The sequence below is a fragment of the Poecile atricapillus genome, chromosome Z (genome assembly GCF_030490865.1).
Source record: "Poecile atricapillus isolate bPoeAtr1 chromosome Z, bPoeAtr1.hap1, whole genome shotgun sequence".
In the NCBI taxonomy this organism is placed as follows: domain Eukaryota; kingdom Metazoa; phylum Chordata; class Aves; order Passeriformes; family Paridae; genus Poecile; species Poecile atricapillus.
The window spans coordinates 13,490,180-13,562,268 of NC_081289.1; the positions used below are offsets into that span (position 1 = coordinate 13,490,180).

The window sequence follows — 72,089 nt, forward strand, 5'->3', positions numbered from 1 at the left end:
TTGTTGAGCCACCATGGGTTGTCAGGTCCTGGCTGGAGCAGCTCAGTGTCCAGGGATGGATGACCAGACAGGTCTGGGCTGTCCCCAGGGTGATGGTCCCTGCTTCTCCTGTGACTTTACCTAGCTAACACACAGACACCACTTCTCCTCTGGGGCTGTGTTTTCCCCAGCCAAATATTCACAACACATTCTTTACCTAAAGATGCTATTTTTCATCCTTAGGTATTGCAGTAGAAACCAGGATTTGGCCAGCAGCAGGTCCTGATCAAAGCTAAAAGGAGAAAGAGAACCCAAGTGGAGAAAGAAGACTGTCCTTCACATTTCAATTCAGAGCATTGCTAACTGGTAGTAAAAAGGGAATGAAATTGGGCTGGTGTTTTTTCTTTTGTTATTTTATTTTTCCAGGTCTGTTGAATAAAGAAAACCATCATAATGCAATGTTAATTCCTTCAAGGCATTAGTACAACACTGCATTTGGTTTCAAAGTCTCAAATAATATATAACTGCCAGGTAATTAACTATGTGGATTAAAAACTGGTTCTTCCATTGACCTCAAAATACTGATCATTGCAGGTCACCAATGAGCAAGACCACATTTAGCAGTGATGCCACAGGACTGGGATCTTTTTGCCACAATTTGTTTGCTCATTGGTGACCTAGACTATGACATAAACCTGTCATTGATAAAGTCTGTGGGAGACATGTAAGTTGAGGGGTAGTAAAGAGGGACCAAGGGTATTGTTATGCAAACCTGACTTGCCTGATCACAGTCTGTGACATCCCCTGGCAGGCAGCCAAATACCAACTTACACAATGCCAGAGACAGACATGCAGTGTCTTGGCAAGAAGCAATTCAGAGACAGATTTAGGAGTAACCATAGATGATCATTTCTGCATAAGCTGCCAGTCAGGTGGTGGCTGAAAAGGCTGCTTACACAACCCTTTCATGCATAAAATGAAGTTATCATAGATAAACAGGGCAAGCATAATCCAGGTAACACAGGGTTTATAAAAGATCATAGCCCATAAACAATCACTAAAAGAATGTCCTTAGTATTTATGGATATTTCCTTCAATAGTTAGAATATAAATACATCTATATACATCTGTCTATTCATATATAGACAGATTTACATCTTTGTGTGTAGAAACTGTATGTACGTACATATATGTATGCGATTCCTATACAATCAGTATAAGATAAATAAGATATCAACTGCTAGTGCTCACTTGATGCTCAACAAATATGACAGAGACACCCACACTGGAACTACTGGTTCCAATACATACTTGTTTCAAGTATAGAGATGACCAGGTTTGTACATCTTTTTGGGACATGAGACATGTCTACAGATCTGTGCCTGTGGTTTTAAAACAAATGGCTCTTCACTCAAAAGTATTCTGGAATCTGGTTTAATCCTGAGTCCCTTGTCGAACAGAATTATTTTGGAGTCCAACGATGAGCACTGTGCAAAATAGGTTATCTTTACCTCTAGTCCACAATGCTTGGTGGGCCTGTGTCTGATATTATGCCCAGCTTTCCTGTTCATGCAAGTGCCTGAGAGGCGAAGCCTCCTGTAAGTTGGTCTACTCTTTGGTAATTGTCCCTCTTTAATTCAAACCTGAAGAACAGATTTGTCCCAATGGCTCACTGCCTTTTTTATCCCAAGGTACTGCAGTGCAGAATCTTGTACCATTCACCATCAAGCACTGCAGCGCAAAAGGACAAAGACAGCATGAGAACAGGAATCCATTTCACAAATTCCCTGAGTTGTGTGGAGCTGGATTTTCTAATTTTTCAAAGGAGTTTTGATCTTGTGGACAAGCGCACAGTAAGACCAAGGGAGAAATTATAGCAGAAAAAATGAATTTAAGCTCCTGAGGGAGATTCTGATTGATAAAAGCAAGAGAATGTTACCTTCTTTGAAGTCCTTTGAAGGAGTCAACAGGTGTGTGGATATAACCTACTTTCAGAAAGACATTCAACAAGACTTATAATAAAGTTCTTAAGGAAGCAAAGAAGTTTTGAGACACAAGGAGAGGCCCTTACATATACACAACATTGATCAAAGAAAATAATAGCAAATTACTCAGCTTTCTCAGAGAGTGAAACTCCACTTGGTGATCTGTGCTGGAGCTCCCGCTGCTCAACATGTCAAACAATGTAGAGAAGGATGGGTAAGGAGGTGACAGCTTGCTGGAAGTGCTGAGCTGTGCATGGCAATAAAGGTGGGAGCTGATTGTGAAGAATTGCAAAAGGACTTTATGAAACACTGTGAATGCAAATTATAATAGGAGATGTAGTTTGGCACAAACCAAACGTGCACAGGAGAAAATAATCCTAACCTCGCATAAAGTGACATGTTATGATTCATCTACTACCCCCTAAATAGAAAATCCTGGTGTTATAAAAAATTGCTTAATAAAAGAATGTTAGTACAAAGTGCAGAAGCACTAAAACCAAACAAAAACAAACCCTGGCAATTCAAATGTCAGGCAAGAACAGAGAGTGTGGCACAGAGATTTACACTGTTGTAGGAAAATTACACATGGGAGATTGATGGTAGTGGTACTTCCCAAACTCCACGTGTTCTAAGAGAGTAGACAGAGAAAGTGAAAAGAACCAGAGGCCTTAGCTGACCTGCAGCTCGACTGCCTTGTCTTTGCTGTGATGTTATAACAACCATCCCAGTGGCAGCACTTGTGTCTCATCAATTGACTTGGGAAGGAATCATTATTTACAATCATACCACAGCCCCCAAAGTCACTCCCTCCTCTCATGCTGGTTTACAGGACACCACATATCCAATAACCACACGGGTTCTTGTCTCAAAATGCCTTTGGGCAGGACTCTGTTGTAACAAAGAAACTACTGAAATTCTTCCCAGGCCTTGCCTAATCCACTGTGGGCTGTGAAAGACAGACCAAGGATTAATTATGTGTGCTCTTACAACAAAACAGCCATGGGAACAGTCTGCACAGCTATAACCAGAGCTGGAGCTGAATTAGGCTCAGCAAACCCACTTTTGGTGCTCGGGATGGCAGTGGGACAGGTTATTTCACGTAGTGTTGGACTTTCTCAGCAGACACAAGACCCAGGACTGTGGTCTCCATGAACTCAAGAACTCAATCTTGCTACTCCAGGTGCCAGTGCAGCCCCTCTCTGATGGGATTACCTGTGGGTAGCTCACGTGGAACATGGGTCAGACTGGACTGTCAAGAAACACCTGCAGAAACCAAGCTAAGTGCTTGAGTATGCAGCAGTGCTTCACTAATGACTATTAAGGTTCTAAATGTATGTTTCAGTATGGGACTTTTACATGGAAACAAGCTTTCAGGAGAACATATCCTTAATTTTGCCAGATTCATGTCTATTAACATTTTCATGGTCACAACTTGGACACAAAAGCTAACAAGGGGTCACCTTTCTCTGTTCTTAATGCATGAATCTTTGCTTTTATCTGAAGGTGTAATGATTGCAAAACCTTGTACAGAGGTGAAAACATTCTTTTTATCTTCTGGAGATTTACAGCAGCAATAAAAACAAGTAATGGTCTTCAAGCAGCAGTGCTGGAGGTGAGTCTGCAAAACCCACAGTGTGAGGGAAGAACAGGAGCTTTATGAAGTTTGTCACCGGTATTTGGTTTAACAAGTAGCTACAAGATACAAGGCTTGAAAAATGGATTAAGGTTAAATTGGGGCACATTAACAGACCACTGCTTTGTAATCACAGGGGCCTGGCAACACTTTGTTTTGGTTGAACAGACTCAATGTTTTCACTGCAGATTACGGGATAGACTTGAACCTGCTCAGCTGAGACAGAAATGGCAGGGAGGCAGCCCCACCAGAGGGAGATTAGTTGTCATACTCTGACCTTTCTGTGACTTACAGACATATCTACCCAAAGCCTTTTCACCTAGAGATTATCCTCTTAAATTGCTGGGTATGTCATCCTTCTGACACATCCAACAACGAGCTGCAACTCCTTATGCTTAAAATAGGGTGGCATCTTTTGGAATAGGGAAAACTTCCTTGAAAGGGAAGAGCACACCAGCCTTGTCCTTCACCAGGAAGCTGAGGAAAGCACATCCCAAAGGCTGAGGAAAACAGCTTAATTCTTCTCCTGTTTGCAGGAAAGGGAATTAAGCTTGAGGCTGAAGTTCTTCCCTTTACCTTACAAGAGATAAGGTTCAGAGCCCATGCACTTTGTTTGATACATGTATTACTTTCATTAGTATTTTAGTGACATGAGTACTCAGACATTATAAAACAAGTTTCCTCATCTCCTTTTGCGTAGAAGAGCTCATGTGGAAGCTTTAAATGGCTACATTAATAACCAAAATTAATGACAAAGAAGTAAAAATGTCCAGCCCTCAGAACCTTCCATGTATCCTTTACCCAATTGAATTTCTTAAGTAGTTTCTGAATCCATTTTCAGCAATTACCTGGCTATATGCAGAATGTTTAATTGACATGAGCATTAGATAAACTACCAAGAATCAGATCTGCAGATCTAACAAGTAACCAATGAAGCATAAATACATATATTAAAAAGTGGAGTATGCTTGTGTAAATACATCTAGTGAGTGATTCCGTGAAATATCTTGGATTTCTATATCAATCTATAATTGCTGGGGGAAAAAGGAGTTATATAACCCAAATTTACTGATTTTTTTTTTTCTCAATGGTAAATAGTAAACGTGCCCTTGAACTGAGAAGAGCTGTATAAGAGGGAAATAAGAACCTTGCTAGTGGCATGATGGCTCCTTATCTGTTCTTAAAAGATCTCTGCTCCAGCCAGAAGCAGGAGAGGAGACTGCCATTCTGATGCCAGGAAATCTCACCATAACTTGATAATTCTAGAAATTCTGTTCAAAAAGCAGTCAGGAGTACTCATGCAAAGATTAGTAAGGAAATTATGTGGAACAAAATATATTACTTAAGAACCCTGCTGACTTTACTCATGGATCTTCTGAATTGCTCTGGATTCTATTACACCAGACATGAAGGTACCTTTCAACAAAATATGGTGCCACAGTAAAACAGTTTTTGGAAATACTCTTGCTAAATGCTTTTCATCCCTTTTGATTAATTAAAACCAAATGTCTTTCTGTGAAGGGTGTTTTAAACTCATTCCTAAGATCAGCTGTGCTGCTAGTAAGGCAGGAAAGCCCCCCCAAGGACATAATATCCATGGTTAGCAACTGTGATTTTAGAAAGCATGACTTTGCCAACCATCTTTCATCTCATTATTTCCTTATTTCTCATCACCTGGTTACTTAGAAGGCATGCAGTTCTCCACATAAGGCCCCTATCCAGCAGGTTTAAGAAGATGATCTCTCAGATGTTTACAAACTTGATGGAGATGTGCACCTACAGGACCCTGATGGGGCTCTCAGATAAACCCGAATTTCCAGGCAGAGATGCAATTACCACTGTACAAATGCACCCTCACAGTCCCTGCCTCAAGCAGCTCAGCACAGTTATGATTTCAATTGTTACAGTAGGATTGGAGGACAAGGCTCCTCCTGCGAGTCCCTTGCCTTCTGCACGGGCCAAGGCCTGGAATTTCCCTGCTGATTTCTTGCAGATGACCTGGGAACCACCATCACCACTCACAGCTGGTGAGTGACTGAACTTGCACAAGGGCTTATCAGAGTGAGAACATCTGGAGTGCTGTAGCTGCTGGGTTTTAACCATTCAATCAAGCATGGGAAGGAAGTGGAGGAGCCTGGCACTTGGGCTGTGCTTGCCCTCTGTAAATCATGTAACAGAACCTTTAAATTACAGCATTATTGTGGGCTACAAGAGCCCCTTTCTACAGGACAGCAAGAGCTGAAGGGACCAGCAACAAATGATGATACCTTTACAGGCGTGCCTTATCCACCCTTAGCTGCAACCATTCCTGCTGCAACCTAAAGTCCAGCAGGAGTTAAAGTGTAACTTCTTCTAGTTACAAAATCCTGTCCAAAGGACTCTCTGCTAAAGAGGTGACATTATTTTTCACAGTACTGCAGTGAACTGAAGGATGCAACACTGATGGTTAATTTGCCTTTAAACAAGCATGCTAGTGACTTTAAAATTTAAATAATGGAACTTTATTTGAGAAAGGATTATGTCAAATATAGAGGATAATTTCTTATATCAAATTCAAAACCAAGTGCTTTACTTTTAAGCACAAACAGACAAAATGCTAAAGCACAGATGTACTCACACACACACACACACACACACACACACACACACACACACACAAATATATATAAAAAAAGGCAGGAAACCCCTCCCTAAAACCAAACCAAACCAAATTCCCAAAACCATGCACTCACATCCCCAAAAAAAGAAAAAAGAGCCCAGTTTGCTTTCTCTTCTCTAGAACTGATCTGGTAAATTTATTTAACCCCAAACTGTCTGCAAGGCAGCTGAGCAGCCCTCCTTAAAGGAATGCACTGCCCTGCTCTGGCATGTGTTTGGCAGCAAAGAGCACAGGTTGACATCTGATGCCCAGCGTCAGAACTTTAAGACACAATCAGATGGCTATGATTTTCACTGCCAGAACTAAACTTTATTTCCATGTGTATTACATACTGGTATTTGATGCCAAGTACATTAAAATTACTTTAACAGAGGATTTAAGTGAGGAATACTTATTCTTCACTAAACAAGAAGGAATGTAAAAACCTATAAGAAAAGAACTGTTTAAGCTTTGTTTTGATTTTGACAAACCAAACAGTTAAGTACTCTTCTGTTCTCTCCTCAGATCTTTCAAAGTACCAAAAAGTATATTTTTTTATAATCATGCAGCTGAAGAAAAAAAATAGTCTTACAAAATCCATTTCTTATGCTAAATATGGTTACAAATCAGAGTATTAAACACAAAATTCCCAATTCCTATTTTTAAATACAAATACTGTATTATATTATGAAATGGGGATAATTAAAATATATCAATGACTACAAATCTAGTAATTTAAAGCAAACAAACGTGCTGTTTGCTTTCATGTGGAAGAATTAGGATATTGTATGGTTCAAGCACTGCAGTAATTTCTGTCAACTCCTTGATGCCCAAAATGTCAAACTGCCAAACACAAAGAGACAAGTGTTCAGGTCTGAATAGCACCAGGTGTTTTTCTTTTTTTTTTTCCCCTTTTAAAGTTATTAACATTTAATAAAATGAGTGACATTACAACTTTCTGAAAGTGACATGCACAAATAGAGAATTTGCTCTGAGTTTCCAACTAATAAGCTGAAAAGTTTTAGACAGTACTGAACAATTATAATGTATTTCATGGTACACATGAAAACAGTGCTTCCACAGTATATCCTCAGTTCTCAAGTACAAAAATATCAGTTATGGGTAGTCAATAGTTATCAAAATTTTTATTGGTACAGAATGAAAGCAGCATTTACTTTATTGTTTTTTAAACCATACATAATAAAATTCCCTAGTACACATGTGGAGGAGTGAAATAGGCTCTGTACTATTTACCTGCTACTGATCCTAAGTTCAGATTCAAAACCTTTTCCTGGCCAAAACCAAACAATATAATTAATAGCTAAGTAAAGGCAGTTCCTCAGTGTGAAAGGTCAGCATTTAGAGTTTTACTAAAACACTATTCTTGAAACAATACGTCACTTAAATGTATAATTACATACACTACAAGTGAAAAACAGGTTTGTATTAACAAGAACTATTGAGACTGGGCATAAACATCTTAACCACAAACCCTGGAAATATTATGAATGCTTTGATGTGGCCCTTTTTGGTGAGAGAGTAAGAATGAAGTATGGCTTTTCAATCTTCCTTTAAAAGCACATTTTATAAAATTTTGTAGGTGTAAATTATTTTAGGCTTTAACACTTTCCAGTAACATCATCTACTAATTAGAAGCATTAATTATGTCAGTATATTAAGCAATTGGCTGATAGCTGATCGCCAGCAGAACAGGAACTGTTTGCTTTTGCTGTTGTTTTTTGTTTTTAAGTAAGGGAGGTACTTTTTCTAGTGAGAGCCATCCTACAGTACTATCAAATATTTCAAAGGTTACTACATAGCTTCTCAAATAAAATCCTCAACAGTTTCCAGCAGAAAATGCTCATATCAAGCATATGCAGAGAGCAAATACAATCAAGTGCAGACAGTTCAAAAGTATCTCTCCAACACATTGTTTTACAGTTACCCTTTGCAAAATGAAAGCCCCTCCTCACCTCAAACGGATGGGGCGAGAAGGGGAAACAGGTCTGCCATTCATGTAGGAGTTTGGCTAGCATAGTTTTATTAAAGTTGTTAACAAAAATAGTTAAACATTTTTACAATTTAACATCCAGTCTGACAAAAGGCAAATCAATGAAAAAAATACAAAAAAGTAAAAAAGTGCACTACCCAGTCCAGTATTTTGCTTTAAATTCATGTCACTTACAGTATATGAAAAATAAACCCAGAAGTGTAATTACTTTAAAATACACCGCTTCCATATTTCAGTATTTTACACATATATTCTATAGTGGAAGAGGAGATCTCTTAAAAACCTTACTCTTAAAATATTGAGGTGCATATACCAAGTGGGATAGACTTGGCAAGTTAAGTTGCAGTAGAGAATCCTTTCAAATTTGGCATTTCACTTACATACCTTACTGTGCCAGCAAGGTCTGTAATACCTAAACCTTCTAGTAAGAACAGTAATTTTATTTAATGCAGATTTACTAATACAGACAACTACAAGAAATGGTGAGGTCAGCAACTCTATGGGATCTTAAGGAGATACGAGTCCTGATTTAGTTGTCAAATGGAACAATGTCACAACAAACTTTTAAGGCCATGTTTTATTTGCTGATTAATGGACAAAAGGCAATGGATTCCCCCCCACTAAATATTTTCTTGAAAGTCTGTGCTCATAAAAATCATGAAAAGTTGGAAAGACTTAATTATTGAAACTTTAAATATATTTTACACAATCTTGTTTGTACAAAAATACAAGTTAAATATAAACATAAAGCAATCATGATAATTTTATGTAAATCCATTTTGTGATATTCTGTTATATATAAAAAAGTTTCTTAGCTCTGTCTCATTTGTGAAAAGATCAATACCAGATTGAATCACTACTGGCAAAGGGCCCTAAAAAGCACACTTTAGCATTAAATATGTTTTACAATGTAAGTACCATTTCCTGATTTCATCTTCTAAAGACTGGCAAAAGATAGGGCAGTATGTCCATAAACCAACAAATAATTTGGCTACAATGTCATAAAACACAAACACACAAATCTGTACAATAAACCAGTAGCTATGCAGAACGAACTAGTTACACACACATACACAGACATGGAATGGAACTTAGTGAGACACCGTTTGTAATTCACTGTTCTTCAGCCTGGCATTTTGTCTTACTTCATCAAATGAATATGACTTCGTTACCTTTCCATTCTTAAATACAGTGTGAAGCAGGTCCTGCAAGAAACATCACTGTTTTAGCAAGAGTGATTTGGCAAACATGGGTCACACAAACTCGAAATTGTGGATACACAAATCCAGCCAGGTAAGGCTGGAACTTCAGACTGTCAAGATGCTAAATCTTTACAGCTTCTTCTGATACCTTTCTCTAAAGGGCTTGGGTCATCCTGTGCGCAGACAGCACCATTGTGCTGACTAGTCCCTTGAGTACGGTACCTACACCTGGCCAAGGTCAAATACATGCTAAATAAACATTGCTAGAGCAGTTTGTAAGAAAGGTGATGTGCAACCAGTCAAATACAATTCAATTATACAGGTTTAAATTAGGTATTTTTTTCTCTAGGGGGAAAAAAAAAAATCCCAAACCAAAAAAACAACTTTCTTCACTGTGCCCTTTACTCATATATTTTGTAGAACAGTTATCAGGAAGGGCTTGCACACAGCACACTGGAAAGGCAATAAGCAGAGCTGGCAACAAAAGTCAGCACAGCAGTAACACTGAGCAGTCCCTGCATTTGGTGACCTACTGCAAGGACCTGTGGCTTTAGAGAAATGGGCCACAGAAAGGTACATTTCCCTGTCGTTTCCAGGAAGCCCCAGAACTGGTACTACACCAGTGACCCTCTCTAATTTCCTGGGACCAAAAAAAATTTAATGAATAATTTCACCTGACAAAAATGAAGGGACAATATATTGCCAAATTTCAGAGCCAAAGTCTTGTAGTTTGTGTTGAAGAGATTTCTCACCATTAGGTCCTTCCCTCTTTAGATGGATATGAATTTTCATTGTTAACATGAATAGGTGCATAGAAAAAAGTTTCATATTTATATATGATCTTTGTGTCCAGAGCAGAATATCTTCAGTGTGTGTAACAGAGGCTTTTCCATCTTGAAATTTCTCAGAGATTTAAGTTTTATGCTTACTGTTACATAAAATAGTGTGCCCAGTAGTATCCTCTGCCTAGCAGTGCAAAAACAGCTTCTGTATACCAGGAAACTTTCAACCTCTAAAAGCAGAAGTGGAATTTGACAACTTATTTTCAGTCCTCTTAACTTGGGAAGAGACTCAACATGCAGTTTAATGATTCATTGTTGGATGCTGAAACACATGACATATCAAATTGAAAGCCTGAGACTGGCATAAAACTTGTGCTTATTTCACAGAAATAGCATTCCATTTTGCAATTGTAAAGAATTCACAGGGAAATTGAATTCCTGGTATTAATTTACATCTTTAAAAATTGTGGAACTGCTCTATGTACAGAGCATTAACTCCTGAAGGAACTATTTAAAAAAATATCTCCGTGGGGAAGTGGAAACACATTTTAATTACAGCTGTCCCTGTTCCACCTCCAGCTAGGGTCACTACTCAAATTGTGCAATACAGGCCAAACAAAACTACCTGGCCAGCATATATTCTGCAACACTGAGACTTTAGCTTTGGGGAAAAACAGTAATGTTCTTGTGTTTCTGAAGACAAACAAAAAAGATCTGTAATTGTAAAGTCTGAACATTCTGTCATTCTAACATTCTGCTGTTACTGAATTTAGTACTGAGGTAATTTTTGAGTTAGTAAGATGGGAGTCGAACAAAATGACAGATCAGAAATAAATTCTGAAATTAATTTATAGCCTTACTCTTCTCAGTCTATTTTTCCAAGTAGAATGATGGAACAGATTTTGAAAATTCATACCTGTCCATACTCTTCAAGATCTCCTTTGCCTTCTTCAAGTGTCACATACTCTCCAGCAGGTGTCCTGTGCAATGACAGCCGTCCTTTCTTTGACCTTTTGTTGGGATCAGCTACAGGGTCTTTGAAGACATTTACCTAAAATGAAGAAGATTTTTTTTTAGGAGAAAAGGGCTTTGTGGGACCTATTGCAGATGGTGGTAATGTAACAGGACACGTCAAACAGGTTTTAAAGTGGGGAGACCTCTACATAAAGCAGAGCAGTACAATTGTACAGACACATACCCCAAGGCCGTTGGTCACCACGTAACTACATTTGAAGGAACAGTTTAAGAGGTCTCTGGTTAGTTTCTGCAACAAAGCACCACCAGATCCAAAGGCAATATTCTCAATACTCCATTTATTCTTCTTCATTCCCTCCACAATCTAATAAGAAAAAGAAAATTATGATGGAGCATACTTTTAGGCCATGCCATTTTCCCATAAAAATATTACACTACTTAAACAAGATGCTTTTACAGACAATTAAGCCAACTAACATTCAGTTTCCAGGAGATGTTAGTAATAATTTGGTCAATACTTGGCACACTGTTTGCATTTTTATTTACAGTTCCAGCATGGAACTGGAAAGCCTTTGCTGTAACACAACTATCGTGCCAGCACATATACTTCCCAAACTAGGGTGGCACAGTAATGCAATGCCCAGAGAAACAGAGCTCTAAAGAAAATAAAAGACTTCATGGGAGTATTTCAGAGCCTTCCAAATTCTCAGAATTATGGAAAGACCTGGAAGCAGAGCCTGTATCCTGAAACAATGCAGTCATCCTGCTCAACTCCAGAAAGTTATTACCCTCTCTGACCAATGACTTAAACAGAGCAATTCTCTTGACATTGTCTAGAGTAAGATCAGCAAGTTAAAAGGTGGGAAATGAAAATACATAAAATTGCTCAGATAAAATTCTCCAGCAGGTACAGATCAATGTGAACTGTGCTGCTAGCAACAGTCAAGGTAAAATTTACTCTATCATTTCCCTCCACCCTCATTCTACCCAGACAAATGTGACATCCTCTAGCCTGGAGTACTGGCTGCTCATTTAGTCATGCTCATAAAGGGCCAAGATTTGTTTCCCTGACCTGTTACTCTTATGACAGCCTGAAATGACAGCTATAGTCTCAGAACAGGAGTTCAAACTGTCTCCTCCCTAATATTTTATTATGAAAAGCAGGTGAGAAAACCAGAGTGTATGAGACAGCAAAATACCATTCATCAAGAAAAACAGGATGGCAAGAAGCAGAATAGAAGAACATAATCTATGGGGAACAGTGCAGAGTTTCAAAAGTCAGACTGACTATTGCAAAATAGTCAGGAATCTGGTAATATTTTGGGCTATCTTAGCATCCTGCATCAAGAAGAAGTGCCAGAGTAACACTGAACAGGACTGTTTCAGGAGTTACTGATGTCAAGCTGCTTTTGTAAGGGACAGCTAAGGCTCATAAGAGGGGAGAAAAAATGAAAAACACAATTCCAATTTCAGACCGTGACAAACTGGAAGTGTAAACAAAAGAGCATACTAGGTTTTGTTTATCCACTTAGTGACATGCAAGCTGTCTTCACAGACACTCTCAGTCTGAATGCCTGACAGAGGCCAGTCAACAGGACACATGGACAGCAGAGTCATAACCTTCTGAGGACATGCTTGGAATGCCTTCCCACTACATTTCTGTCAGAGATTTCCCCAGGAAATTTTATCAGCGATTTTCCATCATTCCAATGGTACCAACTTGCTCTGCCTCACTCAGCAAGTCAAGCAAAATGAATGAAGTAACTAAAGCTGACAAAGGAAGGGTAAGAAATTTTATTTTGTATACCTTCTACTTGAGAACAATGCCCAGTGGTGCCATAAGAAATGAGATTTAACTGGGCTTGGATATGGACTCTACTTCTCTGTGCTGTCTTTTAAAGAGGTAAATACAGGTAAACTCCACCTGGCCTCTGGTTCAGACCCTGAGCAAGCCTGAAGCTATGTGAACTGCTGGGCAAGCCTGAGCCAGTGTGCTCTGCTCACCTCACTGTGCAGTTGCAAAGGCCAGGTCTGACACTGAACTCACTTGAGATACAACTACCCAGTACAAACATCCTACACCAAGGCACGTGATGCTGAGGCTTCATGTTCATTGATACCTTGGTTAACAGGTTAACAGATGTTAGTGCAAGTACAGCATAGCTGGGCCATGGCTGCTTAACCCTCTTGCCTGGGTGAGAAGAAACATGAATCCCCTTTGAGCTCAGCTCATTTACAGATGGTTTGTTCATCTCCTGCTACAGGCACAACTCCTCACTTACTGTGGATGAAGAACTGGCTTCTAGCTTTCCACTCTCCCATGGGATCTCCTTACTTAGACTGATCTTTGTCTGGTGAGGAGGGGAAGGGAAATCCAGACTAAGCTGAAAGACAGCTCTGACCCACTGTACCAGTGACCCACTGCAAAGGCCCAGATACAATTACTTCCTTAGGTATGGAGGAGAGATGGTAAACAGCAGTAGTAATAGGGAAGAAAAGGAGGAGATCTGAAAGAACTGAAGCCTCCCCCAAAAAGAAAACAATACAGAAGAAATTTTTGTTTCACACTTTCAAACCTATACAGGGAGAACAATTCAGGTATCAAGGTTTTGACCAGCTTCCTCTGACCATTATGAGCATGATTAACACATGAACTGTGACTCCAGATTAGAGGATTTATTTTGTATAAAAATTTAAAGACATCTGGAAATTGAATGTTCAAAGAAAATCCTTTGAAAGTGTAGTATATTGTGGAGTTAGCAGATTGGAATGATTTTTAAAAGTGAAAATGCAAAGAAAGTCAAAAAAGTTTCCTTACCTGTTCTACCAGCATCCCCTATTAAAACAAAGAATTTTAAAATCCAGTTTATACTCTGAGTTGTTTTCTACATTGTTGTTTCAGCTACTTTGGGCAGCTAAATGAGACTATTGGCCATTACCAATTCTAGATTTTCCTACTGTACCCATTACCTTTCATCTGACCTGTAACAATAAATCATGCCTAGAATTGAAAGCTGATATGGAATACTTGGAACAAAAATCTTGCACGGGGCTACAAGAGGGGGAAGAAAGACGTCCACAGTGATACATTCGTATTTGTTCATGTAAACTCCTTTTGGAAAAGAATGAATTATACTTAGGTGTTGGTTTGGTTTTGGTGGGTTGTTTTATTTTGGGTTTTGGTTGTTGTTTCAGGGGTTTTTAATGTTATGCTACTATCCAATCTTCTAACAGTCAGCATGGTAAAACCTGTGGTTTGCTGACATAAAATAATGAAGGGATTCATAATATTTAAATAAAACTAAAGTAAGGCTACAAAATCATGGTCATTTTGCTCCAAAATAATTTGCTACTGTCAAATGAGAAATGTCACCTTCCTTCCTGCCCATTTTTCCCAGCTCAAAACAACATTTTCTTCTGTCTAGTGCTGGCAAGTATTAGCCCCTTTTTAGGGTACAACTTAATTCACTAAAGTACAAAACTGACCCCTTTTGGCTGAGTTAGTTTGCTGCTACATGTGTGATCTAAACTATTTTAACTACTAGTGGCTCAATGACCAAAGCTGACATGAGGCACAGCAAGGTTAGAGTCAGGAAGAAATGAGAAGGTGCCACTGGGCAGCAGTGATCTGTCTCCTCTGTATTTCTTGGGGAACTTCCGATCTCTACTATTATACATTACAGAAGACATCTCATAATCAATTACAGCTTCATAAGGAAAATACTAAACAGGCAGATCACCTGAACAAAGAATTGCTCATTCTGCCTCTCATCCTCTCCCATTAGCTGCTGCAATTGTTTTACTGCTGGTTAGAATTTTTCACTCTAGTGCAAATATTTTTAAATATTTGCTTTAATATTTTAATTAGAATTGATGCTATAAGACATCCTTGCATTTTGTCTAGTGTAACTTAAAAGAAGCAACCAGAGTTCCTTACAAGGAAGAATGGTCCAGTTTCTGTCCTCTCACAACTCATGAAAATCTCATACATAACACACTTGCCTAACACAGGCATCAATGCTGTTAGACCATTGTTCAGAACAAGCAGAAATGTTTTTCTTCTGCGTGAGTTTTGTTTTCTTTAACAGTGTCTTCCCCTGCTATCTAATCATAAAACTTTCTTTCCAGCTATTAACCTCTCATGCTTGTGTTCTGTTAAGCATTTTAGCATAGTTGTATATTCTCAAAAAGCCACATGGAATAAAAAAGTAAAATAGAATTTACTTTAAAAGCTATTGGAGGTGGAGGGGGGAAACTGCAGAGCATGACTGCACTAGAGTTAGTCTATCAGGTTACAGGTTCAGTTTTAACTGCTCTCTGGTGATCTGAGTGACAAATCTGAGTTCTGTCATTGAGGTTCACATTATGTGCCCATGTTAGACATGCAGATAGCTTCAGACCAGCTAAAACCCAAAACGGATACCTCCCTTGCTCATAATTTTGAGAAGCAGCAGAAGTCAGCTTTGTTGAGAAGAACCTAACGATGTGTCACTCTAGAAAGCTAAGGCAAGTGGCATCAAATTCAAGTAAAATCAATCTCTATTAAACTTATTTCTGGTTTTGAACTCTAATACAGCTGAAGATGAAAGACTCAGGACAAACCAAAGTCGAGTCCTGCTCCTCTTACATGCCCTTCATCATCTGTAGTTACTGCAGTCTATGCCTTTATAACCATATTGCATTACCTAGTATCTACCTCTAGTCAATAGTGGTGAATTTATGACTTATTTCAAGCATGCAGAATCTACTAAATAATCTATTTATCTACTAAATAATCAATTTATGTCTTTGTAAAATTGCAATTTTGACTCAGACTATAGCCTAATCTTTTACACATATTTTCTGGCTTTCCAACTAATCCTTATTCCACTAGTTGCTCAGTCAAGGAACTTGCTTTCCTTACCTTTTAAGGTTTTAAAAAGTCTCCCTTCAAAACTACACCTTCAATATGTGAGGACAAGCAGTCTTCAGATGGTACATAACTAATGAGCCAAACCAGTTAATTACTACTATTGCTGCAGCACAGTGATCATGCAGCGTGCCTTAGACATCAATGAAAGGACCAAATACGGCCAGACTTTGATCTCAATTAGACTTGACAAGCATGATGAAAGCAAACAAAAGGAGAGACAGCGGAAAGAGAAGGGTTACAACAGGGGGATTAGAAAATGCTTTTTAGGATTTTTTATGCATCTTAATAATTTCCTGTGGAGTTTTAATGAATTTGTTTTATGCATTATGATATCACTGCCAGTGTCTGGAATGAAGGGCAGAGGTGGGGTCAGCAGTCTCTGCTGCAACATCTGACTAGTTGTAACAGAGTCCAGATTAAATATCAACCTTGCCAGTGTCACCCTGACACATGAACAGGATCTCCTACCTCTTGCAATGTGTTGATATCCACACCATCCCCTTGAATAACTCTGAGATACGGTGGCAACAACTTATAGCCTTTTGAATTCTCTGTAATGGGAAACTTCTTCCCCAAGATCTCCAAGACCTATTAAAAAGGGAGAGAAGACAGTTCAAAATGAAAATAAAAATCTGCCAATTCAATAAAGAAACAAATTTCCACATGCTTTTTCTAAAAGTCATGCTTTTTCTAAAAATTGAAATAAATCCATAAATATACCCACATAATCATGCTCTAAATCTATCCACACCAAAAAAACCCCATGCCAGCCATTGTGGTGGAAGCCCTTAAAGCAGTCAGAGACAATATGGTCTTTAAGAACTTGCACCAGAGAGCTAATCAGAACCATGCTTCCATCCTTTCTCCCTTTGCTTGTGGTGACTTTTTGTTACTAAACGTGTCAACTGAAGATCCTGCTCTTCTTTTGATCTCCTTTAAGATGGTGGATGAGGCTTTCAGTTTTTTATGATTTTGTAAGCCACAAATATTCAAAATTAAACACTTCAGCTAGAAGTTTCTCTTATCAGATCTGATAAAGGTCATTCAGAGTTCCTATTTGTGATATGCCACTTATCCCAAAGGGGGAAAAAATGCTGTTAAAGCTGTATAGATCTAATTTGATAGAGTACCAATGTAACTAACGTTGCCCCACCTTCTTACTTTGACAGTGCTGATTGTTACTCAAATTCAAAGGGATCAACAGCTTTTATTATGAAACTGTAACAATCACTGAGCTTTCTAAAGAGCAATGAGACAAGAAGCATTTTTCAAAGTGGAGTCAGTGCCACTGACTTAAATGCACATCTTATAAAAGAGAGTAGAGGGCTATGCATGTATTTGTAGCACAAAATAGTGAATTACATCAATATGGGATGCCAAGATACCTAAACTTAGTAGTAAGAATTGTTATTGGCCTGACATTTACTAGCACTCAAGCTGTTTCCCACTGCATTTGCTAAGTGACAAAAGTTTCTTTATGAAAGCATTCCAACGTCATTACATCAGCAAAACTGGTAACTTGTAAAAGCTTCAAGAACCGTATGCAAGAATGGGACTGATGAAAAATATGAAATTATTTGGACTGCAAAAGGGTTTCCGTATCTATACTGAGGTGAAGTAAACATTTACATTTTTCACAGGTCCAAGTTAGCCAGTATCAAATATATAAATGTGTACCAAGTTAGAGCATTATATTTTTGCTAGCCAGTCATTACAAAACCAACAATTGCCCTCCCAATCTTGTATACAAATGGCTTCAAGAAAGGATTACCTTTAGAACAGTGTCAAGAGGATTCCCAGAATCTGGTCTAATTATAAGTGGTGCCTCTGGACTTCGGGCTTCAATTATATGCCTTAGGTCATCACCCCATATTTTTTCACAAGCATTGTAAATGTCATAGCTGTCACTAACCACAGATACAGGCACTGAAGAAAACTGTGTTACTATGTGTTCAAAAGCATCTTTTTCATGATCTTTCCCCCAAGCGGTTATGGTACTGCAAAGGCAATTGAAAAATTCATATTAGAATTGCATTTACATCTCATTCTGTATTTCCTACCAGCAACAGTTCAAGACAACAAAAAGCAGTATGATTACACAACAGCAAAAACTATGTGCTTATCAGCTCTGTGTTGCATGGATTATAAATACACTATATACTAAATAGACTTAATTCATACAGTTAGGGAACTACAGATGCAAGAACAGAACATCTGCTCTGACAATTTCATGCTACAAAATGGAAAGCTGAGAACGAAGCACCTCACCATGTTAGAAAAAATCTAAAGAAGAAAACAGAATTTATTTTCTTTTTTAATAGTGATATAAAACAAATATATACTCATACAAACATTCTTCCAGAGGAATCTCAGAACATTACCCTTGGTGCAAGGCCACAGGCGAGCACATAAACCAGAGTTGCTGGGAGCAGTAATAAGTTACTGAATGCAGTTGATCTGCAGTGGCTGCTCAGACCAGCTGACATAAGTGACTTTAGTAACTTGTGTCAAAGACCTAAAAATACTCTCATGCAAAGCATAAGAGTCAGTGGACATGGAATTTTTACCTTTAAAATTCCAGCATTATCTGCTGTGTAGACAAGTCCCAGATCGTGGTAGCAGGGAGACAGACTTTATTTCAAAGAGGTTGGTACAATCTCAGAAGAGCCCTGCTGACACACCAGGGGCAAGAACCATGCTCACAACACCACCTTGTATTGGAGGTTGTGGAACAGTACAACAATTCTGTAAAAATTTGGTCTCTGGTATGAGACCCTTTTTGTGCATTAACTTGGAAAGGGTGACTGCAGTCTGTATTTGGTGGTGCAGACTTTAGTCAGAGCAGTTTAAGCTCCCTGCTCTAATGCCACCACTTTAATGTGCTGTGCAAAAGACACCTGATCTTGACTCTACGTGTTTTCTTTTGCTTTCATTTAAAAAAAAATATAGTAGTTTTGGTCATCAGAAGTTTCAGACAAAAACTGTCACAGCTATTGGTCAAGCAGGAGTTCTAGGACAGCACTACAGCAATGGTACAGAAAGTTCTATGAAGCAGTGCTCCTTTAAAGATGACCCCTACTCTACAAGGGCTACTCATGTAAGCCTTTCCATTGCCAAGTCTTGCAATCCTAAGTGAATACTAACTAACTATTTAGAATCTAAATATTTAAAATCTAACTATATAAATACTAAATATTTAACTGGGTTTTGTGCTCAATATGAAACAACCAACCTTTTATATTCTCATTTCATTGTGTAGACATGCAACTGAGATTCAAGGATTTGCATTCACTCCCAACCTTGTACAGAACAAGGATTTGAAAAACAGTAAGAGCTCTCTCTCTCAAATGTCTGAGACCAGTTTCCTGACTCTTAAAAACTCATTCACCTTTCTTAGTGATATAGCAAGAATTTACAATTATTAGTTATACTGATGGGAAGCTTGAGAGTAACTGCCTCTTCTGGAGGGACAACATGAACTGTGAGAGTCCAGAACTGCAACTTACAGAGTTTGTCAATTTATGATTTTATATTAAAAAAAAAAAAAAAAAATTGAAGTTCATAATGTGAATCCTCACTATCTATAGACTATAAGCCTTCAAGCTTATCCTAAAAAGACACTGATAAGGTTATAGTTAAAAACATTTAAAACACATTTATAGTTAAGAACAACCATGCTACTTATGTGCCCCTAGAACATATAGAGGCATCAGTACAGAATTGCAGCTTCAACAGCTGGATCAGTCATGGCCAATACTGTAGGGTAGATTTTTGGATACAAATATGGGTAAGAAAAGAATTACATTTTGCTAAGCTGCTTTTAGAAAGGCTTAGACTAGTATCTTACCTGTGTTCAGCAGCTGGAACAGAATATCCTGGAACTGGATCTTTTGTACCATAGTACTTTTTAATTAATGCAATTCCTGCTACAGTGTCTGTTCCTTTGAAGTTCACCAAATGAGCTGAAGCTCCTATTCCTGCAGTCTGAAGAAGATGCAACTTTCAGTTTCCATATACAAACACAGAAACCTATGTCCAGTTACCACCTAGCAATAGTTTGTAACAGCAAGACTGACTCAATTCCCACTTTACCAATATTCTCTTTATTCACTTACACTGGGAAGACAGAGAAAACTTCTCCCAGTCTAGTGCTCACAGTTCAGACATTGTACCCACCTCCATCCCGGACCTCCCCCTCCACAATTAGTCCAAACACAGCACTCTGTGCATTCACAATTTCAGAGCAGAACAGGCTCACAGAAGGCAACACAGCCCTGCTACAACTCCTCATAGTTAGGAGCAATCAGACTTGTTAGACATGCAGTTTTACCTCTTGTGAAGAAACTCCTCTGTAGCCAAAATCGTGTAGTTTATATTCCAGTCCTTCCAAGCTGCCAGAAGTCTCCAGCAAATATTTGGCCAAAATCTTTTTCTGCTCTCTAGAGTTTGTAGCCACTGTGATTGGGTACCATGACTGCACAAGAATAGTCTGCAAGAAAATCCATCACAATATTAGGTGCGTATTTGTTTAGAGCTTGACAATGCCCACTTGGCATTTAATCAGGCACAAAAAGGTCTATTTATTTTCATTCCCTGTTCAGAAAGTACTGATGCCTCCAACAGTTTGCTTTAGGGCTTAACTAATTAGCTTTTATAAGGTAGGCAAGGTATTGACCTTCTCAGGAGGTATCACCAGCAAACTAGTGATACACACAGTTCTCCCCATCCTTCTTTTTAATGGATAAAAGTACTGCTGTGAATTTCCTGTGCAATTATTATGATCTCTTGCCAGGTAGAGGAAAAAGGTTTGTGTAAGACAATTCCAGAAAAGAATTAAAGCAGAAAATGAAAGTTGCCAGAGATTTCCCTTAAAACTATAAAGGATTCAACCTTTAATTTAAGTGCATTAATACTTACTTTAAAAAAACATGTTAAATTTCCAAAACTTACCTCAATCCAATTTGTGAGCCAGTAGCATTCTGGATCTGTGTTTTCTACTGTGAAAAGAACATTTCCTCTGGGAATCACAGAGCCCTCAGGAACAGCCTTTATTTCTATGGGAAGATGGCCATCGTATTTCTGTGTAAGAAACACTAATATTGTTAGACAACAGGAAAGATTAGGACCTACAGCCCTTTTATTTAACTGCAATGGATAAAAGACTATGAGTAAATAAAAGCTTTTCTCTTCTTAATTTCTTTCAACTCTAAAAATAAACTCACCAGTCCAAATAAATGAAAAAATCCGTATTTATCAAAATAGGACAAAAATCCCATAACTTAAAAACCAGTCTCTTTATCAAAACAAATGATGGTTATTAGTTACATTCACTGGGCAAATTGAGCCAGGAAAGCTTAAGCGTTCTATAAAAATACATAAGTTCTACCCATAGAAGAAGAAATATTTACTACTCATTTTCTTCAATGCTTTCACATGCAGTAAGCTAAAAAAAGTTTAGCTACTATCCAGATCTTTAAAAAATCCACTAATTTTGCTTAGTAAAGATGTGTACTTTGTTCAGTTATTACAGCAGGATTCATTTAATAACTATTTTAGAGAATATTTTCATCTCAATTACTCTCTAAACATGAAGTCTCATATTGGAATGTCACTCTCTTGTCAGTCCTTTATCCCCAAAGGACTAAAGATTGTGTGAAATATGCCTTTTGAAAAAGAGTAACCTGCAAAAAGCAACTCTACAAGAGTAATTATAACTGTCTGAAGGAGCTCTGCAAGCTGTACTGGCAATACTGAAAATGTTTTGGATGGTAATATATTTTGACAGAAAGTTTCCTATGAGATATCCTGTTAAAGGCAACAAAAATAACATCAATTCAGAAAAATTACAGATTCATAAGTAGCATCAAAACATATTCTCCAGTGCACAACAGACATCAGAAATATCATCTACCTTACAGTTTAAAAGTTTATTCAATAATGTAATGACCTGAAGCAAATCGTGTTTATACAGCACACAGGGTCTCCAGATTTGGAGATATATGGATTAACTAAAAACAACAAAGCCCTCAAAAAAGCTCAAAATAATTTATTAATGATTCAATAAAGGCAAAAGTATAGTTAAGTGAAAACACACAAACAGATTTCAAAATTGCTGTAGGTGTTGATTTTGTCCATGGAAAAAAGTAGTAAGATCATGCCATGGCTCTGTATTATATCCCTTCACAAAAACTTTGTTTAAACTTGACTTCTACAGTTCAGGGCCTACATCTCTATCATTCATCATCTATTCCTGCCAGCTTCCAGCCTTTACACTAGCCCATTGCTCTCCAGGAAATCCATTCCTTTCTTTCAACCCTTCACCCTATCAGTATTTATCCATTCATTTACTCTCAGTACAAACTGATACATTACATTTCAAATTCATCCTGGCACTTCACTCACACAGCCACTGCACCCTCCACTTCACCTACCACACCTGAGACATGTGAACATACACTGGAATTCAGTGAGCAGAAGCAGGGACTCTGTGCACAAAGGGCACACAAAGACTCAAAGACGACATACAATTCCAGTTTGAGAGCCACCAGCATATGAGATCAAAATGATGAGTATATCAGATGAAAATCATGTTTGGGTTTTGTGTATTTATATATGTGTGTGTGTATGTATGTATGTATATATATATATATATACACACATACACACACACAATTAGGATAAGAAAACCTGACAAAGGAATGAATGTACCCAGAGGGTATGCAGGAATGCTTATCTTGACTAGACCAAAAGTTGAATGTACTTAATCAAACCACATTACAACTCAGTGAGGACAGACATACAACATCAAAAATTTATTAATTCTGTTTATCCAAAGAGGGATCAAGCTTACTTCAACACAGATGAAAGCAGCTCACAATGTATAATGTAGTTTAAACACAAATATGGATTGAATTCACATTTGCAGTTACTTGAACTGGATGCAAGTCCTCCGCAAACCTCTCCATAACTCTCTCTTAGAAAACTGTGGGCTTGTTTACCTTGATGCCATTTGCAACATTTAGCTGAAATTCACTCTTCTCTTGCACACCTATGGTCCACCCCAGTGGCAGGATGGCATCCAGATATACTAATAAACAGATGCCACCATAAAAGTACATACAATTAGGGTATCCAGGGAAATATAAATGTAAAGGACTAAAAAAAGGGCTTTCAAACGCCAAAAATACTCACTCACCAGAACCCACAACGAAACTTAGCATTTAATTAATATGCAGAGATTAGTACAGCTCTGATGAATGTCATTAGTCTGAATCTGCTGCTTTTACAGAGAAGAGATGTTTGCAATTACTTGAAGTCTAATACTTCTTTAAACAAAAGGGGGAAAAGGATAATTGTGAAAAGATTTAACTTGAAAGGTTTTGTATGTCAGAAGTGCTCAAGCCTTGTATTTTATAATAAAGCTCAACATTCGTATCTCTGAAAAATTTACAAAAAAACTGAACAAAATGTGTATTTTCTGGAACTATTTATACACCCAAGAAGTTATAATGCTTTCTGCATTAGAGTAAAAATTTTAATGATTAAAGAAATATAAATGATGCAGGCAACCAACCACTGAGTGCTGTATCACACATGGAGACCTGCCAACAAGCCTCCACTCACAGGAGCTGGCTGAAGGCAGCCATAAATCCTTATTACCTGCAAAGCCGCATTTTGCATCTGAAAGGATGAAAATTACTTTTCTAAGGAATTACAATTATATGATTATTCTTTGACAGCTGCTACTCCCTGTACACTAAACATGAAAAGCTAAATTTATCCAGTCTTTACTATCAAGATTAAAAGGAGAAGATGTCATATTTTTTCTACAGTTGATTCAGAAATCCTTCACAATGATCTCCCAACTATTTTCACTTTTTTTTTTACCTCTAGAATATAGTTCCATCCTTTTTCATTGAAGACATCATCTTGAAAATGCTCCCTATATACTTCTTTGGCTTCCTTGATTTTCTCTTTGGTCACCACTTTACCTGGAGTTTCAGAAAGAGATTAAAGCTTAGAAACTTGCAATATTCATCAACTGATAAAATAAGTAACAAAAAGGTTCAGGCACAACAAAGTTAACTTTGCCTTCAACAAAGATATGAAGAAAATGTCAAATGCAGAATGTTTAAACCAAACTTTACTTTCATTTATTATATAGATTAGAACGCTCAAGAACCCATGAGGGTAAAATACACTTGTGGTTTGCAGGTGACTCAGGAAAAATTTGAGATCATTACTTTTATGATGGTCAAAAACCAGTCAAGAGGTTTAACAGCAGTGTTTTTCCTAAAGGAATGTGCTGATTGTGCAAGTTGGCACATGCAGCAAGGATATATCTAGCACAAGGGTTAAGCTATGCCATTCTAGGGAGAATCCCCTGGAGAGACTTTGCAACTAGCCTCTGACTGACCACTTTGTGATAGGAACCAGCAGACAAACCATGTTATTTGAATAAGCACAGTAACTGCTGTTGGGCCAGTCATCTCCCTTAGAGAACAACCCTCAGCTTGCTAAAGACAAAAGAACCAAAATTATAAAGTGTTTTGATTATAATGGAATTTAAGTCTGCGGTGGAATTGGCAGAGATGTTTATTAGATCAAGACAAAGACATGTAAGACGTATGACTAAAGTTTTCCTCTAAAGCCTGACAGAAGACAACATGCACTCAGGTCAGAACAGGTGATATCTGTACACAAGGCAAAAAAGATCTTGAACAGCACCAAGGAATTGTCAGATATTCTCTTAAAATTATTAGTATAAAAGCCACTTTCACATGTAGATACTCAATAATCTAAGCCGAGAGCCGTCCAAAATTTAAGAAAAATTAACATTTAATTTAAGGAAATTTAAAACTATTATTGGTTTACACAGAAAACAAACCAGCAAATACAGAACTGAAGTTAATGTTCAAAATGCATAATGTGTTTTCCATCAAATCTTCTGCTTGTGACTCTTTATGCACAGTTTTGGTCTCTTTCCATTTGTTTCAATCCTGCCACTGAAGCTGGGACATGAACACATTTTCATTTTTAACACACCATTGGCATAAATAAATATAGTAGAGAGGTGTCTGGATTAAGAAGCCAATACCAATTCATAAGGGTGGACAACTTTCTTCACAATCACATAAATAAGATATTATGCATGTCACTACTTGTGGTATATCAGAATAACCTGGAATTTTTTCAACTATAAGACTACAAGCTTGAGAAATAGGTATTTAATTAGAGAAAAGGTCTGGAATTTGAGACAGTTACCTTTTAAATATTTATTCAGAATGTACTGCAAGCCATAAAAAACTGTTTCTTCGTATTTCACTTTCTTTAATTTGGAATTTTCAGTCTTCTTTTCACGACATTCAAAGTAGGAATATACTTTGCTTGTGTTAGGTGGATATTGCTTGTAGTGTGTAACCTACATCAAGAAAAATTTCAGTAAGAACTCAAAACATCACTACAAAGCACAAGAGGAATCATATTTGTACATTAAAGCTTAAAAGTAACTCCCAGCTCTTCTGAACTGTGATTATTTATCCATTCACATTCTACACAAGTATTTAGGGAATTTCCAAGTTTTTAACATCCCTCAATTTTAAGTTCAAAAGACTGTCTTCCCTCTGTTATTCTTTGTTTATTTTTCAAGTCTTCTTCCCCAAGATTAATCTCCCCCTTCCCTGATGATTTCGCTTTGATTAACTGGGAAAGGCACTGGTGAGGATTTCAAGAGCAGCACTGAACACCAATGTGCCAGGACAATTTTTGTTCTACCACACTTTGGCCAAGCCTAATAGCTACAGGAAGCACAAGATTCCATGTCACAACCAAATGCCTACTTGTATTTGATTGAAGTTTTGAAGGCCACCATCCCACAGCTCAGATAAAAGCCACCCAGACTGAAGAAGGCATTGGCAATGGCCTTTACTCAAGTGTCCCATTCCCCGTGAGCAGAATGGGTCTCTCAAGCCCCGGTTACAGCAAAACCAGCTCACAAACCTCTTACTGCCAGTAATGCTGCTAAAATCTACCTGAGATTTGTACCTCCCTACAAAGTTTGCTAGACAGACTTTTTTTCCAAATTTGAAGAAGTTCACATTCAACGCAAAGGAAGCATGAGAAGTTGCTGCCTGTATTACATGAAAACTGGTCACAAAACACAAAATGTTATACTGATTTCAACTATTACAGCTTTTCAGAGCTCCTGATAGTAAAACCTACCCAGAAATTTACTTTGAGCAGTAACAGCATTTGAAACAAGTACACTCTAAACACTTAAAACCTTAAACCTACAAAATTTCATCGCCTAATGTGTAAAAAGCAAACTCCATGCAAAATCCTTAATTCCATATTAAACAAAAAGAATACACAATGACAGAAACTCCGTACTATCAATGTTTAAATTACAGAATATACAAATCAAGATAAGGCATCTTCAAAGTTGCAGGTATCAAGAGTTTTCTTAAATTATGATGAGAAGTCTCTGAACAAGTCTATACATTCCATATGGAAAAACTGTTCCTACAGCTGAGAAAGCAACATCATACATCAGAAAAAAACTCAAATGGTGTGAAACTCATGTCTGAATTTTTTTCAAACTCCCATACAGGTTAGAGCATGAATTCATTATACATTTCCTGCCATTACTTACTCCAAATAACCCTTAACATTTCTGTTTCTAATACCACAAAGAATTGGAAAAGGGATAGTTTTGCCACTTCTCCATTCTTGTCCTGATTTTTTAAATATATTCCTGAGATTCTCAAAGAAAAATATTTGAAGGTTGCCCTCCCTGTATTCCTAAAACTCTACATTAAAGGATTTTAAAATGACAGTTTTCCTTCTCCTCTCAAATGTCACTTAAATTTAGTATTTCACTCTGTTTGGACAATGAACTACTCAATTGAATTTTTTGGTTCTCCTGTACCAGAACAAGGCTGTAATGGTTGTGTTTCCAATGCTGCAAGGAAACATTCAAGAAAGGTCAATTTAAAGATCATCCTATTGTCTTTGCTTGTATGATGTTTACAAGGCCCATCAAATCAAACCCAAGCTTGTCATTGCACATTTTCAGCCCTGACTTCAAACAAAGCATGGCATCACAGGCATTTAATGGAGCACAAACCCATTCTGTTACAATTCCACAGCCACTCAAAAGCAGGATGTTTAAGAGTAGCAATGTTAGACCCAAAGACAAAAGCTGGCTTTTAGATTTACTTCTAGCTATTAATAAATGTCTTGCTTCACAAATTATAACATGTCCTTTCCTAGCTCTATGCAGAATTCCAAGTACATCCCACTGCCAGCTCACAGAAAACTCTCTGCATATCATCACATTTAAATGAAAAAAAAACCCTGTAAAAAAGAAAACACACACACCATCCTCTCTTTTTTACTATGGAGCAGACAAAAATAGGCCCCATTTGACATGTCTTTTTAACTAGTGGTATATGAACACACACATATACAAACCCTTTACAAGAAATTGTAATAAATACACTCAAAGAAAAAGATCCTGTAACAAATCCTTAGAATGCTCATACACTATAAAGACACAGAGAGTGGGAACTCCTTCCTTCCCACTGGTGCCACCAAGGTAAATTCCAGCAACTTCATGAAAAATTTTGCTTCGTTTTACAACTGGGACGGAACTTTTCAGTTTGTGATTTCAGAGTAAAGGCTCAACACAGAGCCCAGCAGCTGCAAGTGTACACAGATGTCCCAGGACCAATTCTCCAAATGAGTATCTCAATTCCTTGTGGCGAGCTCGAGAGCAAACCAAAGCAATGCTGCTGTTCCCATCACAACAGTTCAAACCAAACAATGAAAACTGTATCTGCACAAAATAGGATACTCCGGTTTCTTTTTAAAAGTTCAATTATACAACTTACCAACTATGGGTAAGTTACTATATTATAATGAAAATTTATGAAAATGTCTTCAGCTCACATCTTGAAAATATACTCGACTTTGGCAGTTCAAAGGCATCTCCTCCCGCTATATGTTTCTCTCCGTCAAAATGGCTACAGGCCCAAATTCGCTCAGGGTGCACAGTGCACCCACTGAGTTGGTGTCACCATTTCTTACTGCATTTAAGTACATTTCTTTAGGAATTTCCTATTCTAGCTCTGCTTTGAAGCATGATCACAAAGCACAGTGCTCTGGCTACAAACCAAAACTTAAGAGCTGAAATCAGGCTGAAATGCTAACAGATTTATCATTTATACAGCATACCTGGGGACACAGCTCCTCCTGACTTACCTTGCTGACAGTTTCAACCTAAAACAACCTCACTCAAGTTTCTCAAACATTGCATCACAGGTTTAGTTATCTTTTCTGACATAAGATTAGATCTTAACCTGAAAATACATACTAACTAGTGTCCAGAAAATAGCTACTTCTAGGATTTCAAACCTACATGAAAATTTTGTGTTTGACAGAAATTTCATTTTATTGATTTAATTGCTTTAAGTACTTGAAGGAGATAAGGAACTAACTTTGCAAGTCACATGCATAGTATTCAATTATATTCTTCACACATTAAAATCTATTTAAACAGTGAAAATACACATCCCTGGCAATTAAAATATTTACATCTGTGCAAACCTTACATCTGTAATTTTAAAGATACTTCTTTTGACATTCCACAAAGCTGTTAGTTTTATCTACAAAGCTGAGACATCCTTCTAAATATTACTCAATATTTAAAAGCACAATCACAATCTTAAAAGTACCACACTTACAAACCACTGGCTATTTGAAAGGGCTTATAAAAAAGATGTGGACACACTTTTTAGCAGGGCCTGTAGCTAAACAGTTGTAACAAGACAAGCAGTGATGGTTTTAAACAAAAGGAGAGTAGATTCAGACTAGATATATTAATTTTCTTTTATGATGAAGGTAGTGAAACACTGGAGCAGGTTGCCCAGAGAGGTGATAAATGACCCATCCCTGGAAACACCCAAGATCAATGGTGCTCTGACCAAACTGATCTAGTTGAAGATGCCCTTGCTCACTGCAGAGGGGCTGGACTAGATGGCCTTTGAAGGTCCCTTTCAACCCAAACTACTCTTTTGATTCTGTGTTGTACAGGTGTGTGAGAAGTTAAACACAAGACCCACAGCCCCTGCTGAGTTATCTGGCCATCCGTTTTGCTCCCAAGCCCTCAGACAGGGCACCATACTTATCAGGAACATCTGCCCACAAAATGTCACAGCAGCTGATTGTATTAGCTGTCATTTCTGGGCTCCTACGACATGGGGAAATAATACCCATCTGCCATACTGGTGGTCAGGAGGTTTGGCATGTAGTGAAATGCTTGGTGGTAGAAAACAGTGTGAAAAAAGATCAAGGTCTAGGAGTGGGAACAGGTCACAGACGACACAAAGAATGCCATTGAAAACAAAACAAAGCAACAAGAAAAAAACCGACACAATGCTATAAGGCACTTGGATGATGAAAACTATGCTTCAAATAATGCCTCTTGTTGATCTTTCCTTCTTGCCAGTTGAAGACTTGCATCCTTCTGTATCCCGAAGGAGAGTAGAAAGAACAACCAGAGGAAATGTACAATATTTGAAATTAAATTTTATGTGACCTAGACATTGACACATTATTGATAACTCTGTGCTTTCAGTTAGGGGATGACAGAAGCAGGACTTGTACAGACGAACTCTTGATGAGTAGGAGTGACTATAAAGTCAATCGGAAACTCCTTCTCTTCAGGAAGAAAAAAACCCCTAACCAACACACAGAAATGGAAACAAAAGCCTCTCCTGGGATTAAGAGACCCTTACAAGAAAGCAACTCTCCCAAGTATCTTCAAAGGCCTTTTGATGTTTAGTTCAAAGGCTCAGGTTTAGGTTTAGTCTATAACACATATGACAAACAGCCTTGGAACTACTACCTACAAGATTATGTACTATGACTGAAATAGAGCACTTTTATTACAGTTGTGATAGCTCCTTATTAAATTGAATGTAAATAAAGGCATATTCTGAACTAAGACTATTTCCACAAGGACTACATCCATTTAAGTAAATCAAGTATTTTGAGGAAAAAAGAATGAAGCACAAATTGCATTAAGATCATCTATCAAAAAAACCACCCCAAACATTAAGAGTTAAATTTTAAGAAAAAGGAATTAACAGGTATTCATCATAAAATAGGGATGACTGAGGTAAAAACTGCATTTTTCTAAGCTAGATGAGATTTTTGACATAAAAATATAAATATTCTTATCATCTACAAGCTTTGTTGTACAAGATATTGCAATGTATTTACTTTAAAGTTATTTAAGCCTATATAATTCAACCATTTGAAAACATGGGAAAAACAGATGGGACATGAGAAATCAGGTGTGGCCAAAATCTTCATTGGTGGTAATTCCTGATACTCACTTAGGTCAGATGCCAACATGAACCATCAGAACTTCCACTGTCTACTGTGAAGAAAGCAAACCCCCAAACATTTACCCAGCAGGATCTTGCTTGTACTGTAACTCTCATGTGATCAAGAGGATGCCAGTTCAAGTAAGACAGTATTTGAAATTTCTGGAGCTATTTTGAAAAATCCCTAGTACAAAATGGGTACAGAACAACCTGGTCACCGATCCCATGGTGCCACACAGCCACAACCACGAAGAGTCAGAGGGACAGGTGGCAGGGAAGCCAGAAGTAGCATGGCCTGGGCCCCTGTAGGTCTGCACCATGAGTGCCTGAAGCACAGGCTTGGTCACTCTACTCCAAGCCTTGATCTGCAAGATATATTCGGGGGATCCTCACCCCCCAGTACACCTTACTGAGTTAGACAATTTTAGTGAAGTGGTACTGCTGGTATTTACGCTGGGGAGACTTCTGCAAAGCACCCCAAGACCGCCATGAATTGTAGTATTACATATTATTTGCGAACATTGTGGAAAGAGGTCATGGTATGAAATACTGCTTTACCTAAACCTTTAGGAGATTTAGCCAAGGGAATAGCTAAAAGCAAAGTTTGCCAACAACCTACATGGAAAGCAACGTTATTAGCAACACTAAGGAGATGAACCAGGACTTAGGAGCAAAGGGACTGCTCTATCAGATACACCTCACTGAGATAACTGACAGCAGTTAAAAGGCATTGTGACCCTCTTCAGGAAAAAACCCAACACAACTGTGACTAACAGTTATATTAAACAGGGATGCTTTGGTAGCATTAAAAGCAATCATGGAAGGAATGCACACCATAACAGTGGAAATGAAAACCAAACCAAAGGCCAGTATGGTTAAATGATAAGTTTATTTAAACAAGAGAGGAAATGTCAGAAGAATCTATGTTTAATAACTCAAGAGAAAGGGCATCCAACAACAGCAGGTAAAGAGCAAGACATTTTTAAGTGAGTTTAAAAAAAAAAAAAATCTATCACTATTAAATATATATTATATATATAATCACTATATATATTATATATAATCACTATTTTGATTATACGAGCTTCAGATTAACATAGGAAAAAAAAGCCTTAGGGAGACTCTAGACCCCTTATTAAAATGCATAAGATTGAGACAATGTTTAAGAATCAAAGTGAGAATATTGGAAGATATCTGCTTTTATGAGATGAGAGAGATAAGCTAATGAAGGTTATGACTGAATGATGACCTTGTACCACTTATAATGTCTCTGTATTTGAGTTTTATTCTCATATTCTTTCTATATGCATTGAAAAATAAGAGGATCAGAGGCAAGAGAAAAAAAGAAGTTAAGAGATCAGTCAGTACTATGAAAAATAAGAAAATCATATGCAAGCAACTGAATTCCTATGGAAGCTGCACATTATCAGTTGAGATGCTATATATTACCGGGTTCACATTCATTTAAAACACAAGATCAAGTGTAAGCACTAGAACTGAATGTAGTCTAAATCTCTCAGAGAAAATACAATGCTTAAAAACAGCTACATTTTGCAATAGATTACTTTACCACTAAAGATTTTCATGGGTTTTGTTGTGGTTTAACCCCAAGTGGCAAGCAAGCCCTGGCTGCCACTCACTCACTCCTCCCAGTGGGATATGGGAGAGAATCCGAAAGGTAAAAGTGGAAAACCAATGTGCTGGGATAAAGACATTTAAGAGGGAAAGCAAAACTTCTCTGCACATAAGCAAAGCATAACAGGGAATTCATTCATCACTTCCCATGGGCAGGCAGGTGTTCAGGCATTCCCAGAAAAGCAGGGCTCCAGCCCATAGAGCAGTTACTGGGGAAGACAAATGCCACTATTCCAAATGTTCCCTCCTTTCCTCCTTCTTCCCCCAGCTTTATACACTAAGCATGATGTCATGTGGTATGGAATATCCCTTGGGTCACCTGTCCTGGTGTCCTCTCCCACCTCCTTGTGCACCCCCAGTCTCCTTGCTGGTGGGATGCTGTGTGTGGCAGAAAAAGGCCTTGACCTTGTGCAAGTACTGCTCAGCAAAATCAAAAATATCCCTGAATTACCAGCATTGTTTTCAGCACAAATCCAAAACATAGCCTCATACCAGCTACTAGGAAGAAAATTTAACTCTACCTTAGTCAAAACCAGGAGTTTTGCATCCAAGATTATCATAAAAGTGATGACAAAATGCCTTATGTTTACTGTTTACACATTTGTGACTAGTCAGCTGTACTACTGCACATGCTGCTGTAAGTTTCCTGCTCCTTAATGAAAAAGGAAAAACATTTACCTTTCCAACAATGAAAGCTGCAATCATTCTAGAAGGGGTTGCTTCTCATAAATTTCAACTTTGTCTGAATACTGTACAGTTGCAGTGCTCCTTTCAAGTGATGATGTCTTGGGGTTTGTAACAGGACCATGTGACTGCAAATCAAAACTTGGAAGATAATGAACGTAGAGAGCATGAGGATTGCGTCTTACAAGGAGTGTCAAGCCAAAAGTTTCAGATGCTTTTCCACTGGCAGAATTACAGGAGATAAGAGAACGCATTCACACTCCCACCACAAGGTTTTAATTAAGGAAAAAAAAAATATATGGGCTCCCGTAAAGAATATTTTGCAGTCACTAAGTACTAGTCAAAACCAGTAGGCTAAAGAGTACTCATGTCTCTTCCTCACATACCTCCATCCTTCTAAATAAAGAATATACAGGCTGTCAGAGCCTAGAATAAACATACACTCACGTGAAGTGCTTCAGAAGTCAGTGCTCTCCTACATCTATGCAGAGTAAAAGAAGTCATTGGAAGTGACAAATACTTAAAATTCAACATGTAAGGCATACAAAGTTAAAACATATATTTTGGGTTTCCTTGAAGCATCCAGAAAGAATTTAATTCTGAAACAGATCTCATTTACAGTCTAGATAGCGAGTCAGCTCCTCCTAAGAGGTAATTGCATGGCAGCTTATTATAGCTATCAGCTTAATTACGAAACATGCCAAGCAACAGTAACAGATCTCATTGGCAAAAGCAAAATAAGCTATTATTACTCCAGCAAACAAGATTCAGTCAATAACCTTTTCCCACTTGCAGCTCATGACCCATCCAACCCAGGCCTGGTCCATGCCACTCACAGCTGTCTTCCCACTGAACAACACAGCTCTGCCAAGCTGATCCTCTCAATACAGTTTCAGACTACTTATATGCTGGAATATTTCTTGCCTGTGCAGAAATAAAGAAACATAGGCTAAACAGAGCACTGGGAATCAAAGAGAAAATGCAGAGGAGGTGAGTCAACGATGTCAGACCAATGAGGCACTGAGGGGCATGGACCTTTTCACTGGGGAAGGACAGAGAGCAAACAGAACCCCACCGTGACAGAGCAGCAGGACTGCTATAGAGTATTGTATAATCTATATATAGCTAGCTATATATATGTAGCTATAAAAATTGTGTCTTCCTATAGACACAAGACTAAGACATCATCCAGCACAAACAGTGATTTTCAAGGAGCCTGCTGATACCCCCTCACTTGCAGCTTTCTCTGAACAAGGACTTTGACTTCAAATACTTCCCCTTTTCAGTAATACCAAGTCATTAGCAGAAAACTTCACTAATAAAAATGCCATTGCTATATTGCACATAAAGACAATGAAGTTCCCCAGATAACACTGCATTGATGAATTTCTTGAGTCTCATGACCAGAAGAATTAAAAAGACTGCTGTTACTTATCAGCATGTTGCATACACACCATACCATATGCCCATGCCCAGCCTCTGAGGGGATGGCATATAATTCCCAGCATATATGAGGAATTATACTTTTGGGGGATTTGTAAAAGCTTAAGAATATGGAACAAAGTACACAGGAAGAATCTAAGTGATGTAAAAACATTCATCTTGTTATTTGGTTTAGAGATAAGCTGTATAATTTGAAGCCCAGCTCCAAAATCCTGGAGCATTGTACAACTGAGTAAGCTCCAGTCTATACTGGAAGCTCGGTACTGGAACCTGTAGTAGTTCACCTACTGGGAACTACTCCTGTCTAGAAATATTCACTTTATTAGCAATCAGCATGATACTCAGCAGTTTTTCGAAAACACTTTTAAAATTTTGAAACTGAATATTTGATAATCTCTATTATTTAAGAGGAAATGTCCTATGATGAACATACAGACAGGAAAATAGTGTAGAAGGAGGGGAGGCTGGATTGGCTTTCAATAGACAAATCTTTGCCTACCAAATGACTTTGTTTCTGAAATTGTATAGGCACTAAACCAGTTATGAGTTGTCTTTTCACCCCAAATTTCCAACTGCAGCAATAAAGAACTGGGACACTGGAGCCAGTATTCAAACTAACAAGTTGTGACAGATATGACCCTGAGATACCACAACCTTTTTCTGATGGACAACTGCCTAAGCTAGGGTTGTATGGCTCAGAATGGTCTGCAAGTATTTTTTTCTTTCACGGCTGTTTACTTCTATGTGATTTTTGTCACTAACATTAGTTTGTATGGACTGGCATCTACTGCAATTGGATCACCATGCAAATTTCTGAGCTGATCCACGGTTTTTCTCAGTCTAAATGTTATGTACAGACAATTCTGCATACACAAATAGATGCTACAGTTGTGGATACACCAGAACTATCTGAAAAAAAAAAAGGAAAACTCCCCAATCAACTCTCACTTTTGTTTTAATTGCTAGTAAGAGTTTTTGGTTACTCCTGTAAAAAGCTGGACATTGCAAACTACCAGATATTTTAGCTCAATTTGACTGAAAGTGCTCTCACTAAGTGTGTTTCATTGATTAGGAAACAACAGTATCATCCAGGGAGAAGATAAGTGGTATTTGCTCATATTACCTAACAAGATAAAAGCAGCTACTTGTTTAAGCATTGTTCAGAGACACTGGAGTTCCTAAGATTTAGAAAAAAGCCTATGGAAAGGCCACTTGAATAGCCCTAACAAAGCATTTGAAGGGGGCAACTGTTCTAAATATAACACAAAATGTTCATAGCTGCTACGGAAAACCTCATCCAAATTCGGTTTTAAACTGGGAAAAAAAAAAATCACCTCAGGCCTTTATTTGACCTCATTAAGATTTCTACCATTCCTGGAATGTTTCCAAGTCATCTATACTATGAAACAGCAAACAAAACAGAAGCAAACTGGTTTTACGTCACTCCAATGCGCCGCACTACCAGCAATCCTTAAGCACACCCAGAGAATTTAGAAAAAGTAGTGTGCAAACTAGATTTTAAGTAGATACTGTTTAAACCCAGGCCTGCAGCATTTAATGTGATTAGTCTCAGACACGGAAAAAAGTGTATCTTCCATATCTGAATAAGTTAGATAACCAACACTTAAACCTAGTGCTCATAAAGAGCACTGTAGCCAGATTACACCCTGAATGGAAGCAGCTTTGCAAGCCCTCAGTCACAACGTCAGGGTGCCCTGATTGAGCTGCTCTAAGATTTACAAGAATCTTCCCACCTTCCAAAACTCCCTTCCACGAACAGCAACAAGAACTGTTAACTTTCTTTAGTCTTTATGTAACGTATAGTAATAATAATGAAAATAATAGTAATAATAATATCACCACAAGTCAGAAAATGGAAGTTTGTACTTTGGTAGTTACTCAGTAACAAGACCTGGTCACAACACAGGTTTTGCTTTTCCAACTTCTCTGTCCAGAAGTACCCTCATCCCTAATACTCATCCCAGCAGCCCAACGCTCCAAGAGCTAAGACACAACAAATACTTTACAACGATAACCAGGACTGTTACTTTAGTTTTGTTTAGGCCACCAAAAACCCCGTCGACATTGCAATACAGCTCCTGAAGGAACTGAGTCTTCCAGCCTAGGAGAGGCCGGGCACACGAGTCCAGCCGGGAGGGGGGAGTCCCACGCTGGCTCTGCCCAGGATCCGGAGGCTGAACGTTTACACGGGCGCGACGGGGCAGCATTTCGGCCCGGGCACACTGCCTGAGAGCTGGCACGCCAGGAGCTGCCGGGTCAGGAACCAGCGGGTCGGAGCGCGGACAGGGCACCTGCACTTTGCCACTGCTGTCAGCAGCACTATTTCCAAGAAACGAAGGGAGGGCCGTGCAGTGCGACTCTCGCCTCTGAACCCTGCCTAGGGAACGTGACACCGCAGCGGCCGGGAGCTAAGCACAGGGCTAGCAAACACGTATTTTGCGCCAGCCGGGTCCCCGAGCGCGCTGCATCACCGCCAGGCACACAACCGCAGGCAAAGCGGCGCGAGTGGAGCAAAGCGGGAGGGACGAAGGAGCGATTGCTCCGCGGCAGCGACATGCGCGCCCTCTCCGACCCCGGCCAGGGCGGGGGGCGGACGATGCTCGGGGCCGGGCGGCCCCCGCCTCCCGCGTGCCCGCCATGGCCGCCCCCCGCCCAGAGGCGGCGGGGTGGCGGCGCCCACCCCTCCCGCTTTCACTTTCTTTTCTGGCCCCGCCGCCCGCCTCCCCGGCTGCGGGACCCCGGGCACCCCGCGGGGAGCGGCTCGGGGCTGCCGGGGGCGAACGGGGCAGCCCCGGCCGGCCCTCCGCCGTCCCCCCGGCACGGACCAGGTGAGGCCGGGTACCCTCCCTGGTGCCCCGGAGGGTCTCCCAGCCCCGGCCAGGCGGGCAGGGGGCCGGTGGCAGCGGGGCCGGCCTGGCTCGGCGCCCCGCGGATGGCGGTCCCCGGCGGGTCCGGTGGCCGCAGAGGTGACCCCCTCTCTCCCCGCCCGACTGTCCGTGCCCACCTTGTAGGAGTCTGTGGCGAGGAGGATGTTGAACTCGGTCCCCGCCGCAGCGCACTCCATGTCGCCGAGCCCCGGGAGGCGCCGCCGCCCGCACGGACAGGACAGGACCGGGCTGCGCCGCCACCGCCGGCGCTCGGAGCGGGGGGAGCGCGGAGAGAGGGGGCGGGGCGGAAACACGGGATCGCGGCCCGGGCGGGCGCGCGCGGGGACGCTGATTGGCTGCGCCGCCCTGCCGCCGAGGGCGGTGCTGTGACGTCACCGCGCGGAGGGCCGCGGCCGGGGCGCCGGGGGGCTCTGATTGGTCCCGCTGGCGGTCGGTGCAGGGGGAGGGGCGGGCGGGGAGCGTCCCGCGCCGCACGTTCTCTTTCATTGGGGTCTGGGCGGGGCCGGCTCGGTGACGTCACCGCGCGACTCGCGAGCGCCCTCTGGCTCAGCCGGCGGCGCGCGCTCGGCTGAACGGACGGTGGGGCCGCGGCGGGCGGGAGCGGCGCGCGCGTGCGCGGGGCCCGGTTTCGGTTCTCGGCAGCCGCGGTTCCGGGGAGGGGAGACACCGGCACCGGCACCGGCACCGGCACCGGCTCCGCGGGGGGACCTCCACCCGCATTCACATCCGCACCTGCTGCCGGCCGGGCCGAGCTGCAGGGAAGCCGCTGCACCGTACGGTGCCTCTTAGCAGGGACTGCGGCTGATGCCCGTATGGGAAGGGACCTCCCGGCCCCCCAGAGCACCCAGATCTCCATCCACCTCCGCTGCCGACGTTCGGCATCCGCTGCCTAGTGGGAGAACATGACACTTTTTGACAGAAAGTACTTCTGAGTCTTCTTTAAAGTTGATGTTGACCAGAGATTACGTATAAAGTTACACCTGCTATCCAAAAGCTTTCTTTTATACTCGTTATAATTTTTACTCAAATTCTAATTCGAGTAAATACTCGAGGTTTTGGAATCGTATTTATCTGGTATTCGAATAGAGGAGGAAGAGGAGGCTCGGCTGACTTTAACACTCTGCCAGGGGGGTGGGGCCGGGTTCCTCTCCAGGGAATGGGAGAAGAGTGCACGGCCTCAATCTGCACCTGGGGAGGTTCAGGGCGGGCATTAGGAAGAATTTCTTCCCAGAAAGGGTGGTTCGACATCGGAATGGGCTGCCCAGGGAGGTGCTGGAGTCACCGTCCCTGGAGGAGCTTGAGGAAAGACGATGTGGCACTCAGTGCCATGGCCTGGTTGGCACAGTGGTGTTTGGGCAGAGGTTGGGCTTGATATCTCAAAGGTCTTTTCCAGCCTAATGGATTCTGTGAGTCCGTGAATTGTTCTGAGATGAGGGAACACTCTTTTGGAGCAAGTAGCAAATACAGTTCCTGTCGCAGCTGTGGCTCATCCACAACTGGGAGATGGTTATCTCGCTTTCTGCTAATCAGGCATATGGAAAAATAACTAACTATTAACAATGTTACTCTACTGCATTAAAGAAAGGAAAGCTGCTCAGTTAGCCTTTTCTGTAAAACCACTAGTGAAATAAAAGACGTTGTTCTTTGATGATATATAAACCCAAAAATTGTGTAACTGCTGTTTATTGATATGATTCAGAAACATTGGGTTTCACCAGTCAGATTTTAATATAAATGAGAATGTCCAAAAAAACTGCAAAGAGTAAGGTTAGGAATGAGAATGTACTTTTGACATTGTTCTGTCTAGATTCTGGTGTATCCATAATATCCCTGTGAGCTGCATTAATTTGATTACCCTTGTGAGTCCCTGTGATGCCCTCAGCATGCTCTTTCCATGAGAGAAAAGCAGCAGTTTTATAGGTATAAATGTATATATACCTTGCCCAGAGAGGCTGTGGGGTTTCCCTCGCTGGAGATACTCAGGAACCATCCAGTCACAATCCTGTGCCGTGTGCTCCAGGCTGACCCTGCCTGATCAGGGAGGTTGGACCAGACACCTGCTCTGCTCCCTTCCATCTCTACCTATTCTGGGAAACTACTTTCATTCATTTTCTCAGGAGGGAAAGCATTTCCCTAGAGCAGGAAAAGGTCTGTGAAGAAGCTGGAAACATTAAGAGACTCCATCTATCAGGAGTTTGCCAGCTTGTTTGAGTGCTGTTATTCAACAAAATCTGCAAATAGCAATGGTAATTGCTGTTATTGCTATTAGCCACCATGAACTTGCAACTAATTCTTGTCTTAGATTTTCTACTTGCTTTTGTTCAGTCTCATGGACACAAAGCTATCTTTTAACCTTAACTTCCCCATCAGAGCAAAAAAAATTGAAATTTCTATTTTCTTTCTAAGGTTTCTCTGTAGCTCTTCCTCCTTTTATCTCTGTCTTGTTTGTTGCTGCATAAACAACCCAGTCTGTTCTCTTCCACTGGCAAAACTTGTCTAAAAGTTCTTGCTTATTTAGAAAGGTACTCTAATTTTTCCACATCCCCCTTAAATAAAAAAAAATTATTTTTCTGAAATTGTCTGGACGTAACTCTTCCTTAGTTCATTCTGAGGAGTCCTTTTGTGAAGTGTCCCATCAGTGTGACAACACAGTCATAGGATAATTTGAAATTATCTATATATGCAAATATCCCATGTCACAAAACTTTCTTCTGTGGTGTCACATCAGGATTTTGCCCCTTAACACATCCTTTATCTGTGTTATCTGTCCTTTTTCATGATGAAATTCCTCTGCTGCAAGGGATAAATCTTAATTTATTTCTTTTTAATTCTGCTGTCATATAAAGCTGATTAATAAAAAGAAAAAGTTATTTTATCAGATCAGTCTTTTATCTAAACCTTAGCAAGAAATTAGAAAAGTCAGAACAATACTACAGGGTTTGTTGTGGTTTTGGTTTTTTTAAATGACATTTCTCACTACAGAATTCTGCTGATATATCTTCAAGCCTTCAATAGAATAATTAATGATGATTTTCTCAGACAGAATTTTTGTCAGCATCTTGTTCCCCCTCCTGCTGGCTCTTTCTGGTATCTTACATTGTGCCAGAGCTTGAATAATGGTTTAATTTAGCTCATATGAATATATCTTAAGCTGTATCTATAATGAAATATTGTAAATTTAGGGCATTTCAGAGTATTAATAGAAAATGGTACTATGCTAAACAGAACTATGTAAAATCACTATTGGCTGGTGAGGAGAACATATTTTAAGTTAGGAAAAAATTAAGTACAACTCTTGCAGCAGTAGATGGTGGGAGTACTGTTACAATATTGAAAGAGAAATAATCCTGGGAAATGAAAATACTTGATTTCTCTCCTGTATCTGTCCTCTATTATCTGCAAAACTGATTTTGGACTGTTCAACTGGCTTGTTGAAATCAGGATTTGTAATGCATATGGAGCTTAACTTCTCCCTCCAGAAGGAACTACACCAAGAAATAGTGTTCTTCAATTTAAATGCAAGATCAGCTAAATTGTTTCTGGTACCATTTGCCTACAGACAGAGTTGGTGTTCTTCAACAATTTTCCTTTGGCATGTGAGAGATTTTTAGATGTACTTGTTCAGGTATTTTTAATAAACAAAGCTCTAATGGTAGCGTTAATAAATTCATATTAATCCAGGGTCATATTTTGTTCCCTGGGGATTTCTGATAATAAATTATATTCTGTGTAGCAGAATTGTGAAGTCAGCATTTTATGATTTTAAAGCCCATAATGTGGTCTCCTGCTGTATCTGGAGGAAAACTATCCTGTAAATATGTCCTCAGGTTGATGTCTTTGGAAGTATGCAAGGACAGTCAAATTAAGATGGATATTATGCTATATCTTCAATCACTACTGCAACACTTGATATTTATTTCATCTGTCTGTGAGAGTCCTGTCACCACTGCTGTGACTGGAATTTCTGCACACACCATGATTATGTACAGGGCATGAATTTTCCTCTTTAGTGTTTCTGGCTGTTTTGGTTGCTACTTCTGAGCCTGAACAAATCCCCTACGCTCCCTTTATCTGGGTGATAATTCCAAGGCATATTGACACATTGAATGTCAACATTGTTTCTTAATACTGTGGCTTTTCTTTTCAGATATGCTGGCAAAAGGGCGGGATTTTAAATGTGCTTCTTTGTGCTTTAGGTACTAGTGGTGGTGTTTAAGCTTACAATTTTTGCAGCAGGTCCATTGGTGCCTGATGGCACTTGGATTGGTAGCCTTCCAGACATGCTGTGAGACTTCTTGCCTTGACTTTTGGAAGAATTGAATTTCAGATTATGGTGATGGCTTTGTATCACACCACATAAATTGTTATTTATTGGTATGCGTTGCATAACCATTACTGAGGTGTTTGCATGTTCTTCAGAGAGTAACAGAAGTTCAGCCACTTCATTGCTCAGAGTATTGTAAAGCTGAGATAGCTTGAAATTGCTGTCACACAGATGGGTGAAATGACACAGGACACCCTGAAAATTACTGTTACAAATATGCCTTACTTGTTCTGAGTTGGCACTGGGGATCCAGCACAGTTTGCCACTTCTGGCTGTGTCCTGAGATGCCTCCACTGAGAGCCACTCAGGTGGACCTGCTGTCTTTTTCCATGCTGAGATCTCCTCATGAGCTGGGTGACAAATAAATGTTGCTCATGGGTATTTGAGTGCATCTGTCTAGCATCAGATTAGATCAAGGAACACCCTCCTGAGCAGGAACTTGCTGAATCTAATGCAGCTTTATAAAGTTAAAGGTACAAGTCTTGCATTTCTGGGTTTTCTTGGTTTTGTACTGTGGTTGAGATATGCAGTTGTATGGAGATGGCTTGGGTTGGTAAAGCTGGTTCTTTATGTCCCAGGTCATATAAAAATGGCAAAGCTGCTTCCTGAACTGACACCAAACACTGTGTAATGTTGTTTGTGCAGCACTGTGCTGAGCCAATAAACTTTGCAATAGTAACCTCTGAGCTATACTGAGTGTGTCCCTGGCACAATTAATGTGTAACTAAAATAAGCCTCTGCAGCTGGTCAAATGATGGCTGTGGAGTGTGGCATGCAGTGCAGGAAGGGAGCTTACAGGAATATCAGACTCAATCACCTGTACTTTGTCCACACATCAAGATTCCCAAACATCCGAACAACTGAGTTTCTTTTTATTTTTAATCAAATCAGCACAAAGTATTTTCTCTGCCTTTCAAACCAACTATCCTCCATTCAATTACAGTGATGAGTATCAGCTTGGTCAAATAAAGTAGAGTTCGTCATAATGAATGCCTCTGGCTTTTCTAGGAAAAAGAATGAAATATTTACAATACATTTATTTCAGAATTCAGATGTATTTCTAAATTGTTTCTTCAGCAGTGTTTGGCCAATGCAGAATTTGTGATGTTCTGTCATAGTGTGAAGATTTTACTGCTGTTTATCTAGAGTTATGTTTATAATTTAATCAGTGTTTACTGCTCTGGAGTAAATGCTGAGTCCTCTGGAGCTGAGACCATTTCTAGTTATGTGTTTGTTTATCACCTGATGTGTGGGCTAATTCCAACCAGAGCCCCTGCACTAACACAGTTACAACAGCAACCACAGTGTCTGCAGGGCATAATTGAGCTTTGTGTGTTGGAGGGATCAGAGACCTGGAGCTAAACTGATTGACTTCTGTTTTGTATTTCACAACACGCAGTGTGTACTCAGACATGAGAGACAGATACACAGTTGTGTGTTCAGGTGAAAATACAAGGTTGACAACACTTTTGCAGCACGTGTAAAGTTCAACCAAGCTGCCACAGTTATGTCTGAGGATCAAATGCCACCTGTCCAGTTTAGAAATACAGAAGATGACTTTCTAATGATTCAGGTCTCCATTTTCATTCTAGCAAACTGAAGGTTCTATTTTCTTCATTTGATTTGTGCCTTCTGCGAAGAAAAAAACCCAAAAAACCACAAAAACCCAGAACTCCCTAGAAACACCAATTACCCAGAGTTTCTTTTTTTGATGAGTAGACAGCATGAAAAATTATACATATTTACTGATTGCCCAGTTTCTGTGATATTCGTGCTGGCTTTGCAGGAGAATACCTGAAGCAAAACAAGATGAATCAACACATTTGTAAAATGCAGTAGAGGGACAGAGTGGGCATTTTGCTACAACCCATCAGTTAGAGGAGTTACAGTTTCACAGTTTAGGACATCAGCCACTGTCCTGCCATGAACTTCAGCCTTGAACTGTTTTTTTCTCTGGGCTTGTGTTAACATGCTCAAACACTTTCTAGTTCAGCCTGATCCTGTAAAATGCAGTGGTATTCCAGTAAGCTGCTACGGACTATAGCATGCTCAGGATCTTGTATACTGTGTCTTTAAAGAGATGAGCAGGAATAAACTGAATAATTTATTTATGCTCTCTCAAGGATTTGTATGGAGGGCAAGCTCTACTATAACATTGTTCTGGCCAAAAAATATCACAAGGTTATAAAATTAATTGCACTATAAGTTTAAAGAAATGTGACATCCCCCCCCCCCCCCCCCCCCCACCCCAGCATCCTTTCTGAAAGGGAACTGTGAGGTTTATCAGGGAAATACCTCATTCCTGTTGTTCTCAAGGAGAGTGAAAACAAATTGATAGGGATTGGACAGAGCCCCAAGCGTTGTCCATTCTCATAACAGTGCATCCCAGATTACAGTTTGACTAAGAGACAAATCTAGACCATTTCAGTCAACAAGGGTGTTTGTAATGTGGCTGGGGCTGTGATGCTGTGTAAGGATGCAGTGCTGTTCTGCTCAGTCATCCCAGCTGCAGGTGAGGAATCCCAGCACACAGATGCAGGAACATTTCTGCTCCTTCAGAGCTGGTGCATGCAAATTGCTGCTGGACTGAGCCACTCCTTGGGCTCCTTCTGTGCAGAGGTTGAAATACAACTGTCTAGGAGAACACCTTTAAAAACAGGGACGTCCTCTTGGAAATTTATAGGCTTGTATTTTGTTGCTTCTTAAGGTAAAAATGGAGGGAAAAGATTTGTCTTTTGAACATTAATCTAAGCTGATAACAGGTAAAAAGCTGCCTTGGGTGCTTAAATTTAGTATGTTAGTAGTCTATTTAATTGAGCAGGATTAAAATTGGCATGTTTGGTGAGTAATTGCAAAAATTATGAAGTTGTGTCTAAGTAAACTCATTTGCAGACCTGGAGGTCTTTGATGTCTCAAACATAAACAATCTCTGAAAAAAGTTGCTTAAACTTGTTTTTGTTAAAGTGGTCTTACACAATATTTGCACTGCACAGGTCATTGTTGTTCCCAAGATCTCTGTGGACTGATCTACATGAAATGCAGAGTCACTGGAGCAGTGAACACTGTAAGGACGTGCAGTCCTTGCAGTGTAGATGAGATGTAGGTTTCTTCTTGGTCCTGTTGCAGACCCAGCCCCCCTCAATGCTCAGAGCACATCCAGTGGGCTGGCAGCAGCCCCGGTCACCGGGGCTGGGGTGTAGGGTGGGAGCCCCTGCACCGCTCTGCCCTGGGGCTGCTGCTTAAACGCGTGGGCAATTTTCTGCTCCCGCTGTCCACATGGGAAAAGATTGCAGCTGCATTTTGTGAAGAGCTTAATCCCATTAGTGTCCAAGGAGCATGGCCTAGAAATGTGCTCTGGATGTAAGCAAAGAAATGGGCTGGGGAGAGGGAGGTGCTGGAGCAGTCGGGCTGTGGGCATGCACAGAAGCAAACTGACAGGCATCAAGGGGTTCTTGGGCTAAATAAATAGGCACCTGCTGTGCTATACAGAGTTTTCTACAAATGGTACATTTAGATTTAAGTATTTTTCTTTCTATTAAATTCTACTCACATTTGTCCTAAATTTTTTTTAGTGCTTTGTAATTAAACATGAAATAGAAAATGTAGATTGGAGACTACTGTGGCAGCATGAGACAGGGATGAACTTTATGCCTCAATTTCAACACAGATCAGACTGATGCATAAATTTTAAAAAAACACTGCTTTATCTTAAACTATGAGGCTGAGGAATAGAAGGAAGAGCTGCCAGTGCCTATTAGGGAGAGAGAGGGCAGGCATTCTATGTGACAGCATGTGCAGCATCAGGAATCAATGTGGGTTCCCAGTTTGAGTTATTTGGTTTGGATTGCACCTACCTAACAGATACCTGTAGGGTCTGTCTTTTCCCTTTCACTGTGGTGACATTTGGAGAGTTTGCCAATACAATAAGTTATGATGAATTGAATTACAGTATGGGCCCCTGCACACAGCATTTCCTCTTTTCCCCCACTGATTTGCCAAGCTCTCTGAATTCAGTTCCTCTCTGTAGTCTCATTTCTTCCTCAGTGCTCTCAAGAAATGAACCAAGTAATTGGAACACACCCCTGAAATTCACAGTTGTTTATAGCTTGTCCTTTCCCTGGATTCTTAGCAAGGTATCTTTTATATCTCTCTCTGTAAATTTGATCCTGAGATTTCAAAGATAGTGGAAACAGAAGTGGTGTTTTAGATGGCTAATTTTTAAGGTATGATTTTTGTGTCAAAACAGCACTTAAATTGGGATGAAACAATAGTCATATCTCAGTATTACTTCTTAAACAGATAATCTTCAAGGAAATATAAGCTGGCATTTATCTTATCAGGTAGCAATTAATAATCATTTCACAAATATTTGGGGAAATTTTTGGGCTAGTGAACTCTCTGAGATGAATAGGTTGTGTTAAATCCTTGGTGTCAGCCAAAATGTGAACTTTTCCACAGCCCTAGTTAATTTTACTATCTTGAACCAGTGTCTTCCTTATGTTTTCATTTTCCATTTACTTTGTCTTTCTGTTTAATGCATCTATTTTGCTGCTGCTGCTGGCAGGAGTTTCTTTCTTCTTGCTGGGGAATCAGAAGGTATCTAATTTATTTTTTCTCTACAGATACCTCCTCCAATGTTTTACATAGTAATGTTTTCTCTCTTTATAAACTGATCATAGTAGTGAAAATTAATGCATATTCCTGTTAAGAGAATTTACTTCTGTGCCCCTTTACTGGCATTTATGTATTATCTAGTCACCTAAACTATATTGTCACCAAGATCTGCTATTTTATTCCAATTAAAATATTTAAATTTAGAAGAATTTTGAGATTTAAATAACAACTAACTGATAAATGTTGTGCAATATTTGCTAATCCCAAAGGTCTTCTTTACAGAGAGAATGGAAATGCAACACTGGAAATTTGAGGGAAAAATGTCCGAGCGTGTAGTTAAAGCAACAGTGTTCTATTTGTTGCTGAAATACTAAAGAGCCAAAACTTCTCACAAAGGGGAATATTCTGAGGATAGTGAGGGTCAACTAACTAGCATGGAGCAATGGAGAAGAGTGGGAGTGAAATTAAAGACTGAAAATGTCCAGAAGACAACAGCAGGAATGTATATGTAGAAGAAATAGTCAGACATCCTTGTTTATGCAAATGGTGCTGGAGTCATCTTCTGTGCCCTTCCTATGAGCCATGGCTACATGAGGTTTTATGGGGTTTCACTAGATCAGGAAATCCACCGTGTTGAGTCACACTATGGTGCAGTGGTGCTCTGGCTGTGTTACCCCATTCAGCATCTCTTCTATCATATCAGCTTCCCAAGAGCAGGCATTATTTAACGTGATGTGCAAGGCATGGTTAGGGCAAGGAGGACTGCTATGAAGTTCCATATATCCACATCACTCTGGGAGCTCCAGATAGAGTCAGAGGGTGGGATGGCTCCAGATTCAGACCTGGGAATCAGAGGATGTTTCTGGATAGAATGGTAGTCTCTAAAAACATAATGTTATTTTGAGCTGGTAAGAGAGGAGATGCACCAGGAAGGGAAAAAGTTGAGCTGAATTCTAGCCAGATCCTGAGTTGATCTATTTTTCAACCATTTCCTGTTGGATCTCAGGCCACTTAAACCATGTGATAATTCATAGAGCTGTCCAGGTTGGAGCAGCCCTTGAAAGAGCTCTAACTTGAGTCTGGCCTGCTGCTCAAAGCTGGTCAATGAAGGTTTCAGACAGTATTGTTTAGGACTTTATTGTGTCAGGTCTTGAAAATTTCCAAGAACATAGGTTCTCCAGTGTCTCTAGAGAATTTGCACCTGTGCTCCTCCAAGTGATTTCTCCACCCCCTTATATTGAGCTGCAACCTTCCTCAGGCACTGGAAGGCTGCTATTAGGTGCTCCCTAAACCCTTCTTCAGGTATGTAGGGCGTGTGATCTGATCATACTGGATGAGTCTCGATTTTTCAGGAGGCATGTGCCTCAATCCTCTTCCAAGGAGAAGACAGTTCTCCTTTGCTCCCTCTCAAGGCACAACAGCCCAGGAAACCTTGCTGGTGAAGAATGAGGCAAAGGAAGTGTGTTTGAAAAGCCATGGTGGTCAGGCAAACTCCCTGGTGACTGGAAAAAGGGGAACATTGCTCTTGATTTTTAAAAAGGGAAGAAAACATGACCCAGGGAGCTACAGGCTGGTGAGCCTCATCTTTGTGCCTGGGAAGATCCTGGAGCAGATCGTCACGGAAGCAATGTCCAGGCACATGCAAGACAAGGAGATGATCTGAGACAGCCAGCATGGCTTCACTAAAGGTAAATCGTGCCTGACCAGTCTGGTGAATCTGGAATCTTTGGAGACGATGGTTGCAGAGTTTTAAGGCTCCTCACTCTGTATCAGAACACTAAATAAAGCTGGGTCATCCATACATTTGGGGCTGTCTGGAAGTCTGAGCATGCTCTAGCCTAAAAAAAGAGCTGGAAACAAACAAGATTTTATTTTAGCTTCTCTTTCTAATAGGAAACTCTTTAAAGTCTATATGTATTCATGAGATGTGTTGTTTCTAAGTACTCTTTCCTACTTGTTAAGTCAGAATATTCCCCGAACACTTACTCAGATGATGCAGCATTTTTGCTCAGATAATGCAGGCTGTTGGAAACCCAGGGAACAGTGGTTCCTGCCATCACAGCCAGAGGTTATATGGAAGATCCTGAATGTTATGCCAACAGTGAAGCAAGGTGTCCAGAGTGTGCTACATGAATCCCTGGTTCCCTTTTACTGTGCACAGAGAGAACCTCTTCATGACTCTTATTTATGACTCCAAGTAAGCTAATTGAAAGATCCATCAGAGGAGCAAATGTAGATTGCAACTGCAATGAACAGCACTGCAAGCCATGTAAATACCTGTAAGCAATATCTGCAGTCACCAATTCCTCTGATTGTTGACTTCAGGTGAAAGTAATTCAGAAGAGTTCTGTTTCAGGAGGTGACTTTGTGATAGTGGGACAAGTCTGTACAAGCAACACATGCTGAACCCCATTTCTACGTAGATATTCCTGTGTACTTTTTGAGTCTGTAAATTTGTCGTAAGGAGGCAATATGTATCAATACTCCTGTGAATATTTCTGCAAATACTGCTGTGATTTATTAATGTATAGAAGACTTTTGTGAAATTTCTGGTCTTCAGTTGAGTTATTTAGAAAAACACAGTGAATTCCTGCTTAGATTTAATATGCTTAATTATGAGTGCCTAGGGAAAACCTGGACTTTTTTTAGCATTTTCTGAGCAACACCTATCAGTTAACACAGAAGCAGCACAACTGAAGTGCTTTAATCTTCTACTGCTCCAGTCTGCATGACTCTGCCTGGCAGTCAGTGGCAATGATGTAAGTAAAGATGCCCTAATTTTTATGCTGGAGTATAAGTTTTTATCCACTTCATACATGCTGAATATTTACAGTTTAGCTGTGTGAATAGGGAAGGTTAAGAAGAGTGGAATTACGTGGGCCTTGTTTCATTCTCTGTTATGTTGATATAAAATGGGCATAAACATACCAAAATCAATGGTGGTTACTGCAGTGTAAAGCAGGTGTAATGATTACAGAATCAGGCAAATTCAAGCTGAAATTTTCTTCTCTTCTGGTTTCAGTTAAATAGATAATCAGGTGTGAACTCTGATTCAACAAGAGGCTTAATTAGACAATTTAAAAATTGTCTTTTAAAAAATTTTAAAAATGCCTTTTTTTTCCTGATCTACATCCAATTTAGTTAAATCATAACAATTAAATCCTTCAAAGATCAATAAAGACCTGTACTATTAATAAAATTCTTTTAAAACTTTGGATAAAATCAGATTTTTGAATAATGAATAAAACTGCTGTATGTTATATTATTGTGACTGAATAGCAAATCAATATCAAGCCTGTCATGTTTAATCTGATTAAGCTCACCAGCTCTGATATATTACTGCTCTCTCAGTATTAAAAACACTATCAGGAGGATCAGTATAATCTTACCGTCTAAGGACTAGCCAGTGGACAAGATGAAAGGCATATTCTGTTATTCAATTGACTATTATTTTTACTTTACAAGTATCAATCACTGATTATTTATGTCATTTTCAGAAGGTCTTGCTTTACAAAATGAAAAGTGTGCACATCACTGTATTGTCATGTACAAGTCTGTAGAAGGCTTGTAGAAGATAAGGGACTCGTGGATGTCTCAAGCACTGACAGCTGGATGGCTGTGGAGCCAACCAAGGGTTGCAGGTAAATTACCAAGACTTGTTGGTAATAATAACATGCTGTGAGAAAGAACAGCATGTAGCTGGAGAAGGGGGCCAAGAGAAGGTAGTGCAGCACTTTTGAGGGACAAGTGTCCTTGTTATGGTTCCTTGTTATGGAGATAAGCACAAAACAGTCCAGTGCAAGCACAGGAATAAGATCAAGAAGTAGGCATGGATTGGTGGGGGGGGAACAAGACCATCCAAGACCCCAAATCCTCTGAACCATTTCCAAAGGTCTGAAAGAATGGGTTGTACATAACAACTGATTTGCATAGAAAGCAAGAATCTGTCTTCAGGGTGGGGAAAATTATCTATGAAAACGTACCCCCCCAAGGCCAAAGAGTTCTCCCAGGAGCCTGGCACCCCATCAACACTGGAGCCAGGACTAGTGATCTCTTTCTTCCTTTCTTTCTTTTCATTCTCTCTCCAATTCATCTCATTTTTTCTCTCTTCCCTTTCATCTTACCCATTTATAGAAAACCCACTCCTGTCTACTTAGGTAAGACTCCAGGGGCTAACATAGCAATTCTCATGCAAAATATGTAATTTACTAATAAAACTTTGTGAGTTTTTGCAGACCCTTTGACTTCTGTTGTTCCTGTCAACAATGAACATTTATGGATCTTGGGTGTTCCCCTCCTCTTAAAGGTGGGACATCACAAAATTGTTGGAAGATTTTGCTAAAGCCATCAGTGTAGTTAGGTTTTGAAAACATACTTTTCTTTAATGAAGGTTGACTACGTAGGCTCCTTGGTAAATGCCTTTTTATGTACTTCTTACAGATATTTTAATAGGTTATTTTTCCTAGAACTGAGATTTTACTTTTAATATCTCCTGTTGTAGCCAGAAAAGAAGTCAAAAAATATTTGAGATTAGAAGAATTTCTACTCTGTAAGGGGGTTTTTTTGTGTTTTTACTATCTTACAGAGCCTTACAGTTTTGTTGATTTGGTTTTTTGTTTTCTTATTTTAAGGAAGAATATTAATCCAGCATTCTGAATAAATTTCCTATCTCTTCATCTTAATTGTAACAAAGGTCTTCAGATTATTTTCCACATGTAGTCAAACACTGCTGTGTGGCTTTGAAAAGTCACTTAAATTCAGGCAGAATTTCAAGTAAATGAAAAATTTTGATCAATAAGATGGTAATCAAAAATAATATGTTTTGTACTTCTATATCTGTGTGCCCTCCTAAGATCTTAGAGCCCTTTGAACATTGAAGGAATAAAGCACATAAAATGAGTAACATTATTTTTATTTATTAAATTGGGAAATCAAGGCACACAAATTTGTAACCATTTTTCATTGTCCTCTGGGGTTTTTCAGTCAACAGCTTTGTCCATGGCTCTAGATTCAGAACAATATAGCCTTTGATTTTGTTTAACCCTAGAATCTTCAAGTCTATGTAGTCATCTGGAAGAGTTACCATTTTTTGTGGAGCCTTTGTTGCTGTGTGTACCTCAGTCTGTGATGACTCCACTTTGTGTTTCTCCCTGACCTGTGTCATAGCTCAGACAAGGCTCCCACTCAGCAGTTTGCTGCCACGGCCCATTGACGTGGACACTGCATTTTGCTGCATCTTTCAGGGGGGTTTTGCCATTCTTTTTGCTACCCTTATTCCTGTTCTTTATCCAGTTTAAGGGATTACTTTTTCTTATTCCTTATTCTCAAAGACAGATGTCCCAGACTTCATCCTCCTTCAGAAGGAAGATATGGGATTTAGAATTGACATGGTTTGTGTGAGGCTGTGCTGAAACAGGGGAGTCAGGTTTTGCTGCCAGGAGTGCAGTAGTGCTTGAAGTGGGTGCTTGTTAGCAGCGTGTTTGGTCAAGATTTAGGATACTGAGTCTATGGCTGAGGACTTGTCAAAATGATCTTACTTAAAACAATCTAGATAAAAGCTTTGATTAAGAGTTCATTACGGTGCCACAAGTAGTTTGGCCTTCATGTAAGGCCTGTCATGGTAGAGGGAACTTTGGACTCGGGCTTGGTGTTCCCATCCAAGGCCAAGATCAGTGCTCTAGGTGAAGTACATCCAATGGAATTAGGAAACATATTTCTTCCTGTCATTACCATCTTCAGTCCTCATGTGTCCTGCTCTGGGGACATGGTTTTAAAGTCACCCCAGGACATTATGCGATGGTCCTTTGCTACCCAGAAGCCTGGTATTGGTGACTATTTTGCCTTGTATAGCTGCTTCAAGCCTAAGGGAGAATCTCAGCCTCTCTAAATGGACCATGTGCAGCAGCTCCTTGATCATCCTGAACCTACTCCTCATTAGACAATAAGTAAAATGCGCACCAGACCTTTTTCAACACCTGCCTTGTAACAGCACAATCAATCTGGACTTCTTGTACTCCTCAGGAACTAAACAGAGAAGTATTTACATAAGGTTGGACACTCAATCTTTTTAAGATTTATTGGGGATGATGGAGACAAGGGCCCCATCTGCACTAGTGTTAAGTGTTCTTTTATAGCAGGATATTTCTTGCTTGCTGCTATGAAAATGCTTTGTTTCCTCTGTGAATGCAGAGGTTCAGATCCCTTGAAGCCGTGGTATCACAGCCTTGTCAGCTAGCAGTCCACAGCTCACAGCTTCTTAACTCACTCCGGAAAAATGCAGTCTCAGACTAATTAAACAGACAGCTGCAGTCCTTCACAAGTTGCACTAACATATTGCCCTTGGCCACTTCCAAGGCTTTCTGAAGGAATACAGTAACTCACATGGACTTTAGCCTAGTCTGTAGGCACACACTGAAATTAAACAACCCTTCAGTTTCTGGGTTTTACATAAATAATGATGTGCAATGAAAATGTGTTTGGGGATTTTAAAGCCAAAAGAAGGTTTAAGGAAAATAAGAAAAGAAAGGGAGTGCACAGGGAATGAAGAAGATAGTCTGTATTTAAAATTATCTTGTGCCATTTTGTCTATCAACATTTACACAGGAATTCTGAATCAGATTAGATTTTATACAACTACTCCCAAAATAGTTGGATATATTCCAGGTATTTGTTACATGCAGAAACACCTGCCAGCCAAGAATGTGTTGTCAGAGATCACCTTCAAACGTCCTCAAGGAATCTCCATTACCCTGGCCTTGGGACAAGTTGTGCAGCAAAACTTAGCTGTTAAATATCTGAATTCTGCTTTCACCTGGTGTCTGAGAGGAGCAGTTTAAAGTTGAGCATCTTTAAAGGAATTTGAGAAAACAGATATTCATAATTTGGCAGACTGTGTCTCAATTTAATGTATCTGACAGACAAAAGGTACACATGGTGTGACAGTAATTACCCTGGGGTAAACATCAGTAATCTATGAGTCCCTCTGAGAAATCTTGGTGGTGTCCTTGTAGAAATCTGTAACTATCTGGAGTAGTGTGATACATATACTATATATATATATTAAAATATAGATTTTTTGGAATAAACATATATGGATACACCTATCTGTATCTGAAATAAATTGCACATAGGAATTCAGTGGAGCTACTATTGCTATAACAGTAAAAAAGAGTGCAGTATGTGGCAAGTTAACTGATTTCTGTATTTTACTTCTGCCTGATGAGGGGGTACAACTTGTGCTAATGATGACATTTTCACAGTCTGCAGCATCTAATATTACAGTATAATGTATCTTTGACTCAAACCCTCTGGCACACTACATAACTTAGGTTTTACATGACATGTTTGCCAATGTTTCACTTTTACATTGATGTTTATTCTTTTATCCAGAGATGTATCATTCAGACATTCTGTGTGTATGATTAAGGGGATCTTTGGCCATCACATCTGCTGACAGAAGAACTGACTGCCTTAGAAATTGTGTAATATCACAATTTTATTTCCACTTTTGATTTACTCAAAGTAGGATTAGGGATCAGCATTAAAACTAAGTGCCTGGCTACTGTAAAGAGCACTCCCTGAGCAGCTGCCATGGTTTTCTTCATTTAAAAGCATATCCTGAAGAAAAAGTTTAGATTTCACAGTGCACTTATTCTAGACAGCAATATCTGAGGGTATTTGAGGGCTTTATAACTGCTACCAGAGATGACATAATTCTTCACAAATTTAGATAAGTACAAAAAAAGCTATCAAAAATTATTTAGATCAGTGAAGTGATTTAATTATAGCAATCATTGTACCTACATATACATCAGCACTGGTGCAAAAAACAATCAGGTGTGAGAACTCCCAAGTCAGCCAGCAGAAGGAAGAAGGATGGAATCTACTCAAATGTCCCAGCTTTGCAGGCTGGCCCTACTGACTTAAACCTCTCTTAATTCTTTCCCAAAATGGACACAGCTGGAGCAGGCCTCGACAGCGCTTACATGATACAAGGAGACTTTTCCCATCTCAGAATATAACTACACAGAAGAGTTGCTTGAGACACTTTATTTAAGCTTCAGTGGTCCCAGATTTCTGTTTAAAGAGGGTGGTAGCTGCATCAGTCTGACTGTGGACAGGGCCTTGATACCCATTCTGCAATTTTGGCAGATTCCCTGTCTCACACACATACACACACACACACACACACACACACACACACACACACACACACAGACAGCAACAGCAGGACTGAAACTCATCCTAAAGTAAGAATGCTCCTCAACAGGCATCAAGCTGGCAGGTTTCCTCCCTTGCAATATTCACTGAGAGATGGACAGACACAGTTTCTTTTCAGATCCCCTTCATTTGTTAGCATAAACAGGAAACTGATCTCTGATAATATTTGGCTCTACTTCTGAGATGCTTACTACAGTTTCTAATTGAAGTGAGCCTGCTGCTGATGGGCAGTTAACCCTCATGTCTGTGCTTTTGGGATATACTGAGCTGCTGGACTGTGCATCTTTCAGATGGAGTGCTACAGAAGTATTTTAGCAGCCTTTTCTCATGCAGGCCGATATTGCAGAGATACTTAATGAAAGAATGTTTGTTTAAAGTAAAACTTGCTGTCCTGTGCCAACAGGAGTCCCCACTGAAGCAGCTGTACAGGTGTTTGGCTGCAAGCCTTGCCACCATCCTGTGTGACCGTGCATCCTTGTCACGGTATTGCCTCTCTGGGCAGGTGTCACCAGGCTTCATGTGTCACTGGTTTGCAGCATTGGCCTCTCTGGGGTGAGCCCATGCCTTGCTGCCCGCCAAAAGTGATTCCAGCCTGCCCTGAAGTGAGTGGAAACCATATGGTGAAAAAACACACCCAGAGCAGGGACACAGGGGAGGAGAGCAGTGAAGGCCATGGTGTGCAGTGTGGTGGAAACCATTGCTCAGAGTGCCAGGAATCATGAAGAGCAGTGCAGTAGAAGCAGCTATGTGGGCAGCAGAAAGCTGTCACATGCTCTGCTTCCACTTTCTCACACCACCCATCCACTTGCCAGGGAGTTTTGATGGAACAATTGCGACTGCAGAAAATAAAGGAAGTTGACTCTGGGAAGGAGGGAGCATGGAGTTTCATGTTTAGTGTCTAGCTGTTTGTGTTCCTTTTTCTCTTGATATCCAAATCAAGGATCAAAAGCTTGTGTGGCCTGGCAATAAATAAAGTAAAATTTCCCAATTCTGGACTGTTTTGTCTGTGACAACTACATACAAAACTGGTTTAAATATCTTAACTCTGTACAAAACACTGTCTTACATGAGCATTTTTTTGCATCTGCAGGAACAGTTTGTACTGACTACTTGCAAATGTCATATCTATGTACAACTTGATCCTACACTGACTACTTCAAATGTCATATCTATGTACAACTTGATCCCTTCCACAACCTCTAAAGCAGCAGAATTGTATGAGAATGCCAGGGACAATCCACCCACAATGTTAATCATCACATACACATTTAGATAAACAAAGGAGATGAGCTGCAGCAGGAGCTACCTGGGGCAATATGTAGAACTGTCAAAAATTCCCATTTGGAGAAGTCCTGTGTGCTGATTACCTAATTACTGATGTGTTGAGGAGTTCAGACCTGCTTTCAAGGCAATCTGTCTCAAACCAGCTTTACTATCTCATCTGTGCTGATGACAAGCTGGGATGTTCCTTGACCACCCAGGGAATTAATGAATTCAGTGCACAGGGTGTGCACAGGTACATAGGGTGATACCCACCTTCACCACACTTCTAACTATGGGATAGAGTTTCATACTTAGAACTTAGTCTGACAGCTCCTGTCACTTCAAGATAGTGTCCTGGTTTTAGAATTTGGAAATTTCTGGTTTTGGATTACTATTTGAAAGAATTTATTCAAATTGAAGACACTTCCAATTAATTCTGGATCATACAACTTCCCCTGAAAAATTGTAATGTTGTCCAAAATAATAAATCAGTGTTTGCTGTTAAGCTTTTATTTTTATTAAGCAAACCTATGACTCAATTCTACTATTTTAACGGAATCACTAGCTTCTGTCACATTTGTAGCAAGACAGCCTTGTAATGAGTTGTAATTAGGCATAAATTATTACAGCAAGCATTACATTAATTTTAGGCTTTTCTTCATCTAAGTATTAGTAGATTTCACTGCATGTTTTTATGCACTGGAGCAAAACAGGTATATTTGTCAATCAGCCAAGGCTAAAAGGAAACCAAGGTGGCCTTACAAAGCCTCTGGAGATCACAATCTGTTGATTTCCTTTGCAAAGGTAAATGGGTGTCGCCTCGTGGCACTGTTTCTTCTGCTCCCCATGTTCCTAGAGACACTTTGTCTTTCCAAAGTGCTGTTTTGCCCCATCCCTAAGAATTGTGCAGGCCTGCCCCAAATCTGCTACATGGGATGCTGAGCTGCTGAGATCCTCTGAGCTCTGCTCGACCACAGTGTTCAGGATCAGTAGATTTAATACAAACTTTGAGAAAGAGAGTAGATTTGTCAATAATTGCTTCAGGGGAATGTTTCTCTTACCAACACTGTCTTGTGCAATCTCCCTTTCCCTCAATAAGGAGGAAAAGATTGCCCAAGGGATGCATCTCCATGACGGTGTCCACAGCAAGTTTAGCCTGTTTTACCAAATAAACAGCTCTCAAATTGATGCAGGAGGGCTGAATTGGATGATAATGTGACATGTTTTGATACAGAAAGGAGAAGCACAGCCACTCCCAGTACCCCCAACAGTAGAGCTGCAGCAGCTCAGAGGTGCCTTGAAGGTGTGTCCTGCTAGCCAGTGGGTCAGCAGCTGCTGTAATACCACATCTTGTCTCCTCACGTTTGGGAGGGAGAACGAGGAAACCATATTGCTGAGAAAAGGGTTTTGAAACAGTAAGAGAAGTATTTGCTAATAGCCTGAGGTCAGGCCATCTGGGGTTTTCACTTCAGGTTTGGGTTTCTAGGGATGAAGAACCATAACTCCCTCTGTGTGCAAGTGAATAGTGCCCAGCTGAGTGTGGCTTCACTCCCAACTGAATTCAAATGAAATACCAATGGATAAAGGATATCCATTTCCAGTTTAATAGCTGTCTGTGAGAATGGAGTGCAGCACCGTTTAGTTTCGACCAGCAATAACCCTGAGCAAATCAGTACCATCTGCTCTCAGCTCAGAGCTTTTCTGATCAGCATAAAATAAAATAAATGCAAAAGTTTCTGAAAATAACAGCTACCCCCAGAACTGTCAGGCTAGCACCATATGTCAGTCTTCCCTTCCAGCAATGCCCCCAGAGCTGTGCCCACCATTACTCAGGAGTGACAGGGTCTGGATCTCAGGCCTGAAATGTTCTCTCCCACAGCTTTGGTGTTCCAGAAAAAACAGAACAAGAATTTTGTCACGCTATTAAATTATGTTCGGCCTTGCTAACCTCCGGTGATGAATGGCTCCATCTGAATATAATGCTGCCAGCTTCTTTGCATCAATATGAAAAATAGTTATAAATGTCTTAAGGATCTGTCAGGGAAAAAGCTACAGCATTTTTATGCAGGATAACTCCCTGAGGAAGCAGGATGAAATGTAACCACCTCAAAGCTTACAGCAGGAAAAGGCATTAGAGACAGTCCAGTGGGAGATGGGTCCCAGAAGGGCCCAGGGACCCACAGCAACAAAGAGACTTTGTTTCTGTCACACAGCCATGCCTGCTGAGGGGGTGACAAGCCTGTGAAACTGAATCAGGAGCAGGAACAATGAAATTTCATGAACGAAAACAATTTCTTATTTTTCAAATGTAGTAACACCCTCTCCCTTCTTCCTGCTTACAAGTAAACATCAGTCGGAGCCAGCCCATGCTGCAGTGACACAGAAACTGTGGTGGCAGTGCTGTGTTGAGATGTGGTCAGTGGGAATGGGCAGCATGGGGCTCAGCACGGGCTGACCTGCCCTGACAGGAGACAGGATCATGGAAGCAGCTGGGCACCACATGAATTCAATGGTATTTTGTGGCTGCTGGTTAGACTGATGATGAGCAGTACTGTGTCCTCTCCTGGAGCCCTGGGAAACCACAGGGTTTCCACGTGATATGGGAAAAAAAGTTGATTTAATCTTTATATAATCCCATTTCTTTGTCAGGGATCACTTTCAAGCACTGGGTCTAGCTGCATGGAGTTTCTGAATGCCTCCTGATATTCAAAAAATCTCCCTCATGCCAAGCTCAGCACATTAGCAGGGATCCAGCTGGCTTTTACTCCATGTCCCGAGAGATGTCCTTTCAAAGTACACCTTCTCAAAGATGAACTTCTCATTCAGCATTCTACTGTTTCAATGATCTAAACCCTAAAGTTAGATATAATCTTGACATGTCTGACAGTCAGAATCTGTTATGATCTGCCAGAGTCTGCCAGTTGGATCTGGGATTGTGTGATAGATGGGAAAAGGTGCAGAGGCAGAGATGGCAGAAGAAGGAGCAGCAGCAGAAGTTTGATAGATGATGTGAGGAAAATCACTGCCTTGCAGAGATGCAGGATTATCTTCTACAGGAATGAAGGTGCTTATCCCAAAGCAATGAAATCCTGAATGTAAAACCTGGGTATGGAACATTCCTTGCTGTGTTTTTGGGAGAGTATTTAGACTACCTTGACTCAATTCTGCAATAAAGTTGCAAAAAATAAAGTCACGCCATATCCACTAAACTTTACTGAAGAGACTGTTGTGTGTTACTTGTTTCTGAGGGTTTGTAGACAACACTTAACACTTACCTGATGCTGAGGCTATGTTTATTCTAGTAAACAAACCCCTGTTCTCTGGCCTGCAGCATGGTTCAGCTTGTCCATACAGCCAAACTGTCCACTTGCCAAATCAGAGGCTGCATCCAAACAGCCTGCAAGGACCCAGGCTCCTGCCAGCCCACGCTTTGGCCAGACACAGTACAGGCTGCCCAGACCTCGCCCATGCCAGGGATCTTCCTGATGATTTAGTTGCTGATCATGAGCTGGTGCTCAGGCCTCAGTCCAGGCTCCATTTTGCTCTGGGCTTTAGACTAAAGCCCCAGGTGTTGCTGAAGAAGGCTGCTCTGGTTTGAAAGGAGGTGCTGTGAGTGGTGGGGTGCCGGGGGTGGGCTCCATGCCCGTGCTCTGTGCTCAGCTGTGCTGGCTGCAGCATGGCACCTGCTGCCCAGCTGGCCTGACAGGCAGGGGAGAGCTGGAGCATCATCGCTACCCCTAAACCATAGCAGGGATGGCAGAGGCTTCCTGGCATATATATGTGCACAGGAAAAATTATTTATGTTAGGAATGGTTTTCCAGGGAGGAAAAGGAAGGATGTGCTGGAGCTGGGAGCTTTCACAATAAAGGCAGAATTGTCCTGAACGTGACTTTTGGATTTTTAGAGGAATTTAGGGAATCATAAGAGAACATGTGGGCAAGATGGTGGCAGTATCCCAGCTCATGTGGCTGCACAGACCTGCTCCTTCAGCAGGGACAGAGCAGGCACCAAGGGAGCAGCCACAGACTCCAGTGGTTGGGAGGCAGGAAGGAGGAAAAAAAGCCTGTGCAAGGGACCAGACTGTGCAAGGTATTAAAGGTGTCTGTAAAGGAGTCTGGAGCAGGACAGGATGGTATGAGGCAGTGTCAGGTTTCAGGAAAGGTGAAAGAGAAGGGTAGATCAAAGACAGTAACTATTTCATTCCCCAACAAAGCTATATGGTGCTTCCTCTCCTTATCTCTGAGTCAAGGCCTACATCTCCCCTCCCTGTCCTGCCCCACTGCTGTCTCCCATTTTTGACTCTTTCCCTCATCTTCCTCCTCCCCTCACCCTGTCCCTGTGCATGCCTCTGTGTGTGTTGGGCATTTTCTGAATGTGCCAGGCAGTGGCAGCCTGGGGATACATTGACAAGAGTGGCGTCTCTAGCCTACACTAAAAGCTGCCCAAGCCTTACCTCACTGATGGGCTAATCGTGGTCAGTGTGTGTGCCATGGCATGACAACAGTGCCCTGGAAGAGAATACACAGAACTGGAACAGGCACACTGTGCCTGTGCAATGGTCCCCAGCTGGGATTTCCCAGAGTGTCTTCAAGTCTGGAGAGACAAGTGTCTGCCAACTTAGCCTGGGCATGAAAAGTAACAGGCAGGAGTCAGTTGCATGTGACACTGGATGCCCCTGTGGTGTCATTTGTGAGAGAAGTGGTGGGAATCCATTGTGTAACCATGTGCTTCAGACCTCCAGTGGGTTTGAGCAAAGCAGATTTTTTGAAATCACATAAGCTAAAGAGCAATGTCAAAACAAAAGGGAAGTGTTGAGCATTTTGCAAAGCACTTCCACCAGTGTCAGTCACCCTTGCTGAGTTCCTTTAGCAGCTGCATGCACCCAGTCCTTGCTCTCCCAGCTTCTCAGAGAGACCTTTCTGATTTAGCGGTACATGGACAGAAGCCTGCCAAGAGGGTCTTTTTGCCTCATTTTGCAAACCCAGCTTTCGAAATTAGTGCTAACCACCTTTTAGAGTGTGCAGCAACTGTGATTAGCACTCCAGCCAGGCAGAAGCTCAGATGAGGGAAGGAAAGCCTTGGGGCCAAGGGGGCCCTATGAATGAATGTATTTCCCAAAATACACCAAATTTTGTTTTATCACAGCAAGATTGTGAATTGACATATTTCCCCTCCCAGCACAGAGATGTCTCAAAGGCACACAAAAGGTTTGTGGCAGAAAGTGTTTCTGCTTGGCCATCTGGGCTCCAATGCCTGAGAGGGGATTTGGCTAACCCTGAGCATGATGCCATCTGCCAGAGCCATTTGCCAGAGCCATCCATTTCTCCTTTGCTATCTGTGTGATACTCCTTTTATGTACCCACAGCAAATGGCAGACCACCTGTGTGTTTTATCTTTTAAAAAGAACCCCCAACTTGTCTGGCTCTGAAATGCAGGATTAGATGATAAAAGTTTTCTTCTGGACACAGTGTTATTTTTTTAATGCCCAAAGCTGAAGTCATATACAGACCCACACAAATTATGCTGAGGGCATGGATAGCTCATGCAAGAGCACATGTGATTGATTGTCTATTTTTTCATAAGCTCAATGTTTGTTTTACTGCAGTGCCAGAAACCCACACTTGAGATCAGGATGCAATTGTGCTAGGTGCTGTATGGATGTGATGAGGGAAAGTCATTTTACACTGAAATACAGCTTGAAATCTGAGGACTGTATGTAGCTAGGAGTGCCAGTGATTATTTCCACTTGGTTCAAATTATTTTGCCTCCCTTTTGAGAGTATATCTCTTTATATTGCATTGTCAATCTCATCTCAGATTTTCCAGGCTCCAGGGGGAGATGAAGTGTGTTGTCATGCTGAAGGGAACATGAACTGCATTTCAGCCAAAAGGGCTATTTGAGGGAAATGACACCACCAATACACTCTGCTGCAGAACAAGCAAACTCACATTGCTACTTGAAATTAAGAGTGAAGCATCTCAAATCACTCAGATTCCTAACATGGGAGAAACAGCCAAGTCCTGGTTTCTTGCATACGTTTTGCTTGGATCTGTGAGTGAGGATTGCTTTATGGAGTGTTTCCTTTAGAGCTAGACACAGTTTTGTTTGGAAAAAAATTATCAGTGCTTTCAGACATGAATCTTACATTCATCACAGCTATTTACTGATTCGCTTGCTGTGATCTATGGGATAGCAAATGATGAATGTTTAATGGAGAGCACTTCACAATTGGTCAAGGTGACTGCAAAATATTTAACATTTCAGAGCAATCAAAGTGTTTGGGAACATCCCTTCCCTTGCCCTTGCATTTGTTTTTTTTCCCATCCCTTGTGGTTTATGTCACTGGAGTCTCTGTCTGGGCCTTGACCATGGTTTTGGCAGTTCTGATTGTGGTATAACTTCTCCAGTTATGGGCTTGAATGCCAGTAGAATACATATAAATTTGGCATTTTTTTGAAGGGAAGGAGGGAAACTAATAATTGCTGTGACTGTAATTCAGTGTTCCTAGTAACTGGTGCAAGACCGTTTTATTCTGTGTCTCTTTAAATGGTTGTAATTGTACCTGTACACATGGACTATTTGTGTTTATTAAAATGACCTTATCAGAAGAGCAGCTAAAGCAAACTTCAGCCATGTGAGCAGAACCATCAGGGTGATGATGAGGCTGTCTTTGGGGGAATACTTCAACCATTTAGAGAAGTCTGCCAAGGAAATTTCACAACTCTGGAATTGTTTGCCAGCTGCTCATCTGCCTACTCATGTTATTTGACTTTCTCTCCACAATCCATTCCTCTGTACTACCACTTTGTGTCCCTGTCTACCCAGTGTTTTCCAGAAGGAAAGAGGTCAGACAACTTGATGGTGAGGGAAGACTGTGTGCCCGCAAGGTAATGGCACCACGGAGCACACCCCAGTGAGAAGTTAGGATATTGTGCAGTCAAGGAGCTGAACTGCCTCTACCTGCTGAGGAGATGCTAGCCCATGACATAATTCCCCTTGCCTTGCTGCTTACTTATTAAGCTGTGTTTTGAATCCTGTGGCTTAGACCAGAGACCATATTTTCTAGAGACAGTTGACTTAGTGAGTAACAAGAAGGTTGGCAAGCTACCAGGGGAAGTTGAACAAAAAGGTGATTTTCATTCTCCAAAGGCTGCTGAGCTGACTGCTGATAAGGTGCCAAGCGCTTCCTAGCTCATAGAGCTGAACTCCAAATTCATAAGCCTCCTGAGGAATTTAGGAGACACTGTTAAGCCTATTAAATCCCCCCGATGTTTCTAACAACAGCTTAGATTTTATCACTAATAAAAGAAAACTCACAGTTCCTCTGGATTTAATCATCTTATCTCAACAGTTGAAAGAGAGCTTGGCTAAAAGGATAAGGACTTTTCTTTTTCATTCTATCAATGTATTAAGCTATTCTCCTTGCTTCTGCCCAAAATCAGAGAGTGCTCTGAGATACCCTTGCTTGCTTGTTCTGGAGCAATTCAGAGAGTTACTGCTCTGGCACTGTGGAACTCCTGTCCTGGAGTGGGGGCAGCAGAACTTGTGCAATGAGGTCTCAGCCACGCTCTGGGTGCGTTTCTGTGAGTGGTGTCACTGGCTCAGGTTAATCGGTGAGGGGACAGGCTGGGAGCCCAGGATTACAGCAGGCACCTACAAGAGATACCATAGGAAGGCAGAGTCACAGCATGGATGAGGTTTGAAGGTGCCTCTGGAGATAAGTTAGTCCAGCCCTGCTGCTGGGGTCAGCTCCAGCAGGCTGCCTAGCGCTGTGTCCTTTGCACTTTAAAAGATTTCCAACAATAGAAGCCCCACACACTCTGGACAACCTGCACTGTTGTCTGTGCACCTTCAGAGTAAAGAAGTTGGGGTTTTTTTTATGTTTAAGTGTCATTTCCTGCATTTCAGTTTGCGTCCATTTACTTTTCCCCTGTGACAGGCCACTACAGAGATGAGCCTGGTATTTATTTATACACATTTATAAGATCTCCCTGAGCCTTCTCTTCCTCTGCTGCATTTTCAGATTCTCCTCATGTGTCAGATCCTCCAGTTCCTTAATCATCCTCCTTTGCTAGGCTGACTCCAGCATGTCCATGCTCGTCTTGTACAGGCAAGCACAGAGTGAGACACAAGACACCTCTGCAGAGCAGAGGGGAAGGATCACCTCCCTCAATCTGTGGCTGATGCTCTGCCTAATGCAGTCCAGGAGGCTGGTGGCCTCCTGTGCTGCAAAGACACATTTCTGGCCTGTAGGCCAGCTTGTCCACCAGGATGCCCAAGTCCTTTTCTGTAAAGATGCTTTCCAGACAATTGCCTCCCTGCCTGCTCTGCTGCCTAAAGATATTCCTGCTGTGGTGATGGACTTGGTGTCTCATGAAGTTTCTGTCCACCTATTTCTCCAGCATGTGCAGGTCCTTTTGAATCTCAGCAAAATGTCCTGAAACATCAATTACTTTTCCCAGTCTGTTGACAGTGCATTCTCTCCCATCATTGTTATCATCGTTAATGAAGATATTTGACAGCATTGACCTCTGGGGTAATCAACTAGTGAATAGCTTATGTTTGGACTTTGTGCCACTGATCCACACACCACTGTGCATTTATCTGTCCACACTTCACTGCTTTGTCGAGAAGAGTTTTGGGAGACAGCATCTTGGGAGACAGTTACCTTGGTAACATCAAGACAAATATTGTCCACTTTGCCTTGTTCTTTACTGATGAGTTTTGTCTTCAGGAATCACAGGCACCAGAGACCTGTGATAAATACTGTTCCTGATCTGGTCTGTAGCAGACACCAATCACAGCATTGCTTACATTGGCCAGCCCTCTAATCCTCACCCATAAACTCTCAGCTGGCTCATTGTACACCCCAGGCACAGCTCTATTGAGTGTCCCTGCTCTTGTACATGAAGGGCAAACCCCCTCCCTACTTTTCCAGCCAGTTCTTCCTGGAAAGCCAGTATTCATCCGTGGTTGTGAGCTGTCATACGAAGTCTCACAAATCATGTTATTCCTCCTGTCTGCTCCCCATGCTGAATGTGTCAGTGTACAGGCACCTCAGAGAGGAAATCAGTCCTGCTGGTTTCCCAGAAAAGGTGTGAGAGTTTTCCCCATAATGCTGCTCTCTCAATGCTTCCTTATTTCTCTGCATGCACTTTTATTACTGTACTCACTACAGGTTACATGCTGCTGATTGTGAGGTGAGGTCTAGGCCTCTTTAAAGACAGCTCAGATTTCCTTAGGCTAGAGATTGAATTTCAAATTCCCTGGCCCCTTAGTCACAGAGACTTGAGTGGAAGGAGGTTGTAGCATAACCCATGGGTTTCATCCCAGTGCCATCCTCTGCTGGGGACTGCTCTGCCTGCAGACCACGTTTACAAAAGCCCACAGTTATTTCTGACTATGTGTGACTTCACTGTAATAAACTCCTCTGATGTGGTCGTATCTGATTGATGCTCTTGGATTGCCTACCTCATTCTTGGAAGAAAGTTTGGCACACTGGTATAGGGGTACCTGAAACTGTCTGAAGTTTTGTGACATGTACAGAATGAGGGATGGTCCCACTGGAAACCAAGTCTCCTCCTTGGTAGATAGAAGGTGGAGGAGGTGAATTGTTTTACTGCTCTGCTTTTGGCTTCCTGATCATGACGTTCCTTTACAAGATCAGTGGAGGATAGTAGCAACTTCCTGGAACAGTATTTATTGAAACAATAATGAAGAACAATGTGGAATAAGAGTCTGAGAGGAAAAGAACCTGTTATGGGTTGTTAAAGTGCAGCAAATAGAACCTCAAGCAGCTGAGGAGGGATGAGTTTCAACAACAATAGAAACCCTGCCTTGAGGTCAGTTTGAGTCAGAAAAAGAAGTGCTTCCTATCAAGATGGAATGAAGGATAAAAAAGAGTTGTATTGTTGCTTTATAAAATAATTATTGAAATGTGTTTTAGAATAGCTTTACAGCTGACAAGACATGGAGCAGGAATTTGAGGGTTGCTATATGAGATAATTCTTCCTTCAGAAGAGCTCCTTGTAAAAGCTTCAGAGAAGATTGGATAAAATGTAACTCATGTGATTCTCTGAAAAAAAAGTTGGTTTTACATAAGGGGGTTCAGCTTTTGTAATTTTATTTTCCCATGCTTTGAAAGCTTTATCCAGTGTTCATTGCAGACAGGTCACTGAAGAGTGGGAGTGCAACGATGGACTCCACAGTCTGCAGCTTTCATAATGGTTTTCTCCTGATTTCCATCCATAGGAAACATAACGTTTCTGTTCAGTATCTGCTCCCGCAGCTTCCCAAGTCAGTGGATCACTTTGAGGGAATTGCTGATGGAGATCTCCTGAATGGGAGCATATGCTATGAACCCAGTGTTTTGGGGGAATGTCTTGGATGTGGGTACAAGATTAATTACTGCCACATAAACAGTGTGACTTTGAAGAGTGTCAGCTGCTTCTGAGTTACTGTTTATGCCTATAGCCAGCAGTAAAACCAGTAAATTTTGAGAGCTCTCAAGCTCAGTGTCGTTGGGAATGTGAAGAATTAATGTATTACGGAAGTTAGCACTTGTCCTGTCAAGTGAAAAACAGAAACTGAAACTCATTCCTGACCTCTTCTGAGCTATTTTACTGGGTGTATGTGGGAAATCACCTTAATTTCATATTGTTTCCCTGTCCATCATCTCATGGATGCTTACACTGTGCGTGTTTTCAGCACATCTGCTGTTAGAAGACACAGGGCTGTTTTTGCAGCAACCAGAGTACAACAACCTGTGCTTGGTGATCAAGGGCCCTCACTCTACATCTGTATTTAAGAGAGGTGAACACAAAGTGAGCAAATACCAGTTGATATCTGTTCTGGAGAGCAGAATGTTTCACCAGCATCTGGACTGAGACTGATGGATAGGTATCAGTACAGTCACTGCAGACCAACAGATATATTTTGAATCTCCATAATCTGTCAGACAGAAAGCCCAGTTGAGGAAAATAAAAAATAACATGATAAAGTGAAACTGGATGCAGATATTTAATGACAGCATTATTTTAAAAATTCCCTCTCTTTTTGCCTTCTGTTCATTTCCATCCCCTCTCCATCCTCTTCCCAAAAATCTGCCAAAGCATTGCCAGTTTTTCATGAGAAATGTTTCCATCAGGAAATGGAGTACTGGCTATCACAATTTATGTGTTACAAGCTCATCTCCACCAGTTGGTTTAATCAGCATGAGAAATGTGTCCTGTTCAGATAGTGAAGAGAAAGTTTCGGGGGAGATTGTCTCATGTAAACTTTCCCCAAACCTACTGTAAAATTAATTTTAAAGGGTTGTGTACATTGCATTCTGAGCAGAATTTGACCAACATAAAACACAGAAGCAGCCATAACTGATGAAGATGAATCTAAAGAATGTTTTTTCAAACAACACATTGTGATCAGATCAATTCATACAAATGGAAGCAGAATCTTGGGGACTACAGGGGAGTTTTAAGCTTGGGGTTTACAAATAATTCCTAGTATTTCTTCCCTAGTTAGAAAAGGGAAAAACCACAGTCAAACAACAAGAGAAAACCACATTTTCTTTTGGGATGTTGTTTTGCTTTTATTTTTAGAAGTCTGACTGACCTCAAATGTTTTAAGCAAAATGTTTACATGAATATTTTAGGAGCACTGCTTATTGCTACTGTCAAATCCAGTTGTGCTTCAGGAACTGCAGAGTCATAGGCAGCTCTTACTCTAAAGGAGTAGAGCAGGATTTCAGTCCTAGTCTGAGGAACTGAGCAAATGGGCTGGATGACTTATTCTAGCAGCAGTTGGGTAAACAACCTAGGTGATACATAAAGATTACCACATGCCAGAATGACACGTGGTAAGGCTCTTCTAGAGTGCTGGATTCCAGTGTTTCCAAGTCTATTATATTTACATATGGATTATACACTTTAGTGTCTGTGCAATATATTCACCTGCACAGTGAATACATGTGTATATAGAGACAAACACACTGCTGCCTGCTGTGTTTTTTCTATGTAATAAGGATATTTACTTTCTTTGTCTCTGTCCTCCTGGGGGAAGCAACCCATCTCAGAGGAGCTGTTGCTCTTACAGGTTGAATACATGAATTTTTTGTTGACATCAAGGCAGTAGGGAACTTTTTCCAAATTGCCTTGCCTTTGCTGACCTGTCAGCTGGATAGCTTCCTTGAAAGCTGTGCTGTAGCAATTTTACCATCAAATTATTTACACACAATTGCTGTTACTGAACTGATGAGCTTTAAAGGACTATCAGGATGTCTATAAAAGCACAAGCATTGAAATTCAGTTGATTTTGTAAGCTCTCTTGGGAAATCTTTTATAATTAGTGTAAACCCAGCTCACTTCTGATAAAGCCTTTCCATCCTTTCAGTCCTAAGGATGTCACCCAAAGCTTCAATGCTGCAGAAAGGGTACAGTCAGTGTTACTTGTAGTTTGAGCTGCTGGATGTATCTGTTTGAGCCTACAAAATCCAATTATGAGACCAAAAGAGTAGGGTGGAAATTACATCACAATGGCTGCATGGCAGTCTGGGTTGACAACTGGATGTTGTACAAAATGCAGTTTTGCACAGTTTTCAATAGCAAACCCATTTAGAAAATGCTTCATTTTCAACTGATGTTACTTTGAAATGGTTATGAACATATTTTTCAATCCCTGCCACTGTCCCAGGTGAAATCTGTTCCCCAGCATCAACAGTGCTTTTACCTAAAGCCGTAGCAAAAGTTGTATGAAAGTGTGTACATGCAGAAGCAGTTCAAGATCCAATTTCCACGAGGGCTCAAGGACTCATATTAAACCAGTTTTGGAACAAAGGCCCTGCAAAACTCCCATGAAGACTACAAACAAGGTATTGTTTTATTTCATACACCTAAGTAGCCTCTTAAAGCCAAAAGAATTGCAGAGGCTTAAGATCACCATATACACACATGACCTGCTACTCTAGGACCATACAGGGGCTGGTAACTTGATTATGTATTCATACTTGATACAAACATCCAGGAAATCAGACACCTTCTGATCAAGGTCATTTTTCCTGGAGTAGAAGTGTGTCATACAATCTCTTCCCTGACCTTAAAAAACTCAGTGTAGGTCAATACCAAAGGAGCCTGGTTTCTGGCCCTGGTCTTGAGGACTTCTTGAAGAAGATCCTGAATGTGGCAACTGATTTTTAATTCTCAGAAGAGAAATGTTTAAAAATTTCTTTTAAATCAAATTTTGCTATCTTTCTGTTCATGCACACTGAAATGGATGAGTCCAAAACCATATACTACAGGCATGCACATATTCCTCATTATATTTTCAAATAAATGTCATTCAAAAGTATGCATATGGAAAAACTGGAGAATAATGCATAAGTAATGATCATTATATAATGATTTAATCCAGTTATACATCACCGATTGTAGCACATGTAGCAAAGTGCTTGGGTTTTCAATTAATATAACTGAGATAAAATATCTAAAAGCACTGCTCTTGACATTTGATCAGTGCCATGTTTTGAGTTTCTGGAGAAGCCTTAAAGGTTAGTGCTATATTTCATCCTTCCAAGCTCTGTATTGGAAAGCTCAGTCCCATGAAACATCACCTGGTGCCAAGGAAAGGCAGTAATTTTTAAAATCACATTCTACTATGCAGAAGTCTCAGTCAGAATCTTTGCAGACAAAACCATTGTCTTCGAGAATGGCTTAAATCAGATGAAGTATTTTCAAAGACAGAGAGGGGAGGGGAGGGGAGGGGAGGGGAGGGGAATTAGTAAACCCTGGATTGCAACCTGGCCGCCAAAAAAGCAAATAGAAAGAAATCCAACTGGGCTGAGCAGAAGGGGAGATAAAAGACCATTTTCTACCCACAATAACATAGTCTGAGAAGTAGAGAAACAAAATGAAAACAAAACCAAAACAAAAAAAAAAAAGGGGGGGGGGGAGGGGGAGATTTAGCATCCCCTGGAGCAATCTCGTGGGCTGAGTCAAAATATCTGGAGGAGACCCTCCTCTGGACCTTGTGTGCCCCGTCAGCCCAGCATCAACCTGGCTGCAGAGGGAAGGATGATGGGGTAGATGTAAGGGACATGCTCCTTCTCCACAGTCTGAGCTGGCCTGGGAAGAGAGCCTTGAGAACAGCAACAAAGTGTGAATGAGCAAACCTGGTCTGCATCCTGGGAAATGCTAAAACAGGGGCTTGTAGTGAACACCTGCTGCATCTGTGGGGATGACTCCTGCCCCAAGCTGGGGGAAACATAAGGGAAGTAGAATATCACAGAAATATCACTTCGGTGATACCTTTAACAGGAAGGTTGAGTCCCTGGCACTAGAACTAAGCAGAGTCTTGTGAAATGACAGTGGGAGAATGTGTGTGTGAGCATCATTTCTGGTGTAATACTGGGGTAAAGGGTTCACTAAGAGCTGAGGTCTGAGCTGCTGAGAACTGATGCAAGCCATGTGCTGGCTAGAAACAACAAACTTTCCTACATGCAACTGTTGTGACTCATCAGATGACACAGTCCTTGTCCCAAACTGCTGTCCTTCATGGATTAGAAGAGAAAAATACATATGTAGAAATACTAAAAATACCTCTGCCTCCCTCATGCCTGCCTGACAAAAGGACATCTCCAGCAGGTGCACCTACGCAGCAGGCACAGGTCTTGCAGAGAAGACTCTGTGCTTGCAGTGTTCATCCTCACACAGCAAGAGACAGTTAAAAATAGCTTGTACTACACAAACCTCTTAAAACAAGTCAAGGAGGACTTACAAAACCATCTCAGGTGCCTTTTTTAAGGCAGCTGTGTATGCCTTTTTTTTTCCTGTCTTTAAACAAATAAAGCAGTGATTGAAGGACATAATTTGTAGTGTGGCTATAAGATACAAAACAAAGCATCAGATGGCCCCCCAAAAAACATGATTTTTAACTGCTTCTAAGGTGGGATCTGATGAAAGAATAGAAATTTTTATTTTGTCAGGTAAAACTTTACCAACTTTATTGCCATCATGTAGTCAGTAAATCAAGACAGGGTTTTGAGGCAGTTTACATGTAATAGATGCTGGGATTTTTTCAAACACAATATAAAAGTCTTTGAAGAGTAACTCCTGAATTTCACAGAATTGCATTGCAGACGTGACTATTTCACCCTGCTAAAGAAAACCAAAACAAGGAATGGGATGAACTAATATATTTACAAAGATTTAATAATCTGAGCTGGGAAAGGAAATACTGCTGTATTTGAACATAGAGCCCTAATGAAACAATAAAGAAGCAAGAAGCCTGTAGAAGCAGATAGCATTTCTCACTGAACTAGACTTTTAATGTCTGTGCCCTTTGAAAGAAGAGTTTCAAGCAATGCTGGTGACATCTGGTTTGTTCTCATTCCTGAACCTTCTTGCCTGTAACAGCACAGAATAATCAGAAATTCCTTGTGCTCTTGGCTGCTTGCTTTTAAATTAGCATTCCAAGCCAAAATAGAGTTAAACACAGTCACAGAGTCTGGCAGATTTTTAGTCTTTTGCTCTTCAGTCTAAAATTCTTCAAAGCCTTAGTCTTCTCAAAGGAATAATTAAAACAAAAAAGTGGGCTTGAAATGCTAGCAGAGATAGTCCTTGCAGAGGAAAAAGGTCCTAAGTCTGGACTGCTTGTGCAAATCTAGTCCCAAGGTTAGTTTTTAGACTCAGGAAACCCTGGGATCTTATCACACCAGAAATGGATCCATCCAGGCTAAGCTGCTGTGCATAGAAAGGACAGGACCAAGCAGCTCACAGGACTGCTGACAGCTTTGAACTGGGCGGAATGAGAAGCGCTCATGTCTGAGCTATCAGCTGGGTGCCCTTTAGCAGCTCTGCATTCACACCAGGCTGAAGGTGAAAAGTCATGGGCATGTGTGCAGTGGCTGTACTCCCACACCCATAGACTTTCTCCTCATATTCACACACACATATATATAATGTCTGTGTATGCATGTGTATGTTTCTATAAATACACTATATTTCTTCAAAATTGCATTATTTATATGTAGTATATACTATATGTAGTCTGCAATGTATATGCCCTTTATCTACAGCTCTCCCTATAAACATGAGTGTCTGTACACCACTCACACACAGACCCACACACAATCACAGCATTATTTATAATTCCAGTCATACTGGAGCTTCCATGGTCTCATGGGAAGGACACAGTAATGCAGCCAGACCCTGTGTGTGCTGTGCAGAACTGCACACAATCTTCTCAAGAAATGCTTGTTTACAGTCTGCCAGGTAAATTATTATGTACAAAGCTGCAAGTACCAACAGACACTGATTTGGCAACCCAAAGGTGAAGCAGGTGATAATGACACAGCTTTGTCTAAAAGCAACTCCTGACACATGATAAGCTTCAAAGATTAGAGTATCACATTGTTTTTAACGAAATGAGATGGGAGCATGATGCAACCCACACTGACAAGGGATGAAGCAAAAGAGTGGGTGTTCCTTGGCTACTGGCAG

General features: G+C 40.5%; 1 protein-coding gene across 3 annotated transcripts; it reads right to left on the reverse strand.

The window, feature by feature from the left end:
- Positions 1 to 6,543: 6,543 nt before the first annotated feature.
- Positions 6,544 to 37,455, reverse strand: LOC131592951 (nicotinamide phosphoribosyltransferase). Of its 3 annotated transcripts, XM_058864929.1 has the most exons (13): positions 37,295 to 37,431; positions 32,821 to 32,967; positions 25,382 to 25,538; positions 24,005 to 24,108; positions 21,068 to 21,196; positions 20,448 to 20,606; positions 19,965 to 20,101; positions 17,889 to 18,114; positions 16,586 to 16,705; positions 14,024 to 14,041; positions 11,429 to 11,569; positions 11,147 to 11,281; positions 6,544 to 9,451 (listed from the first exon to the last, which is right to left on the reverse strand). In XM_058864929.1, the coding sequence occupies exons 2-13, from the start codon at positions 32,845 to 32,847 to the stop codon at positions 9,338 to 9,340; spliced, it is 1,467 nt and encodes a 488-aa protein (XP_058720912.1). In that variant the 5' UTR covers positions 32,848 to 32,967; positions 37,295 to 37,431; the 3' UTR covers positions 6,544 to 9,337. The 3 variants fall into 3 exon arrangements, with proteins under 3 accessions (XP_058720912.1, XP_058720910.1, XP_058720911.1); XM_058864927.1 differs by lacking the exon at positions 32,821 to 32,967 and having other exon boundaries at positions 37,295 to 37,455; XM_058864928.1 differs by lacking the exons at positions 14,024 to 14,041; positions 32,821 to 32,967 and having other exon boundaries at positions 37,295 to 37,454.
- Between the last annotated feature and the right edge of the window lie 34,634 nt (positions 37,456 to 72,089).

Coding starts and splice junctions, on each gene's coding strand:
- LOC131592951 (XM_058864927.1), bottom strand. CDS start 37,354: ATGGAGTGCGCTGCGGCGGGGACCGAGTTCAACATCCTCCTCGCCACA. Junction 25,539..37,294: donor TCGCCACAGACTCCTACAAG/GTGGGCACGGAC, acceptor TTCTTGATGTAG/GTTACACACTACAAGCAATA. Junction 20,607..21,067: donor GGCTCACAAATTGGATTGAG/GTAAGTTTTGGA, acceptor ATTTTCTTGCAG/ACTATTCTTGTGCAGTCATG.